The sequence below is a fragment of the Hyperolius riggenbachi genome, chromosome 1, assembly GCF_040937935.1.
Source record: "Hyperolius riggenbachi isolate aHypRig1 chromosome 1, aHypRig1.pri, whole genome shotgun sequence".
Classification (NCBI taxonomy): domain Eukaryota; kingdom Metazoa; phylum Chordata; class Amphibia; order Anura; family Hyperoliidae; genus Hyperolius; species Hyperolius riggenbachi.
Genome location: NC_090646.1, coordinates 594,584,189 through 594,656,277, shown reverse-complemented (window position 1 = coordinate 594,656,277; position 72,089 = coordinate 594,584,189). Strand labels below are relative to the sequence as shown.

The 72,089-nt window shown below is 44.8% G+C and overlaps 1 protein-coding gene across 1 annotated transcript; it reads left to right on the top strand.

Moving 5' to 3' along the window:
• The first annotated feature begins 21,018 nt into the window (after nucleotides 1-21,018).
• Nucleotides 21,019-55,732, top strand: LOC137558562 (mast cell protease 1A-like). The gene is made up of 5 exons (XM_068271751.1): nucleotides 21,019-21,106; nucleotides 28,600-28,753; nucleotides 40,696-40,837; nucleotides 44,937-45,206; nucleotides 55,300-55,732. Exons 1-5 carry the CDS (start codon nucleotides 21,052-21,054, stop codon nucleotides 55,453-55,455), a joined length of 777 nt encoding a protein of 258 aa, XP_068127852.1. The 5' UTR covers nucleotides 21,019-21,051; the 3' UTR covers nucleotides 55,456-55,732.
• The last annotated feature ends 16,357 nt before the right edge of the window (nucleotides 55,733-72,089 follow it).

Genomic DNA, 72,089 nt, shown 5'->3' with positions numbered 1-72,089 from the left:
CCTGCAAAGCAGCAAGATCCTCATCAGTCAACTCCAGTGGTGGTTTATCATCTTGCCGAATGGATTGAAATGACCTGAAGAGGGCCCTGCGGCAAAAGAGCTGCAGATCTACATTGAACCCGAATTTATCAAGGTTCTGTACGGGGCAAAAGCCCAAGCCTTTCTGTAATAATGAATCAACCGCCAAAGGCAGTTGACATCCCGTGAGATTAATGACCTGCAGCTCTTCTCCAACAGGTCCCGTTCTCATACCGGCCGGCCCCCGGGGGACGAGAACGTCGTCCCCCAAAGGCTGCCTCATCCTAAAAAAGAGGAGCCCGATGCCGAGGACGAAGACGAGGAGTCGGCCCCCAACTGGTTGGCCGATGGACCACATCCTGCCCCCGAGTTCTCACCTGTATCAGATTCCTCAGTATCCGATTTTCCCTTATTTTTTCTATCCTGTGTATTTTTCTTTTTACTCTGGTTTAAGGATCTCAGGGGGTATCGGGGTTTAGTTTGTTGTTTATTGGGATTATCTCCCGCAGGTCGAGGCTGAGAATCCTCACTGCTCACAACAGAATCAGATTCACCACTTCTTGGTGTAGGTTTTGGAACTTGTCTAGGGGGTTTCCCTCTAGGAGCAGGTTTCCTTGGTTGCGTCTCCCAGCGGTAGGCGGTACCGATTTTATATGCCAACCGATCGCCGTTGATTTTGCGATCTTTGGAAATAATCAATTCCCGATTGTATTTTTTGATGTGAGCAGTGAGTGACTCGTTCCTCTTACCGTAGAGAGAGTCCTTAGAGAAACCACTTAGTTCCTCTGTAAGCTTTTTGATCTCTACTTCTATTTTGCCCAACTCGATCTCATCTAGTTCTGTTAGTAGAGTTAGGCATACCTGTGCACAGTTGTCAAAGTTGTTTTCCCATTTTTTCTTAAACTCAGGAGTAATGTCCTTTCGGTGAGGAAAGGTTTGAGTTCTCAACCATGCTGGCGCAAAATGTTCATTAGAGTAAATTTTATTATATTTTACATTCCACCATAGCCTTGATTTGCGTTCGTATAGGCGTTCTAGCTTTCTGAAGCCTGAATTTATGGTCTGTTGTGCCCCTCTACTCTCTGTTGTCAGTGCACAGTCGCTCTCCACCTCAGACACAATGTCATTCCACTGTAACATGTTATCTCCTAAAAAAGAACAAAGAGTATCGCCACCGTCCCCCTTGGGCTAATAAGGCCCAAGTATAACCTGTAAAAGCAGGTATTCCACTCCGCGGGGAGGGTGGGACTTAAACTCAAAACATCAAACCAAAAACACTGTGCATCTGTCCATTGAAATATACACATTGATTTGGAGAAGGAAAAATTGTTGACAGATGCTAACAGTGATTATTCCAAAAAAGGATAAATAGACATCATAAATCTTTATAAAAACGGTATCTTTATTGTAAGTGTATCTCAATAGAAAGATTGTTGTATTAAAAACCCATGAGATGGCCACCTCCTCACACAGACAGACCTCACACCCACATCATTCACATCCACTGGGCAGATGGTATAGTGAGCTCAATCTAGAAAAAAATGTCCAAAAGCAACAGCAGCAGATAAGCAAAGATAGGATCCATGCAGAGCCTGGAACAGAAGTAGCGGTTGCAGAAGCAGTATGTTACAGCCAAACGCTGAAAGGCCAGCTCAGGTAGCAAGCCAACACAGGTAGAAACAGCGGTGGACAACTTATGCCATATGGACCTGTTGTAGCAATCACAGCAAGGCCTGTACACATCAAGTAGACAAGTCACAAACAATGTCTCACCCTCCTCCGGTACCTCACTGTGGAAAGGTCGTCTTGGGTGATCGGTGACGGGCTGTGTAGCAGGCTAGACTCCCCAGCATGTCCAGAGTGTTTAGGCCGTGAGTGTCCGTTCGGTGTCTGCGAGGGGCTGAGCGATCAGTCAAATTCCAAAACTGCTTGAAGAAAGAGTCAGACAGGTCAAAATGGAAGAATACCAGCAGGCCCTTGTGGAGACTTTAGAGAGGAGATTGACATCCTCCCCCTCCTCTAGCCAGTTGTACGCCGACAGACTGACTTCCGCAAACCCAGGACGACCAGGAGGGCAGCAAACAACACAAGCCGCAGCTAGTGCCCAAAAGGGAATGGTATCGGCAGTGTCCTTGGAGTGGGAATATTTTCTGACACCCATGCAGCAGCCCACAGAACAGAAAGCGTGCAGATCCACCTCCAACACTGATCGCCTGGACAAGATGGTCAAGGACTACATGTCAGATGGCGTAGCTGTGTTGAACAATCCATCTGCACCCTTCAACTATTGTGTATCGAAGCTAGACACCTGGCACGAACTGGCAATGTACGCAATAGAGGTGCTGGCTTGCCCGGCAGCCAGCGTTATGTCGGAACGCTGTTTCAGTGCTGCCGGAGGCATCGTCACAGATCGGCGTATCCGCCTCTCCACAGAAAATGCAGACCGTCTGACTCAAATTAAAATGAATCAATCCTGGATTGGAAACGACTACGCAACACTCCCGAACCCCAACCAAGTAACATGAACAATGAACATTTGTGATGGGTTAGTGTTTCCGGTCCCTGTCTATTGAACCTCTCATCTGTATTACGTTTATGACTGCATGGCAACAAAATGCATTGCTATCCGCACGCTTCTTGTCCTCATGCAAGGCCTGGGTTGTTGTGTCTCAAAGCGTGGCCTTCTCCTCCTGCGCCGCCCTCCTCCTGTTCCATCACGTGTGCTGCTGCTGGGTTAGCGTTACCGGTCCCTTTTCCTGGAACCTCTTATCTGTATTACATTTATGACTGCATGGCGACAAAAAGCATGTTACCTGTGCAAAGAAAAATTACATTTTCCGCATTTAAAAGACATTTTTTCCTTTGAAACTTTACAATCAATTTTCTCAAAAACTATAAGCTCTTTTTCAAATATTTTTTTTCCTCTTTTACCCACTCCCAAGGTGCACATACCCTGCAAATTTGGGGTATGTAGCATGTAAGGAAGCTTTACAAAGCACAAAAGTTCGGGTCCCCATTGACTTCCATTATGTTCGGAGTTCGGCACGAATACCCGAACATCGCGGCCATGTTCGGCAAACGTTCGCGAACCCGAACATCCAGGTGTTCGCCCAACACTAGGGAGGAGGAGAACTTACCTGACATCTCTGAGGAAGAGCAAGAGGAGATGCATAGTAGGTCGGCATCAAACTTTGTGCAGATGGGGTCTTTCATGCTGTCCAGCCTGTTGAGGGACCCCTGTATAAAAAACTCAAGGGGAATGACCTGTACTGGGTGGCAATGCTACTAGACCCTCAGTATAAGCACAAAGTAGCGGAGATGTTACCAAATTTAAAGAAGACAGAAAAGATGTAGCACTTATGCAACTACGCTTTACAGTGCGTTTAAGGGTGATGTCACGGCACAACGGAATAAAGGTGCCACTGCCAGTAATATTTCTCCTCCTCCCATGTCCACGCAGGCAAGGACAGGACGCTCTAGTGATCTCATGGTGATATCAGACATGCGGACATTCTTTAGTCCAACGCCTCACCTTAGCCCTTCCGGATACACCCTCCACCAATGCCTCAACTGGCAGGTAGCTAACTACCTGGCCTTAAGTGCTGATATAGACACTCTGAGCAGCGATGAACCCCTGGACTACTGGATGCACAGGCTTGACCTGTGGCCAGAGCTGTCACAATTTGCTATTCAACTTCTGGCTTGCACTGCCACAAGCGTCCTATCAGAAAGGACCTTCAGCGCAGCTGGAGGCATTGTCAGTGAGAAGAGAAGTCGCCTAGTTCAAAAAAGTGTTCAGTACTTCACCTTTATCAAAATGAATGAGGCATGGATCCAGGAGGGCTACTGCCTGTCCGAAGACTAAGTCAGTCCCCCACACAGCATCTCTGCCTGCCGGCCGCTGCTGCCTGCCCCAAAACTAAGTCAGTCCTCACACAGCATCTCTGCCTGCAGGCCGCTTGACTGCCTTCTCCGCCACCACCAACATGGTCCAGGACTCCTGGTGGACTTCTTAACCACTTGAGGACCTAGGGCTTTCTACCCCTTAAGGACCGGCCACTTTTTTTCCATTCAGACCACTGCAGCTTTCACGGTTTATTGCTCGCTCATACAACCTACCACCTAAATGAATTTTGGCTCCTTTTCTTGTCACTAATAAAGCTTTCTTTTGGTGCTATTTGATTGCTCCTGCGATTTTTACTTTTTATTATATTCATCAAAAAAGACATGAATTTTGGCAAAAAAATGATTTTTTTAACTTTCTGTGCTGACATTTTTCAAATAAAGTAAAATTTCTGTATACATGCAGCGCGAAAAATGTGGACAAACATGTTTTTGATTAAAAAAAACCCATTCAGTGTATATTTATTGGTTTGGGTAAAAGTTATAGCGTTTACAAACTATGGTGCAAAAAGTGAATTTTCTCATTTTCAAGCATCTATGACTTTTCTGACCCCCTGTCATGTTTCATGAGGGGCTAGAATTCCAGGATAGTATAAATACCCCCCAAATTACCCCATTTTGGAAAGAAGACATCCCAAAGTATTCACTGAGAGGCATAGTGAGTTCATAGAAGATATTATTTTTTGTCACAAGTAAGCGGAAAATGACACTTTGTGAGAAAAAAAAAAAAAAAAAAGTTTCCATTTCTTCTAACTTGCGAAAAAAAAAAAAAATGAAATCTGCCACGGACTCACCATGCCCCTCTCTGAATACCTTGAAGGGTCTACTTTCCAAAATGGGGTCATTTGTGGGGTGTGTTTACTGTCCTGACATTTTGGGGGGTGCTAAATTGTAAGCACCCCTGTAAAGCCTAAAGAGGCTCATTGGACTTTGGACCCCTTAGCACAGTTAGGCTGCAAAAAAGTGCCACACATGTGGTATTGCCGTACTCAGGAGAAGTAGTATAATGTGTTTTGGGGTGTATTTTTACACATACCCATGCTGGGTGGGAGAAATATCTCTGTAAATGACAATTTGTTAATTTTTTTTACACACAATTGTCCATTTACAGAGATCTTTCTCCCACTCAGCATGGGTATGTGTAAAAATACACCACAAAACACATTATACTACTTCTCCTGAGTACGGCAATACCACATGTGTGGCACTTTTTTGCACCCTAACTGCGCTAAAGGGCCCAAAGTCCAATGAGTACCTTTAGGATTTCACAGGTCATTTTGAGAAATTTCGTTTCAAGACTACTCCTCACGGTTTAGGGCCCCTAAAATGCCAGGGCAGTATAGGAACCCCAAAAATGACCCCATTTTAGAAAGAAGACACCCCAAGGTATTCCGTTAGGAGTATGGTGAGTTCATAGAAGATTTTATTTTTTGTCAAAAGTTAGCGGAAAATGACACTTTGTGAAAAAACACAATTAAAATCAATTTCCGCTAACTTGTGACAAAAAATAAAATCTTCTATGAACTCGCCATACTACTAACGAAATACCTTGGGGTGTCTTCTTTCTAAAATGGGGTCATTTGTGGGGTTCCTATACTGCCCTGGCATTTTAGGGGCCCTAAACCGTGAGGAGTAGTCTTGAAACGAAATTTCTCAAAATGACCTGTGAAATCCTAAAGGTACTCATTGGACTTTGGGCCCTTTAGCGCAGTTAGGGTGCAAAAAAGTGCCACACATGTGGTATCGCCATACTTGGGAGAAGTAGTACAATGTGTTTTGGGGTGAATTTTTACACATACCCATGCTGGGGGGGAGAAATACCTCTGTAAATGGACAATTGTGTGTAAAAAAATCAAAAGATTGTCATTTACAGAAGTATTTCTCCCACCCAGCATGGGTATGTGTAAAAATACACCCCAAAACACATTATACTACTTCTCCCGAGTACGGCGATACCACATGTGTGGCACTTTTTTGCACCCTAACTGCACTAAGGGGCCCAAAGTCCAATGAGTACCTTTAGGATTTCACAGGTCATTTTTGTTTCAAGACTACTCCTCACGGTTTAGGGCCCCTAAAATGCCAGGGCAGTATAGGAACCCCACTAATGACCCCATTTTAGAAAGAAGACACCCCAAGGTATTCCGTTAGGAGTATGGTGAGTTCATAGAAGTTTTTATTTTTTTGTCACAAGTTAGCGGAAATTGATTTTAATTGTTTTTTTTCACAAAGTGTCATTTTCCGCTAACTTGTGACAAAAAATAAAATCTTCTATGAACTCACCATACTCCGTACGGAATACCTTTGGGTGTCTTCTTTCTAGAATGGGGTCATTTGTGGGGTTCCTATACTGCCCTGGCATTTTAGGGGCCCTAAACCGTGAGGAGTAGTCTTGAAACCAAATGTCGCAAAATGACCTGCGAAATCCTAAAGGTACTCATTGGACTTTGGGCCCCTTAGCGTACTTAGGGTGTAAAAAAAAGTGCCACACATGTGGTACCGCCGTACTCAGGAGAAGTAGTATAATGCGTTTTGGGGTGTATTTTTACACATACCCATGCTAAGTGGGAGAAATATCTCTGTAAACGACAATTGTTTGATTTTTTTACACACAATTGTCCATTTACATAGAAATTTCTCCCACCCAGCATGGGTATGTGTAAAAATACACCCCAAAACACATTATAATACTTTTCCTGAGTACGGCGGTACCACATGTGTGACACTTTTTTGCAGCCTAGGTGCGCTAAGGGGCCCAACGTCCTATTCACAGGTCATTTTGAGGCATTTGTTTTCTAGACTACTCCTCGCGGTTTAGGGCCCCTAAAATGCAAGGGCAGTATAGGAACCCCACAAGTGACCCCATTTTAGAAAGAAGACACCCCAAGGTATTCCGTTAGGTGTATGGCGAGTTCATAGAAGATTTTATTTTTTGTCACAAGTTAGTGAAAAATGACACTTTGTGAAAAAAAACCAATAAAAATCAATTTCCGCTAACTTTTGACAAAAAATAAAATCTTCTATGAACTCGTCATACACCTAACAGAATACCTTGGGGTGTATTTTTTTCTAAAATGGGGTCACTTGTGGGGTTCCTATACCGCCCTGGCATTTTACAGGCCCAAAACCGTGAGTAGTCTGGAAACCAAATGTCTCAAAATGACTGTTCAGGGGTATAAGCATCTGCAAATTTTGATGACAGGTGGTCTATGAGGGGGCGAATTTTGTGGAACCGGTCATCAGCAGGGTGGCCTTTTAGATGACAGGTTGTATTGGGCCTGATCTGATGGATAGGAGTGCTAGGGGGGTGACAGGAGGTGATTGATGGGTGTCTCAGGGGGTGGTTAGAGGGGAAAATAGATGCAATCAATGCACTGGGGAGGTGATCGGAAGGGGGTCTGAGGGGGATCTGAGGGTTTGGCCGAGTGATCAGGAGCCCACACGGGGCAAATTGGGGCCTGATCTGATGGGTAGGTGTGCTAGGGGGTGACAGGAGGTGATTGATGGGTGTCTCAAGGTGTGATTAGAGGGGGGAATAGATGCAAGCAATGCACTGGCGAGGTGATCAGGGCTGGGGTCTGAGGGCATTCTGAGGGTGTGGGCGGGTGATTGAGTGCCCTAGGGGCAGATAGGGGTCTAATCTGATAGGTAGCAGTGACAGGGGGTGATTGATGGGTAATTAGTGGGTGTTTAGGGTAGAGAACAGATGTAAAAACTGCACTTGGGAGGTGATCGGACGTCGGATCTGCGGGCGATCTATTGGTGTGGGTGGGTGATCAGATTGCCCGCAAGGGGCAGGTTAGGGGCTTATTAATGGGTGGCAGTGACAGCGGGTGATTGATGGGCGGCAGTGACAGGGGGTGATTGATGGGTGGCAGTGACAGGGGGTGATTGATGGGTGATTGATAGGTGATTGACAGGTAATCAGTGGGTTATTACAGGGGAGAACAGATGTAAATATTGCACTGGCGAATTGATAAGGGGGGGTCTGAGGGCAATCTGAGCGTGTAGGCGGGCGATTGGGTGCCCGCAAGGGGCAGATTAGGGTCTGATCTGATGGGTAACAGTGACAGGTGGTGATAGGGGGTGATTGATGGGTGATTGATGGGTGATTGATGGGTAATTAGTGGGTGTTTAGAGGAGAGAATAGATGGAAACACTGCGCTTGGGTGGTGATCTGATGTCGGATCTGCGGGCGATCTATTGGTGTGGGTGGGTGATCAGTTTGCCCGCAAGGGGCAGGTTAGGGGCTGATTGTTGGGTGGCAGTGACAGGGGGTGATTGATGGGTGATAGGTGATTGGCAGGTGATTGACAGGTGATCAGTGGGTTATTACAGGGAAGGCCAGATGTAATTAATGCACTGGCAAATTTATAAGGGGGGGGGGGGGGTCTGAGGGCAATCTGAGCGTGTGGGCGGGTGATTGGGTGCCCGCAAGGGGCAGATTAGGGTCTGATCTGATAGGTAACAGTGATGGTTGGTGATAGGGGGTGATTGATGGGTGATTGATGGGTGATTGATGGGTAATTAGTGGGTGTTTAGAGGAGAGAATAGATGGAAACACTGCGCTTGGGTGGTGATCTGATGTCGGATCTGCGGGCGATCTATTGGTGTGGGTGGGTGATCAGTTTGCCCGCAAGGGGCAGGTTAGGGGCTGATTGTTGGGTGGCAGTGACAGGGGGTGATTGATGGGTGATAGGTGATTGGCAGGTGATTGACAGGTGATCAGTGGGTTATTACAGGGAAGGCCAGATGTAATTAATGCACTGGCGAATTTATAAGGGGGGGGGGTCTGAGGGCAATCTGAGCGTGTGGGCGGGTGATTGGGTGCCCGCAAGGGGCAGATTAGGGTCTGATCTGATAGGTAACAGTGACGGTTGGTGATAGGGGGTGATTGATGGGTAATTAGTGGGTGTTTAGAGAAGATAACAGATGTAAACAATACATTTGGGAGGTAATCTGACGGCGGGTTTGCGGGCGATCTAATGGTGTGGGTGGGTGATCAGATTGCCCGCAAGGGGCAGGTTAGGGGCTGATTGATGGGTGGCAGTGACAGGGGGTGACAGGGGGTGATTAATGGGTGATAGGTGATTGGCAGGTGATTGACAGGTGATCAGTGGGTTATTACAGGGAAGAACAGATGTAATTAATGCACTGGTGAATTGATAAGAGGGGGTCAGAGGGCAATCTGAGCGTGTGGGCGGGTGATTGGGTGCCCGCAAGGGGCAGATTAGGGTCTGATCTGATAGGTAAAAGTGACAGGTGGTGATAGGGGGTGATTGATGGGTGATTGATGGGTAATTAGTGGGTGTTTAGAGGAGAGAATAGATGTAAACAATGGATTTTGGAGGTGATCTGATGTCGGATCTGCGGGCGATCTATTGGTGTGGGGGGGTGATCAGATTGCCCGCAAGGGGCAGGTTAGGGGCTGATTGATGGGTGGCAGTGACAGGGGGTGATTGACGGGTGATTGACGGGTGATTGACAGGTGATGGACAGGTGATTGACAGGTGATCAGGGGGGATAGATGCATACAGTACATGGGGGGGGGGGGGTCTGGGGGGGGGGGTCTGGGGAGAATCTGAGGGGTGGGGGGGTGATCAGGAGGGAGCGGGGGGCAGGGGGGGGATAAAAAAAAAAATAGCGTTGACAGATAGTGACAGGGAGTGATTGATGGGTGATTAGGGGGGTGATAGGGTGCAAACAGGGGTCTGGGGGGTGGGCAGGGGGGGGTCTGATGGGTGCTGTGGGCGATCTGGGGCAGGGGGGGGGAAATCAGTGTGCTTGGTGCAGACTAGGGTGGCTGCAGCCTGCCCTGGTGGTCCCTCGGACATTGGGACCACCAGGGCAGGAGGCAGCCTGTATAATACACTTTGTAAACATTACAAAGTGTATTATACACTTTGTATGCGGCGATCATCGGGTTAACATCCCGCCGGCGCTTCCGTATGGCCGGCGGGATGTTGCGGCGGGTGAGCGGCACCAGGCGGAGGCGGAGGATCGCGTCACTGATGACGCGATCGCTCCGCCCATGCCCCTACAAGGACCGCCGCCAATTGTCAATACGGCGGTCCTTGCGGGGTGCACTTCCCGGCCGCCAATTGTACATACGGCGGTCGGGAAGTGGTTAAGCCTCTGCACATGCCTGCCTAATTTTTCTGGCTGCACAGTGGCTGCAACAACAAAACAAAAGACATGTACATGTGTCAATTCCCCTTCATGATTGTTACCTTGCTGCGGTGAAGGGGCTTGCATATCACAATGAAGCAATGACCGGCTATATGAGTGTCTTGGGGGGCACACCTGACCCAAGATAATAAGGTCGTTGCATCATTGTGGACAGACCAAATTCGATCAGCTGGACAGTCACTGTTGTTCTATCTAATTTTTCTGGCTGCAGTGCGGCTGCAATAACAAAACAAAATGCATGTACAAGTGTCAATTCCCCTTCGTGATTGTTACCTTACCGCGGTGAAGGGGCTTGCGTATCACAATGAAGCAATGACCGGCTATATGAGTGTGTTGTGGGGCACACCCAAGATAATAAAGTCATTGTTTCATTGTGGACAGATAAAATTTGATTAGCTGGACAGTCACTGTTGTTCTGTCATTGAGCTACCTCATGAGTATGTGATATGAAACACGTTGGGCGGAGCCTAAAGGACGTGGACAACAGCTGGCTTGTGGATTTGACATGCTTATTTTACACTGAACTATGTGAATGCACTACTTTTAATTTTTTATATTAAAGCTACAGTATTACACTATAGAGACTTCCTTTTAGTCTATTAGGTTTGATGCTCGGCAGGAGTATTAAGAATATGGAGATGGTGTAATATAATGTGGATGGATGAGAAGAGTTGAAGGCTGGAATCTATCATACGCTATAGCTGTCCTATAACTTGGCAGCAACTATAAAAGGTGAGAGGCTGGGTGTCCCGGTGTTTGAAGTAGTTAATTGCGGTGGAGGAAGCAAGAAATAATCACTGGTGACTAAATGTATGCACTGTCTGTGGTTTGGCAGCCAATACACAGGGTGAGGAGCCTGGGATTCTGAGTGTGTGGCGGGTTCACACTGAAGTTTGGATTACACATGGTGGTGTCATATATTTGTATGCAGAGTCACGCTATGTTTTTTCTTTGTTTATTTTCTTTTATGTACACGTTTGGAGTGTGAAGGCACAGAACCTTGGAGACAGGAGGACAGTATTGAGAGCGCAGTACCCCTGGAACTGTAAAACTGAGACACTATATGTTTGGTGATAAGGACTGCAATCCAGTTTTTTGGTTTTGGGTGTATACAGTGGGTTGCAAAAGTATTCGGCCCCCTTGAAGTTTTCCACATTTTGTCACATTACTGCCACAAACATGAATCAATTTTATTGGAATTCCACATGAAAGACCAACACAAAGTGGTGTACAAATGAGAAGTGGAACGAAAATCATACATCATTCCAAACATTTTTTACAAATAAATAACTGCAAAGTGGTGTGTGCATAATTATTTGGCCCACTTTGATCTGAGTGCAGTCAGTTGCCTATAGACATTGCCTGATGAGTGCTAATGACTAAATAGAGTGCACCTGTGTGCAATCTAATGTCGGTACAAATACAGCTGCTCTGTGAGGGGATCAGAGGTTGTCTAAGAGAATATTGGGAGCAACAACACCGTGAAGTCCAAAGAATACACAAGACAGGTCAGGGATCAAGTTATTGAGAAATTTAAAGCAGGCTTAGGCTACAAAAATTTTTCAAAAGCCTTGAACATCCCACGGAGCACTGTTCAAGCGATCATTCAGAAATGGAAGGAGTATGGCACAACTGTAAACCTACCAAGACAAGGCCATCCACCTAAACTCACAAGCCGAACAAGGAGAGCGCTGATCAGAAATGCAGTCAAGAGGCCCATGGTGACTCTGGACGAGCTGCAGAGATCTACAGCTCAGGTGGGAGACTCTGTCCATAGGACAACTATTAGTCATGCACTGTACAAAGTTGGCCTTTATGGAAGAGTGGCAAGAAGAAAGGCATTGTTAACAGAAAGCATAAGAAGTCCCGTTTGCAGTTTGCCACAAGCAATTGTGGGGGACACAGCAACCATGTGGAAGAAGGTGCTCTGGTCAGATGAGACCAAAATGGAACTTTTTGGCCAAAATGCAAAACGCTATGTGTGGCGGAAACTAACACTGCACATCACTCTGAACTGACCATCCCCACTGTCAAATATGGTGGTGGCAGCATCATGCTCTGGGGGTGCTTCTCTTCAGCAGGGACAGGGAAGCTGGTCAGAGTTGATGGGAAGATGGATGGAGCCAAATACAGGGCAAACTTGAAAGAAAACCTCTTGGAGACTGCAAAAGATTTGAGACTGGGGCGGAGGTTCACCTTCCAGCAGGACAACGACCCTAAACATAAAGCCAGGGCACAATGGAATGGTTTAAAACAAAACATATCTATGTGTTAGAATGGCCCAGTCAAAGTCCAGATCTAAATCCAATCGAGAATCTGTGGCAAGATCTGAAAACTGCTGTTCACAAACGTCTTTCCATCTAATCTGACTGAGCTGGAGCTGTTTTGCAAAGAAGAATGGGCAAGGATTTCAGTCTCTAGATGTGCAAAGCTGGCAGAGACATACCCTAAAAGACTGGCAGCTGTAATTGCAGCAAAAGGTGGTTCTACAAAGTATTGACTCAGGGGGCCGAATAATTACGCACACCCCACTTTGCAGTTATTTATTTGTAAAAAATGTTTGGAATGATGTATGATTTTCGATCCACTTCTCACATGTACACCACTTTGTATTGGTCTTTCACATGGAATTACAATAAAATTGATGCATGTTTGTGTCAGTAATATGACAAAATGTGGAAAACCTCAAGGGGGCCGAATACTTTTGCAACCCACTGTATTGAGTTGGTTTTTAAAATGTATATTGGATGGTATTGTAACTAACACTATAGAGCGCATAATTCATTGTACTGAGATTGAACTACCTCAGCCCGACCATATGGACTTGAAAACCGCCATCGCCTGCACTCTCGCCATCATGCGCACCAGTCCAGCACGGCCATCAGTACACAAACAGCTGTTTGCAGTGCGATATACAGTGAGTTTGGTCTGTCGTTGTGAAGCAGTACACTACTTACACTACCTGCTGATCCATGTCTACACACGCAAGATGTTTTCAAGCATAATTTTCTCAGGGACTTTTTCATGTGTATCCCACTCCACCATGCCCCCTCCAGGTGTTAGATCCCTTGAAACATATTTTCCAACACTTTTGTGGCCAGAAACAGTGTTTGTAGTTTTTCAAATTCGCCTGCCCATTTAAGTCTATTGCAGTTCACATGGTTCGCCGGTTCATGAACTTTTGCGGAAGTTCACGTTCGCGGTTCGTGAATCCAAAACCAGAGGTTCAAGCCATCTCTACACTCAAGTGACAGCACACACATACAGGGCTGGATTTCTACTTTTTACTGCACTAGGCCAACTGTCAACTACCCCCTCCCCCCAAATCGTGTTAGCCTGCACACACAATACCAAAACCACTAAAACAGGGGAGTGGAAAAGGGGAGCACAAGATGGGCGAGATGGGAGTAGAGAAGACAGGGAGCGCAGGATGGGAGAGAGGGGAGAGGGAAAGACAGGGAGCACAGGATGGAAGAGAAGGAAAGACTGGGAGCACAGGATGGGAGAGAGGAGCAGGGAAAGACATGGAACACAGGATGGGGGATGGAAAGACGGGGAGTACAGGATGGGGAGAGGAGGGAGGGAAAGACAGGGAGCACAGGATGAGGGGAGCGGAAGACAGGGAGCACAGGATGGGAGAGAAGGAAAGACTGGGAGCACAGGATGGGATAGAGGGGGAGAGAAAGACACGGAACAAAGGATGGGGGAGAGGGAAAGACAGGGAGTATAGGATGGGAGAGAGGGGAAGACAGGGAGCACAGGATGGGTAGAGGGAAGAGGGAAAGACAGGGAGCACAGGATGGGGAGAGGGGGAAGGGAAATACAGGGATCACAGGATTGGGGGAGGGGATAGGAAAAGACAGGGAGCACAGGATGGGGGAGCGGAAGACAGTGAGCACAGGATGGGGAAGACAGGGAGCACAGGATTGGAGAGAGGGGAAGGGAAAGACTTGGAGCACAGGATGGGGGGGAAGACAGGGAGCACAGGATTGGAGAGAGGGGGAGGGAAAGACTTGGAGCACAGGATGGGGAGGAGGAAAGACAGGGAGCACAGGATGGAGAATAATAGAGGAAAAGATAGATTAAAATAGGTAAGAAAGGATAGGAAAAAAAAGGAGCAAATAGAACACAAGACATGAGAGAGAGAAATGGGAAAGAGAAGGAGAGTGTGATGGGGAAGGAAAGTGAAAGGAAGAGGAAAAGAGACATGTCACAGAAGAGAGGAGACTGAGTTACTGAGATTTGGCAACAGGCAACAGCATTCCAGAGCAGCGGCCAGCGGGAAAGGTCAGCTTATCTAATCTGCAATCAACATTGTTTGCTTACTTATGTTTTACTTTCCTGTGACCATCGCTGCTGCCCGCTTGCCAACCCAATAATAGAAACATCTGCTCTGCTGTTCATTCGTTCTAATACACATGCGCCTGTCTGCCTTTGCAGGTGATCCCCCTAATTCCTGTTCCGCTGATTGTGCTGGCCGCACTGCATACTTAGATGTAGTAATGAGAGAGAAGAGTGGTGTGCGGTAACAGCTCCATCTACAAACAAAGAAAGTGAGTAGTGATGTCACTTCCTTTGTTTAAAGTATACAAAACTATCACTGCACACTGCTCTCCTATCTCATTACCACATTTTGAATATGCAGGGCGGCCAGCACAATCAACGGCAGAGGCAGACAGGCGGATGTGTATTGAAATGAACGAACAGTAGAGCAGATGTTTCTGTTATCAGGTGGGCAAGTGGGCAGCAGCGATGGTCACAGGAAAGTAGTACGACAGTAGCACAATAGGCTTCCCAGCGCCCTAGGCACTGGCCTATGTGGCCTTGCCACAAATCTGGCCCTGCACACATAGCATTACAACATCAAGAGCATTTAAAATCACAAGCGCTTAGAAAAAGCTCTTGCAGTGTGAACCAGCCCTTACTACTTCTTTTTCCCGTACTTTTTATTTTATACTTATAAGTGGATAAGGCTTAATCAGTAACTGACGAATTGTACAATGTATGCACTAAACATGGATATTCTTGCTACTTCTTGGATCTGCTATTTCTTGTATAAAACTCAGTAAAAATGTAAATGGAAAAAATACAATTACTATATATTTTTTTATTTTTTCCAGATATGCCAGTTATTGTTAAAGGGTACATGAAGTGAAAATAATTGCTGCACGTACACTTACCTGTGTACCTCGCCACAGTTCCACCTTCAGCCACGCTTCTGGCGTCCACCCCTGAAGCAGCTGCCGACCCATCCAGGTCAGCAGCTTCTGCGCATGCCACTTGCTGTCATCCTCCCCTGGCTGGGAGCGTTCTGTGCAGGCGCAGAAGTACTGCACATGTGCAGAACGCTCCTTGCCATGGGTCCTCATATGCTCATTTGGTTTTTCCTCTGACTTTTCTAATCTTATTGGGGTCTAAACTCAGATTTGACATCGATCATGTTTAGAAGAAAGTTTTTTTACAGATTCATGCAAATTATTATTATTATTTTTTTTTACTTTGATCATTTTTAAGATTGGATAGCAGAAAATGATACCAGACTCTGACATATACATGAAATGATGGTAGGAATTTTGATCAATATTTTCCAGCCTGTCTTTTGATCTTTGGATTAATTAAACCAATCAAAGGACCTGATTCGCAAAGCAGTGCTAACAGTGAGCACGCTATTGAAAAGCCCTTTATCACGCCTAAACTCAGTTTAGGCATGATAAGTTTAGGTGTGATAAGTTTAGGTGTGATAAGTTTAGGCATGATAAGTTTAGGTGTGATAAGTTTTTAGGCGTGATAAGTTTAAGCACCAACTGGGTAGCACCACAGTGCACAGCTGATCAAACGTTTTGCACTAGCAAAGTCTGGTGCACTTTGCATAGAGTTTAATGGCGCTGCTTTGTGTGCGGGCCTTTGCGCGCGATCTAAACTTATCTAAACTTATCATGCCTAAACTTATCATGCCTAAACTTATCATGCCTAAACTGAGTTTAGGCATGATAAAATGGTTATCACGCCTAAAGTCTTTAACTGGGTTATCACCGCTTTGTGAATCGAGCCCAATATATCTACTGTATGTATGATATTAAGCGATATTTGCATGGAAGTTTGGAAAGTTTATGTTCAGTTATTTCTTTCTTCCATTGAAGAAAGTCAGTTCATGCTTGTATTGCACCACCTGTTGTGGTGAAGAGAAGCAGAGTTCCAGTGAAATGTTTGAGCCTAACCATACTTTAAAATACAAGTAATAAGTTGGACAGCAAAAGAAAAAGGCTCCGCTCAATGTCCATGGCAAATTATAAAAATCACAGTTTATTGGATCGACTAAAACCAGCACAGCTAGACGGCTGACATGTTTTGGACCACAATGGCCCTTAACCATAAATAATCATATCTTAATAATTGAATAAATAATCAAAAGTTGAAATGCAACAAACAACACTAATATACTCCTGGTCCCACCCCCCACCCCCCCATTTTTAACAATTGAAACCACCTTTTTGTATTCTATGCTAAACGTAGTTACAAATGTGACCCGGTCTGCCCCGTCCTGGCCAGATGACCTCTGGTAAGTCCTGAGGAGCTAAACCCTACCTCTCCGATGGGATAGTTTCCTACCTCTCGAGATCATCTAATTAGGGCATCCTCGTTTGCAAATGCATAATTCAACTGTATTGAACTCTCGATGCATAGCGTCATCCGTAGAACATTTTCGATGGGCGTCGGGCTCTGTTAAATTCTCCAACTGGTATTGCCCGAATATGGTATGCTGAGGATGACAGCTATTAGCCCTAAGCGTAGAGTTTCCGCTAAAGGGCTTAAGATAAGTACATGAGGATACTAAACTGGTAAGAGGATCACCCAACAACTGAGACTCTTGGTCTTGGCCTTATTTCTTTGTTATTTTTGTTTGTATTTTGTTTTAGTGATTTATTATTATTATTATTTATTGTAGCCAAGTGGAAAATAAATAGAGATACATACAATGCAAACAAGGGATGACAGATTAGGAGGTAGCAAACGGTTATACAACATAGCACAATGTTATCCATGCAAACAGGATATAAGATGCATGATCTAGTGATTTTACAGAGACCCAGCAATTCAAGTCCAAGTTAGTACATGGGAAGGGTGTCATATCTGGGGTTGCAAGATCAAGAAGGGCACACTGAGGGGTGGGGGGGGGGGTGGAGTGAAACACCCTTCCAAAGGCTTCCAATCTAAAGGCTGGGGGAGATGTGAGGGGGGATCTAGGTGATTGATTTATCTTAGTGCAGTAGCTAATTATATTTGATCACTTTTCTCAGTTCTGCCCATGGCTTGGTCAAAGAAAGAGTCTACCTTTCCCTCAACCAGTCAGGTTGCGCTCATTTCTGTTCATTCGTGATGCTCACGATTAACCTGGTGTTTAGGTTTTGTTGTAATGAAAGAAGGAGAGAATAGTGCTCACAATATTCTGAGGCCCAGTACAAGGTATGTAGAATGGTTTAGTTCATAATAAGATGTTGTATAAGGAAATTCAACTGTTACTCCTTTTTTCTCTTACTTTTTCTTTTATACCTACAACTGGATAATGCTTATTCAGTAATTTATGAGTTGTACACTGTATGCACTAAACATGGAGACTTTTGCTACTACTTGGATCTACTATAAATTTAAATGGAAAAAATACAAAGACCTTTTTCTCTGTTTTCCAGATTTGCCACTTTATTGTTAAAGGATACTTGAGGGGAAACTAATTATAGCACATTTACTTACCTTAGGGCTCCTCCAGCCCCTAGCAGCCCTTTATGTCCCTCACCGCAGTTCTGCCTTCAGCCACTCTTCTGGGGTCCGCTCCTGTAGCAACCGCCAACCCATCCAGGTCAGCAGCTTCTGCGCATGCACAAGCTCTTGGTCGTGCTCCCCTGGCCAGTAGCATTTTGTGCAGGCATAGAAGTACTGCACCTGCACAGAATGTTCCCAGCCATGGGAGCGCGGCTGCTTTAATTATTTTCACCTCATGTATCCTTTATCAGAATGGTTTTAAGTTTGAATAAACATTTTCATATACTCATTTGTTTTTTTTCTTCTGACTTTTCTGAATTTTCTAATGTCAGATCTGACATCGATCATGTTTAGATTTTTTTTTGTTTTTTTTTTAATCTTTGATCATGTTTGAGATTTGATATCGGAAATTATACCACACTCTGACATACACATAAAATGATGGTAGGACGTTTGAGTAATATTTTCCAGCCTATCCAGTCTGCTTCTGATCAAGAAAGAGATGTTGAGCTTGGGATTGGTCTCTGGCAATTATAGGCTGTATATATTATTAAATCAACCAATCAATTTATCTATTGTAAGTAGGATTGTAAGTGATAATTGCGTGGGGTGAACCAAGCTTTAGACTCCCAGACAACAACACCTTTGAGAGACACATTAGGGTTCATATGAACATCATGACTTCAGCCATGCACGAGTGAAGCTTTACTAGGCTAAAAACCGTGCATGCCTAGTAGGCAGAAGCTCTCATGCACGTGTCTTTTTTTCAGTCATTGAGGAAAACAAAATTTATCCACAACTACTTCTGCTCACTAGACGTATGGGTGAGTATAATGATGTAAGCAGTTTGGAAAGTTGATGTTCAGTTATTTCTTTCTTCCGTTGAAGAAAGTCAGTTCATGCTTGTGTTGCACCACCAGCTATGGGGAAAAGAAGCAGAATTCCAGTGAAATGTTTGAGCCTAACCATACTTTGATCTAGTGTCGATTTAACAATAAATTCAAATGCTTTAAATATAAAAATATAAAAAAAGATCTATCCATTGCCCACTGTTCACACCTCAGTCTTTACTGAACTCCGTTGTTCATCTCATCCACCTTTCCTCCGGCTGCTCTGATCTGCTGATTTTTGTCAGTGCCTCCATTGGCTGCTAATTACCCAGAAGGTCCAGTTGAAACACCTTATACAAAATTCTCCATAAGGTGTCACCTCCATACATTTCCTAAAAATGTCCATATATTATCCCACCCTCAAACCTCGATCTTTTGCATGAAACCCTCCTGTCATCTTGTATCCTGTCATCTTGTTTAGTTACTGCCTATCACTTTTGCATACATGACTTCTCACTCTTTGGAACTCTGCCATGCCACAAGCTTTGTAGACTCAGACAGGTGTAAGATCTGTTATAGTCCCCCTTCAGAGGTATTTTCACATCTGTATCCAATAATGAAGCACACTTCCTCATTCAATGCTCCCTATGTCCTCTCACCTGGGACCAGACCATATGCAATTAACTTTTTCTCTGGAGTTTTCTTATAGGAGATACATTTTTATCTTGTATTTAAAATAATTTTACAGCACTATGCAATTGAAAAAGTACCAAAACGTAGGTGAAAATGTACTGGCAAAGTTATTTTGAGCATTTTCTTGCTTGCTGGTTGTTTTCAAAGGCATTTTATTTTTAATTTGTGAAAATATCCCCTTGTAGAAAACTCAGGTAAAAAACTTAAGTAAAAAAAATGAATTGCATATGGGCCTTAGTGTCTCCACCCCAATAACCACTAGATTATAAGTTCACAAAGTTCACAAGGGCTGAGCCAGGGATCTCCCCCTAGTGTTTCTTATCTTTGTGGTACCTATATTATTAAATGAACATGCACCTGTAGAGATGTCGCAACATAGAATTTTCTGTTCGCAAACGGTGAACGCAAACTTGGCGAACAGGCAACATATTTGTGAACTGGCGAATCTTGTGGACCGCCATAGACTTCAATGGGCAGGTGAATTTTAAAACCTACAAAGACAAGTTTCTGGCCACAAACGTGATGAAAAAGATGTTTTTAGGGGCATGCCAGAGGGGAATCCATGCCAAAAGTCTCACCAAAAATAACGGAGTTGACGCAAAGTTGGGTTTTAATTCCTAATGGGCAATAAATCACAATATGCACAGCTCTGGGTGTCAGTGGGCTGTGGAGTGTGACACACACAGACACACACACACACACACACACACACACACACACACACACACACACACACACACACACACACACACACCACACACACACACACACCACACACCACACACCACACACCACACACCACACACCACACACACACACACACTCACACACACACAAAAAACACAGGGGTCTGATGTACTAGCCCTCAAAAGTGCTGTTTGGAGTGCTTTCACAGCAAGTGAGGAGCAAGAACACAGGCCTAGCTAATGCTTTCCCTATCTATCTGCAGCAAGTCTGACCCTGCTCTCACTAACACAGCCAGCAGAGAATTTATGCAATATGGCCACAGCAGCTGCTTTTTGATAGGTGGTGGGGGGTCCAGGAAGGGGTGCTAGCTGATTGGCTGCCATGTGTCTGCTGACTGTGAGGTAAGGGGTCAAAGTTTAGCTCAATGATAATGTATAGGGGTAATTCGAACATGCCAAATGTTTGCAGAATACTGCTCACCGGCGAACTGTTCGGGCCATCTCTATGTACCTGTACTGCTGGATGGTTTTACACCATGCATAAACAGTGAAATGTATTTTTGTACTTGTGTGGCTGGATTTACAATTGTACTATGCAGGAACTATGTTTGCAGTTAAGGTCCTCACTATTGACTATTTATTACTCTGTACAACATGGAAGATGTTGTCACTTTGTACATACAAAAATAATAAGTAGTACATGGTTTTCCAGCATTCTGTCGCTGTGGACTTTATTTCACGACCAGTAACTGGAAACACCAGAAAGGTGTTACACAAGAGAATGATTGAGAAGCATATGATGAAAGTTAAGGGGCAGAGCTCAGGGTGTTCTTATAACAGTGACCAGGGTGACCCTACACCAATCAGACTTCTACAGCTTTTAGCTATGGGTCTGCTTCAAAAATATAAAAGCTGCTGTAACTTCTCACTGTATTCTGCATTGACCACACAAGTGACAACACTCTGCAGTCACCATGAGGGTTTTCTTGCCACTGTTTGCTGCAACATTCACCTTACTCATCCATACATGTAAGTATATATGTATGCCTACTTTTTATAATAATAATACCGGAGCAGATAAGGGCAATGAGTTAAAAACGGAGGAACAAAATTCAGATAAGATGATTTATACACTGTATGTTAACCAGCCGGGCGGTATGGACGAGCTCAGCTCGTCCATCACCGCCGGAGGCTGCCGCTCAGGCCCTGCTGGGCCGATTTTCTTCAAATAAAGAGCAGCACACGCAGCCGGCACTTTGCCAGCCGCGTGTGCTGCCTGATCGCCGCCGCTCTGCGGCGATCCGCCGCGAGCAGCGGCAAAAGAGGGTCCCCCCAGCCGCCTGAGCCCAGCGTAGCCGGAACAAAAAGTTCCGGCCAGCGCTGAGGGCTGGATCGGAGGCGTCTGACGTCAGGACGTCGGCTGACGTCCATGACGTCACTCCGCTCATCGCTATGGCGACGATGTAAGCAAAACAAGGAAGGCCGCTCATTGCGGCCTTCCTTGTTTATTCTGGGCGCCGGAGGCGATCGGAAGAACGCCTCCGGAGCGCCCTCTAGTGGGCTTTCATGCAGCCAACTTTCAGTTGGCTGCATGAAATAGTTTTTTTTTTATTTAAAAAAAACCCTCCCGCAGCCGCCCTGGCGATCTTAATAGAACGCCAGGGTGGTTAAATAGTAGAGTGGATCCATAGATTGTTGCTGATGCCGTATTCTAAAATAAGTTGATGCCATATTCTAACCATTAAATTCTAACCATGAAATTAAGATTCATCAGAGAACTTATGGCCCTTATTCAATTCACTTTTTCTCCTAAAGTTTTTCCTAAGAAATCATTTTTACCTTCTGTTAAAAATAACTCTTCATCTGAAAATGTACCAAAAAGTAGATGAAAAAAAAGTACTGTCAAATTATTCTGGCTTGCTAGTGGCTTCGAGTGTACCTGAGATGGGGCAGAAGAGAAAATGTATACATACCTGGGGCTTCCAGGCTGATCGTTCCCTTGCCACCCTCCGCCACCCACTGTATCTTCAGCAATTGGCTCCGGTAAGTCATCCTGTCGGGACCAGGTGGCACAGACACAGCATGGCCAAGCACAGCTCCCCCATCGTGCTCCCAAGCAGAGGTGTAGCTAGGGTTTTAAGTGCCTGGGGACAAAGACCGTCTTAGCGCCCCCCAACAGGTGGTCATGCGGCGTAGTCATGCATCAGAATTTGGGTGTGGTCATGGGTGGGGCCAAATATACATAGTCCATCTGTATAACAGCAGGCTCCATATACAGTACAATCCCTTTATAGTGAACTTCAAGGGACAGGGCTAAGTAATTTACTATATCAGAATTGGGCATACATTGTATATTTATACAAACTAATTTTCGGGACCCAGGGACTGAGATTACTATTTTAGGATTGGTCAATGGTCACACATTCTATAGTCATACAGGGGCATGGACGGGACCTGAGATTACTAATGTATATTAGGATCGCCCATACAGTGCATATATTCATACAGAGACATGGCTGGGTTTCAGGGACTTAGATTACTATAGTCAGATGTTTCCTATATCAGAATTTAGGCAAAAGCCAATCCCAGCAAGTGAAAGACAAGTGTAGCAGCAAGCAGAACTAAACATGCAGGTAGCAGGCTCTGTTTATTTATATATATATGAAAATGACAAACAGCAAGCAGGTCAAAGCACACACAATTCCTTGTAGTGCAATGAGTAAACTGCTGCTGGTTGCATGGATGTGGCCAATTGTTACACAAAGACAATGTTTACACTGCAGGTCACACAAAATAAATTATCAATTTACTGTACAAATAATGCCTGTCAGGAAGTCCTCCCACCAGTGACCAGGGCTTTGGGCTTTGCAATCCTGTGTGTCCTGTATGCTATTGCCAGCGTCCCTGGATAGGCCTTCAGAGCCTGTCTCACACACAGCAGGCTTGTCAGTGTGGTTGCACAGAGGAGAGGAGTAGGGCACTGACAGCCCTTCAGCCCCTTGTGTAGATTCAGACCCCAGTCAGAGCAGCAGGCAGCAGCCCCAGTCTCACCCATCCTCTTGCTGTTCCCAGGCTGGCTCCTTGTTATAGTATGAAATGCTGCTGCCACTCTTCTTTCTCTCTCTCCCCTTACCAGCGTGACTCATCCAATCATCATGCAGGCAAAGCAGAGGGGAGGGGTTGGAAGAGGAAGGAGCATATAGCCATCCCCCATGCTGTCTCTTCTAAGTATCAGTGTTGTAAAACTGATGCTCCACGATAGACTGTGAGAATGACGGCTGAGTGCCCTCTAGTCCCAGGGCCCAGGGACATTTGTCCCCCTTGCCCCCCATAGCTACGTGTCTGCTCCCATGGGCAGGAGTGCCCTGCTTCTGCGTACTAGTACTGCACAGTGTCAGAACACTCTCAGCAATGAGAGCTTTATGGACGTACTCACGGCCAGGCTGCACATGCACAGTTGGCCCCAGAGCGGTGGACTTATTGGAGCCAAGTGCAGAAGATACATGAGGCAATGGAGGAAAGCGAGGGAGCGATCAGCCTGGAAGGGGCTGGTGGAAGCCCCAGGTATGTATACATTTTCTCTCACTTGCCATCTCAGGTTTCCTTTAAAGGGCATTTTATTGAAAAAAACTAGAAATATCACCTATGAGAAAACCTGGAGAAAAACTGAATTGGATTGTAACACTGTGTCTATTTATCAATAGGGCAGTGCTCTCTGTTTCCCGTTTGAGGACTCAGCTGTGTAGTGTGTGTAGGCTTGCAGCAAATGGTCCTGAGCAGCTGGGTTAAACGGCTCCTCAGAACTACTCATGTCCCTGAGTAACTACTTGTCTAGTGATGAGGGTAATGACTTAATTAAAATTACGCAGAATTTTGCATAATTCAAGAAATTAAGATTACGGCCTTAATCAGAAATTCATAATATTGTGGATTTACTTGCAATTTTGTGTTTAAGTAGAATTTCGTAATTCCAATAATTTTTCATAATTACGTAATAGAAACGAATCAGAATTTTGTGTTTCGCACGTTCTCGAAATTGTGTTCCAGGTTAGAGCCTCCTGATACATTTAAAGTGACATCAGGTGCAGGGAACTTTGCATTATCAGATATTGTAAGGCCCAAAACGAAGTGTCTTAGCATGCATGACCACTAAGTGCACCTTGACAAAGAGCACCTGTCTGGCTGGAGGTAGAGCCTCCTGATACATTTAGTCACAGCACGTGCAGGGACCTTTGCATTATCAGTAATTGCAATCATTAATTGCAATCAATGAGTGACTTTCATGAGTTAAATAATTACTTAAATTTGCATAATTACTATTAGAAACAAAATTACGTCCATTTTCGTAATTCAAATAACTTTGTTTCTATAGAAAACATGAAATTACGTTAAACGCAAATTTGGGGTGGAATTTAAACTCACACAACGGAAATTACGCTTATGGAATACCGAAATGCGGTTTGTATGGCAATTACGATATTATGAATTTGCGTCATAGCGGCAAAATTTGCATCCGTAATTACGGAAACCCCAAATTTGGGGCGGAATGCAAAATCACACGACGGAAATTACGCTTATGGAATACCGAATTACGGTGTATATGGCAATTACAAGATTATGAATTTGCGTCATAGCAGCAAAATTTGCATCCATAATTACGGAAACCCCAAAATTACCCAAATTACGGTTTAACACAATACTTGACATGCTTGGATCGGATTTCCACATGCCCAGTGGGGATGTCTTGGATCGGATTTCCACATGCCCAGTGGGGATGTGTGAGTCTTCAGAACTAGTGCTGGGCGTAATGGAAAAAGCTACGCTTACGGATCATTACGCGTAATTTTACGCTTTTACGCATTATGGAATTACGCTTACGGCGTAGACATTTAATTACGGTATATGTTTGTAATTACGCATAGCCCTTACGCAATTACGCGTAAGAATACCGTAATTCAGGTTGTTACGTTATAGGCTTACGCGTAAAATCCTACTAGCAATTAATGCGTAAGGTCATGCTGCCAAGCGGAAAAGTTGACGCATGGATCAATGTTAGGTAGCCGCCGACTTTAAGGGTTAATAGCAAAGCCCCCTTAAGTGCTAAGAGCCTTAAATTTGGAGAATATATTAAGGAGATCAGAAGGAATAAGAGGAAAATTTTTTTTTTCAAAAAGACCTTATAGTTTTTGAGAAAATCGATGTTAAAGTTTCAAAGGAAAAATATATACATTTAAAAACCCGCCGACTTTAACGGTTAATAGCAAAGCCTGCTTAAAATTTAGGAACACCAAATTCACAGGATATATTAAGGGGATCAGTGGGAATAAGAGGAAAAATTTTTTTTCAAAAAGACCTTATAGTTTTTGAGAAAATCGATTTTTAAGTTTCAAGGGCAAAAATGTCTTTTAAATGCGGAAAATGTCAGTTTTTTTTGCACAGGTAACAATAGTGTTTTATTTTCATAGATTCCCCCAAGTGGGAAGAGTTTTACTTACTTCGTTCTGAGTGTGGGAAATATAAAAAAAAAACGACGTGGGGTCCCCCCTCCCAGACCTCTTTAACCCCTTGTCCCCCATGCAGACTGGGATAGCCAGAATGCGGAGCACCGGCCGCGTGGGGCTCCGCACCCTGACTATACCAGCCCGCATGGTCCATGGATTGGGGGGTCTCGGAAGGGGAGGGGCAGCCAAGCTTTCCCCTCCCCCTCCGAGCCCTTGTCCAATCCAAGGACAAGGGGCTCTTCTCCACCTCCGATGGGCGGTGGAGGTGGAGGCCGCGATTTCCTGGGGGGGGGGGGGGGGGTTCATGGTGGCATCTGGGAGTCCCCTTTAAAAAGGGGTCCCCCAGATGCCCACCCCCCCTCCCAGGAGAAATGAGTATAGAGGTACTTGTACCCCTTACCCATTTCCTTTAGGAGTTAAAAGTAAATAAACACACAAACACATAGAAAAAGTATTTTAATTGAACAAAAAACATAACCACGAAAAAAGTCCTTTAATATTCTTAATTAACCATTAATACTTACCTGTCCCTTTAAATAAATGATCCCTCGAAATAGCCTCGGAAATGTTCTATCAGTTACAATGTAACAAAGTTATTACAATGTAACAACTTTGTTACATTGTAACTACGCCGCACCCGACGTCACTCGCCGCCGCCGCATACGCGTCTGCGCTGCACGGACCCGACAGAGCTCTGAGCTATATAGCTCAGAGCTCTCTAAAGCATCTTTGTATTTGGGCTCCAAGGAGCCCCATTGGTCCTTAGCAGACCAATGGGGTTCCTTCAAATCAGAAGGAACCCCATTGGTCTGCTAAGGACCAATGGGGCTCCTTGGAGCCCAAATACAAAGATGCTTTCGAGAGCTCTGAGCTATATAGCTCAGAGCTCTGTCGGGTTTAGGACGCTAAGTCCACGCCGGCTCCGCTGCCCTCCCCGCCTCTCCCACATGTCACCTATATACATGCTGGCACCCATGGGTGCCAGCATGTATATGGGTGACACGTGTGGTCGGGGTGGACGGCGGGAGCCGGCGGGGACTTAGCGTAAGTGTATGCGGCGGCCGGCGGGTGAGCGGCGAGTGACGTCGGGTGCGGTGGTGTTACAAAGTAACAAAGTTGTTACATTGTAACAACTTTGTTACATTGTAACTGATTAGTATATTTCCGAGGATATTGCGTGGGAACTGGCTTTTAAAGGGACAGGTAAGTATTAATGGTTAATTAAGAATATTAAAGGACTTTTTTCGTGGTTATGTTTTTTGTTCAATTAAAATACTTTTTCTATGTGTTTGTGTGTTTATTTACTTTTAACTCTTAAAGGAAATGGGTAAGGGGTACAAGTACCTCTATACTCATTTCTCCTGGGAGGGGGGGTGGGCATCTGGGGGACCCCTTTTTAAAGGGGACTCCCAGATGCCACCATGAACCCCCCCCCAGGAAATTGCGGCCTCCACCTCCACCGCCCATCGGAGGTGGAGAAGAGCCCCTTGTCCTTGGATTGGACAAGGGCTCGGAGGAGGAGGGGAAAGCTTGGCTGCCCCTCCCCTTCCGAGACCCCCCAATCCATGGACCATGTGGGCTGGTATAGTCAGGGTGCAGAGCCCCACGCGGCCGGTGCTCCGCATTCTGGCTATCCCAGTCTGCATGGGGGACAAGGGGTTAAAGAGGTCTGGGAGGGGGGACCCCACGTCGTTTTTTTTTAATATTTCCCACACTCAGAACGAAGTAAGTAAAACTCTTCCCACTTGGGGGAATCTATGAAAATAAAACACTATTGTTACCTGTGCAAAAAAAAACTGACATTTTCCGCATTTAAAAGACATTTTTGCCCTTGAAACTTAAAAATCGATTTTCTCAAAAACTATAAGGTCTTTTTGAAAAAAAATTTTCCTCTTATTCCCACTGATCCCCTTAATATACCCTGTGAATTTGGTGTTCCTAAATTTTAAGCAGGCTTTGCTATTAATCGTTAAAGTCGGCGGGTTTTTAAATGTATATATTTTTCCTTTGAAACTTTAACATCGATTTTCTCAAAAACTATAAGGTCTTTTTGAAACATTTTTTTCCCCTCTTATTCCTTCTGATCTCCTTAATATATTCTCCAAATTTGAGGCTCTTAGCACTTAAGGGGGCTTTGCTATTAACCCTTAAAGTCGGCGGCTTTTTTATATTATACGGGAGCGTAATATTACGCGATTACGGCAGACTGTGTAATTTCAATGGGAATTTACTGTCTTACGCGTAATTTGTTACGCGTAATAACGTAACCTACGGTCTACGCGTAATTAATTACGCGTAATACCGTAACCTTACACGTAACGCTTACGGTGCATTTGTAGTGAATTACGATGCGTAATTACGCTAATGCGTAATTTCGGCCCAGCACTGTTCAGAACTACTCTGGGACTAGAGATGGATGGAAAAGCTGATTTCCAATTCCACAGTCCACAGAATGTCTGATGTCAGCTAATGCCGATTTCCAATTTCCGAGGTGTCATTTTAGGAATTCTCTGATTGACCACCTACTTCCGAGTTGATTCGTAAGTATAGGACCAATCAGAGAATGCCGGAATCAGAATCAGAATACCACAGAAGTTTTAGGCCAATCACAAGACTCAGGAATATCCGGAAGTTTCAAAGTCTTGTGATTGGCCTAAAGTTAGCTCGGTTATCTGCTTTTCACAGAAAAATTCTGCATTCTCTGATTGGTCCAATGCTTCTGAGTTCTCCACAAGTGCAGTTATGGACTTCACAAATGCCAGTGTGATCAGGGTGTGTGTGTGGCACGGGATTTTGCAGTAGTCCATGACTGAGCAGAGATGAAGCCTTTATGGGACTGACAGCAGCATAGTGGATGAGACCTGGGAGAACATCGTTGGAATTGATGGACTACAGGGGGCTGGAAAAAGCCCCAGGTAAGTAAAAATCCTTTCATCTCAGCTATACTTTAACGTTACATATTTCTTTCTATTGTTCCACGTTACAGGCTTTTATATTTCCTTCTATGTAAATTCTTTTCAGATGTGTGCATGGAAATCATCGGAGGAAAGGAGGCCATACCTCATTCAAGGCCATATATGGCTTTTTTATATACTCCAGTAGGAAATGTAGCAAAAGTCTGTGGCGGTACCTTGATTAATTCGAGATGGATCCTGACTGCTGCTCATTGTCTTATGTGAGTATTTGGATCTCTGAGGTTTTTACTACACTTTGAAGGCTGATTTATAAAAGTTCACTATGTTATTTACTGTAAGTTGCAACTGCCCTTTTCTGCTAGTCCATGCCGGTCACAGGTTTTCTGTCAGAAATAATATGGTTGGTTAATAATTAGTATGGGCAGTGTAACTCCCCACTTGTGGGAAGGAGTCACTAAGGCACAGTGGAGTAGCTAAGAAGTTGTGGGCCATAGTGCAAGTTTTACATTTTTTACGTAATCCCATTCTGGCATCTGGCCAAGCAGGCAGTGATACTCACTTCCTGTTGGGCAATCGATGATGTGTGCAGAAGCGTATTGCTAAAATACACTTCAGCGCATGCGTGATGCTGAAAACTGCTGACGTTTTTGTAAATACACACACGTTACCATAGACTTCTGGTCTGACACAGATCACTGCATGTCGCTGCAGAAGCCGCACGGTATTGTAGGTATGGATGCGCATTAGATAGTGCACTTCCAGTGCAGTGCACCACAATGTGGGGACTGTGAACTCCCTCATAGACTTTCATTAGGCTGAGGTGCGATGTGGTTAATTTACCGCACTGCACCACCCCAGTGTGAAAGGGCCCTTAAGAGGGCTATATGAGGCCCACCACAGATGCCCTGAGGTGCAGAGTAGTGAAAGAAATGGGGGAGAGAAGTAAGACCTTTTATCCCTTCCTTACACAAGAGGCCACCAAAATGCTTGTACACGCCTTAATCATCTCCCGCCTAGACTACCATAACGCCTTGCTCTGTGGTCTACTAAAGAGCAGGCTGGCAACTCTCCAATCCCTTCTGAATTTAGCTGCCTGCTTAATTCCAATCTCCACTCACTCCTCTGATGCAGCCTCACTGTGCCGTTCCCTCCACTGGCTGCCTATTACCCAGAGGATCCAGTTCAAACTCCTGACTCTAACGTACAAAGCCCTCCACGAGTTGTCCCCTCCATACATTTTACTTATCTCTAGATACTGTCCCTCCCGCAAACTTTGCTCCTCCCAAGAAATTCTCCTGGCCTTTAAGCTGATCACCTCCTCTCATGCTCGCATCCAGGACTTCACACGAGCATCATCCCTCATTTGAAACTCTCTTCCACAGCCTGTACGTCATGCTCTTAAAAAACACTTGTTCAGACAAGCTTGTAACATTTTTCTTGTCCTATTTACATATCTGTTCACAATGTAATCAGAGGCAAAGGCTCACTGCCGCACGTCTCGTTAGCTTGTGTGTACTCCGCTCCCACTACCCTTTACATTGTAAGCTCCCAAGGGCAGGGTCATCCTCCTAATGTTTACTGTTTTTGTTGCAATACTTGTGCTGCTTGAGACTCTGCTGTACATTTCTTGGTTGTACCTAAGTTCCCCTTGTTCTCTTATTGTGCTTTGTAAAGCGCTGCAGAATATGCTGGCGCTATATAAATAATAATAATAATAATAATAATAATAAAATAAAAAAAAAATAATAATCTAGTAAATTCAAAATTTTGGATAAAAAAGCCATCTGACGTTCATTGGGGGCATAAACCAGTGGCGTAACTATTGGCCCTGCAGACCCTGCTGAGGCAGGTGGGCCCCGGGGGCATGCAGGGGAGACTGGAGGTGGGGCAGAGATTTCCCCCTAGGCGACTCCTCTTCAAACTGTAAGTGCCGGTAAAATCTGCAGGACCGTTAAATTCTGTAGCACAGAGGCTGCCACCGCTCAATTCTTAGCCCCGCTCCCTGCAATCCATAAAAGTCTCCTGCTTTTCAGCCTGTGTCATCACTTCTGGGCCACACAGACAGAGTGCAGGGTATTGAGCCAATGAGTTACTTCCTGCTTCTCCTGACTCCTGTCATCCTCTGCGCAGCTAAGGCTTGTGCAATGATCATTGCACCGTGACAGATTTCAGCGATGTCTCACTCAGATTCACCATGTGTGAACTCTGTATACCTTTCCTCATATTCACCACGCACATCTAGTGAAGCAAGGAAGAGGTCATACGTGGAGCGTTGTTAGCCTTAAAGATCAGTGGCACGTGCCATGGATCTTTTGTGGGGGGCCTGGATGTCGCGCAGGCAGAGTCAGAGCTGTGAAGCCTCTATGGGAGCATACTGGGAGCTGTGGTGCCTCAATGGAGGGCATGCTGGGAGCTGTGATGCATCAATGGGGGGTATACTGGGTGCTGTGGTGCCTCTATGGGGGGCATGTTGGGTGCTGTGGTGCCATGCTGGGTACTGGGATGCCTTTATGGGGGCATGCAATGATCTGTAATTGTTATATGGGAGCATGCTGGGAGTTGTGGTTTCTCAATGGGAGGCCTGTGGGAGCATGGAAGGGGATCCACTAGAAGGTCAGGGAATGCTATGGGGCAGGGGCATAACAATAGACCCTGCAAGGGATGCACCCGCAGGGGGCCCCAGAAGCCACATGGTGCCTTGTCCTGAGAGACAGACAACTAAGGGCATGGAATAAAAACTTTATGCTCTCTGCACAATTGTTCTATTTACTGCATCTGCTCAGCCACTGATAAGAAATCATACAAAGTTTTGCACACAAAGATTTGTAGACCATCCCTATTCAGTGTGCAGCAGGCTATTCTGTATAGCGCCCTGCCCCCAGGCTGGCAGGAGTGGGCCTCATCCAAAGTTTTGCAGGGGGGCCCAATGATTTCTAATTACGCCCCAGTGGGCAGTGGGGACTGCCAGACAATCTGGTGGCAGATAAGCCCGCCCAGCAGAAAGCCAGCCCACCGGCCAGGTAACTCTGCCTAGTTGTGTTTTAGTGGCACTGCCTATTTATGTGATATGCAGCAATTAATTTATTTTTTATATTAATGGGGAGGGGGCTTCATCCAACATTTTGCTACTTAGAGTCTTAGACCACTGTTAATTTCATGTAAATTTGGCTCGACCCGTGACCACACCCACATCGTGGTGCATGACCACACCCATTTTTCGGCTGGAGTGTCCAAAAGTGTCCCGGATCATTTAAGATCCTAGTAACGCCCCTATCATACGGCAGAGCAGGGAGCAGATGGAGTCCAAATCTAGCAGCGGGTCAGAGGTGACTATCTGGTATATGATGTGGCCTGATGATGATAGCATGCATACCCTCTGTCACTGCTCTCTGATAGGCACATCCAGTGTGTTATGTAGTCTGTGCTTGTTGGCATGTGGCATTGCTTCTCTTATAGTTGGAACCAGGGTCGGACTGGGACACTGGGGGCCCACCAAAGAAATTTCAACCTGGGGCCCTCACGTCCCATGATTGCAGTGAAAAAAGGGGCGTGACCATGCACCAGAAGGTGGGTGTGGTCATGATGTATTATGGACAGGGACAAATGTACATGTAATTGTAATTCAGAGACACTGCTGCCCAGCAAAAGTTTGCATAGAGTCCCCTCCTTCAATATAATGTAATGTCCTACTTTGCAGAGGTTGCGACCGCAGAGGTTGCAGAGGTTGCGACCGCATCGGGGCCCTTGGGCCAAAGGGGCCCTGAAGGGCCCTCCCTCAACTACAGTATTACCTCTCTGTTGGTCCTGTGCTCATAATAATCACTTCTATAGATACTTTGAACAGTGGTAATCATTAACAAGCTATTTCCCATCCCCTTCTTGCACCTCGGACACTGTAGTTGCCAGGTTTTGGTGCGTTGTATCAATTGTTATGTATAGAGTGCTTGGGGGGGGCCCATTGTAAAATTTGCATCGAGGCCTACAGCTCCTTAGCTACGCCACTGCTCTCAGCATGAGTGATTACAGCACTGAGAAGAGAATTTTTGTGCTGCAGGATGCAATTGGAGCTCTGTCAGACAAGGAGGGGGGGCCCACCAGAGACAAGGAGGCAGAGCCCACCGAGGGAAAAAACTGTACTACTGTGGCCCAGTCCGACCCTGACTCTGGATAACGAGTCGGTATTAGCGATTAAAAACCCGCAGAATTTAGCGGTTAATAGCAAAACCCCTTACATGCTAAAAACAACAGCATTGAAGGATATTTTGAAAAGAACAGTGGGAACAAAAGGAAATTTTTTTTCAAAAAGACCTTATAGTTTTTGAGAAAATCGATTTTAAAGTTTCAAAGGAAAAAAGTATACATTTAAATACGGTAAATGACATTTTCTGTAGCAAACCTAATAGTAGTGTACATTTACCTATGTCAAAAGAAAGAGCAATGAATTTCATGACTGGGTTTCCAGGGGGTCCGTAAGTGCGTACGGACCCTCTGGAAACCCATCCGGAGCCACAACGCTTTTGCAGGGATCACTATACAGCCACAATATGGCTGCATAAAGATCCCTGGCATCTTTTCCTATTTCTTTAAACTTTTTTTTTTATGTTCAGAGGGACATAAAAAGAGAAATAATAATAAAAAATAATGATGTGGGGCCCCCCTCCCGAGCATCTTTAACCCCTTGTCTCCTATGCAGGCTGGGATAGCCAGAATGCGGAGCCCAGGCCGAGTGGGGCTTCGTACCCTGGGGCTTCGTTTTTGCTAGTATGTAAGGGGGCTTTGCTATTAACCGCTAAATTTGGCTGGTTTTTAATCACAAATACCGACTTGTGATTCATGATTACATGCGGTTATTTGACTCGAAACTGCACACATTACCAGATTTGTAGTATTCTCTCACACACTAAAGGATCAAACCCATAGTCTTTAAGGGGAGTGCAACAGCTGAAAAAGAAGGATGACGCCCTCTATGCAGTATTCAACAAAAAGAAGAGCTGGCACATACAAAGTTAATCTTTATTGATTCCATGTAAAATAATATGGCCAACATTTTGGAGCCACATAGGACCCCTTTATCAAGGCAATGTTTGCTTGGAGGCAAAAATCTGTCTCCCCCTGTACTAAAGTTCCTGTAGAGGAAGTGGGATTCTGGCTACTCTAAACACTCACAGGGAAGCTTGTGTAAACTCTTTTCTTTGTGATACAATGAGAGCGGCCACGTTCTGTTTGTCATATTACACACAGGCAAGTTGATCTGTATCTCCAGCCCTAAGCCTGTGAAAACGTCACTCCCCTCTCCTCCTCCCCTCTGCCTCTGAAATCTCTGGCTAGTAACCTCCTCCTACTCCTGCCCAGATTGAGCTCCCATAAGCCCTTGCTACATGAGCCTGAGAGTGCCAAGGCACTCTGGAAAAGCTGTGGGCGAGGCTTGTTTAGTTTATAGGGAATTAGAGTATTAAAACAAAAAGATTTGGCTTGAGGAATGCCCTATAAACTAAATGAAAGGAACACAATTATGCAATGAGTAAAAGTTTCTTGGATCCTGTAATGAGCAGTGCGTGCAGATTTGCACTGAATGCAGGATGTGCATGGACATCAATACAGACGTATTCAAGTGATCTGTACAAGTAGCAATATGATTGCAAACAACTGGCAATACAATTGCAGGTGGATGTCTTATGATCAGACATACAACAACCCAATTATTTATATTCATTCATACAGTGTGCACACAGTGAACCCTGGACCCTAACTAAGCTATATATATACTAGCTGGTCGCCCGGCGTTGCCCGGGTATGTAATTGGCTAGTGTTACCTCTGCCCACTTTTTCTAATCCTAACACACAATTACTCAACGATGACCTAGTTTGTGAGCTTTGCGGTCTTTGGCATCAATAATTGGCATTGAAATAAAATAAATCTAATTGGCTGTGGCTCCACTCCTTTGAAAATCAATAGGTGAATTTTGATTAGCTTTTGAAGGCTCCACCCACTTTTCTGAATATTAATCCCAGTCACCCAGTGACCAACTGTGCAAAGTTTAAGAAAACTGCCATTGACAGAGTAAGAAAAACAAAAGTTTGCTTTCTTAAAACAGAAAGAATTTGTGATAATTCAGGTTGGAGTGAGCTTAAAATGTCTCCCAGTGCATCACTGTTGAGCTAAACACACCTCCAAAACTGCTAGAATGAAATGATGTGTCAGTTTGTTAATTTGTACAGAGCCATAATAATCCATGCATACATGCATACAGACTGTTTTGGATTGTTTGATCCTAATCAGTACATGGCATGGATTAATTTGGCTCTATGCAGTAGGGCTTGTAACACCGAGAGGTACAGACTAACCAGCAAGCTCATGGTGACCCAGAACTCATTGGAGTGTGTAAGGGACTACAATGGTCCTAAAAGCCCCCTTACTAAGATGTTAAGAAAAATAAAAGTTTGCTTTCTTAAAACAGAAAGAATTTGCGATAATTCAGGTTGGAGTGAGCTTGAGAAGTCTCCCAGTGCATCACTGCTGAATATATGCAAATTAACCATTCTACCCTTAGAAGCTAAACCCACCTCCAGTGTAACAGTGTAAGAATGGCTGCAGTTTATATTTTCCAGTATTTGTCTCTTTTTGGTTATGGAAATAAAAAGTATCCTATACTTTAATCCAGGTAATGTACTATGTGTGTGCCAAATTTCAGTTTACATTCTAGCAGTGAAATTTGTAATTTTCTCCATCCCCTGATGTCCTAATGTTTCCCGGGTATGTAGTTGGCTGCTGTTGGCTGTGGCGACTTTTTCTAACCCTAACACACAATTGTCAATAGTCATTGACCAAGTTTGTGAGATTTGTGGTCTTTGGCATGAATAATTTTCATTGAAATGAAACACATCTGATTTGCTGTTTGTGGCCCCACCCCTTTTCTAAATATTTAACCCCAGTCACCCAATGGTCAACTGTACCAGGTTTGAGGCTTGTGCCATTAACAGTGCAAAAATGGCAGCAATTAAATATTTGCCTTGAAAATCAATAGGTGAATTGTGATGGGTTTTTGTAGGCTCCACCCACTTTTCTGAATATTAATCCCAGTCACCCAGTGACCAACTGTGCAAAGTTTTAGAACCCTACAATTAATAGTGTAAAAATGCCTGCAGTTTACATTTTCCCAGTGAAATTTGTGTTTGTTTCCGCCCACTGATGACTTGGCATTGCCCAGGTATGTATTTGGCTGGTGTTGGCTCCGCCCACTTTTTCTAACCCTAGCACAAAATTACTTAATGTCCAAGTTTGTGAGCTTTGTGGTCTTTGGCATCAATAATTTGCATTGAAATAAAATAAATCTGATTGGCTGTGGCTCCACCCATTTTCTGAATTTGAACCCCAATCACCCAATGGCCAACTGTACCAGGTACAGGTGATTAACAGTGCAATAATGGCATCAATTAAATATTCCCCTTAAAGATTAATAGGTGGATTTTGATTGGCTTTTGTAGGCTCCACCTACTTTTCTGAATATTAATCTCAGTCACCCAGTGACCAACTGTGCAAAGTTTGAGAACCCTACCATTAATAGTGTAAGAATTGCTGCAGTTTACATTTTCTCAGTGAAATTTGTATTTGTCTCCGCCTACTGATGTCCCGGCATTGCCCGATTATGTATTTGGCTGGTGTTGGCTGCGCCCACTTTTCCTAACCCTAACCCTAACACACAATTACTCAATGAATAAGTTTGTGAGCTTTGCGGTCTTTGGCATCAATAACCTGCATTCAAATGAAACAAATCATATTGGCTGTTTGGGGCTCCACCCCCTTATATAAATTTAAACTCCAGTCACGCAATGATCAACTGTACCAGGTTTGAGGCTTGTGCCATTAACAGTGCACGAATGGCAGCAATGAAATATTCCCCTGAAAAATCAATAGGTAATTTTTGATTGTTTTTTGTAGGCTCCACCCACTTTCCTGAATATTAATCCCAGTCACCCAGTAACCAACTGTGCAAAGTTTGAGAATCCTACCATTAACAGTGTAAGAATGGCTGCTGTTTACATTTTCCCAGTAAAATTTGTATTTGTCTCCGCCCACTTATGACCCGGCGTTACCCGCTTATGTATTTGACTGGTGTTGGCTGTGCTCACTTTCCTAACCCTAACACACAATTAATCAATTACTCAATTACCAAGTTTGTGAGCTTTGCGGTGTTTGGCAACAATAATTTGCATTGGAATGAAACAAATCTGATTGGCTATTTGTGGCTCCACCCCCTTTCTGAAATTGAACCCCAGTCACCCAATGATCAACTATACCAGGTTTGAGGCTTGTGCCATTAAAGAAAATCTGTATTGTTAAAATCGCACAAAAGTAAACATACCAGTGCGTTAGGGGACATCTCCTATTACCCTCTGTCACAATTTTGCCGCTCCCCGCCGCATTAAAAGTGGTTAAAAACAGTTTTAAAAAGTTTGTTTATAAACAAACAAAATGGCCACCAAAACAGGAAGTAGGTTGATGTACAGCATGTCCACACATAGAAAATATATCCATACACAAGCAGGCTGTATACAGCATTCCTTTTGAATCTCAAGAGATCATTTGTGTGTATCTTTCCCCCTGCATCTCTCATGCACTGAAGTTTCAGGCTGCTTGTTTTTCTCCTGCAAACAGCTTTGCCCTTGTCTGTAATTCTTCAGTATGTGAAAGCCCAGCCAGCTCAGAGGATGATTTATCCAGCTTGTAAAAGAGAAGAGAGAAGAGAGAAGCTGCCCTAATCTAAATAAGTGTGCACAGAGGGGCCTGGAAGGGGGAGTTCATAGCAGAACCACAACACTGAAGAACTTGGCAGCCTTCCAGACACAGGCTGACAAGTCTGACAGGGGAAAGATACATTGAATTATTACAGAGACTGTGATAGTAGAAAGTGCTGCAGTAAGCCAGAACACATTAGAATAGCTTTTGGAACTTGTAGGATGATAAAAAAACAGGATGCAATTTTTGTTATGGAGTCTCTTTAACAGTGCAAGAATGGCAGGTTTGAGGCTTGTGCCATTAACAGTGCAAGAAAGGCAGAAATATTCCCCTTGAAAATCAACCAACTGTGCAAAGTTTGAGAACCCTACCATTAACAGTGTAAGAAAAACAAAAGTTTGCTTTCTTAAAACAGAAAGAATTTGCGATAATTCAGGTTAGAGTGAGCTTAAAATGTGTCTCCTAGTGCATCACTGTTGAATATATGCAAATTAACCATTGTTACCCTTAAAAGCTAAACACACTTCCAGAACTGCTGGAATGCAATGATGTGTCAGTTTGTTAATTTGTACAGAGCCATTATAATCCAACATGCATACAGACAGTGGCGTAGCTAAGGAGCTGTGGGCCCCGATGCAAGTTTTACAATGGGGCCCCCCAAGCACTCTATACATAGCAATTGATACGGTGCACCAAAACCTGCCAACGGCAACTACAGAGTCAGAGGTGCAAGAAAGGGATGGGAAACAGTTTGTTAATGATTACCACTATTCAAAGTATCTATAGAAGTGATTATTATGAGCACAGGACCAATAGAGAGCTAATACTGTAGTTGAGGGAGGGCCCTTCGGGGCCCCTCTGGCCCAAGGGCCCCGATGCGGTTGCTACTGCTGCACCCCCTATTGCTACGCCCCTGCATACAGACTGTTTTGGATTGTTTGATCCTCATCAGTGCATGGCATAGATTAATTTGGCTCTATGCAGTTGGGCTTGTAACACCGAGAGGTACAGACTAACCAGCAAGCTCATGGTGACCCAGAACTCATTGGAGTGTGTAAGGGTCCTAAAAGCTCCCTTACTAAGATGTTAAGAAAAACAAAAGTTTGCTTTCCTAAAACAGAAAGAATTTGCGATAATTCAGGTTGGAGTGAGCTTGAGATGTCTCCCAGTGCATCACTGCTGAATATATGCAAATTAACCATTGTACCCTTAGAAGCTAAACACACCTCCAGTGTAACAGTGTAAGAGTGGCTGCAGTTTACATTTTCAAGTGAAATTTGTATTTGTCTCTTTTTGGTTATGAGAATAAAAAGTATCCTATACTTTATTCCAGGTAATGTACTATGTGTGTGCCAAATTTCATTCAAATCCGATCAGCCGTTTTTGCGTGATCGAGTAACAAACATCCAAACATCCAAACATCCGAACTTTCCCATTTATTATATTAGTAGGATATATATACACACACTGTAATATACAGTTAAGCACAAGACATATGTAGCAGGCAATAGGTTAGTTAACAAGCCGAGATCAAATACCAGGATGCCAAGCAATACAATCGGTAAGCAGAAGAATAGTCAGGCAAAGCCAATATCATACACAGGGAAGTCAAGCAAACAGTTATCAGAAAAACAAACAGGTGCAGGTAACAGGAATCGAGAATCAATAACACAAATCAAGGACCCAATAACAAGTATAGAAGTAGTGACCAGAACACAGGCTCTAGGGCTATCCACATCAATGAACTACCAAAGGTGTTCTGTTGGAGCTGAACTTATATACTGTGCAGGAAGGTCATGTGACATCTTCAAAGGCTGCAGAAACACAGTTCTTGAGTACAGAGACCTCTGCTGGTGGGCAGAGGGAACTTCAGGAGAATTGCAAAAATTGATGTGAGAGGGGACATCCGCTGGTGAACAGTGTAAGTCCATGCGACAGTTCACAAATGTCACCAGCAGGAACAGATCATGACAGATCCACTTTACATGGTGCAGAAATGTTGAGGGCACCAGGCACCGTAATGTGAATTACAGCTAAAGCAGCGGTCAGTCAGTAATTTGGGCACCGTCAAAAGACACGCGCGTGCTGAGATTAAGTCTCAAGGGGTGTAGATATAATGTTGCCACACCCTGATGAAGCGCGCATGCGCGAAACCGGTCGGTGGGCGGAGTTAGGAGGCTCTGACGTCATACGCATTGGACAGCGTGCGAGGCCCGGCTTCTGAGCCACACAGGCTTGCCGGTGGACATTTTGATTCCTCGCCGCTCACAGCCCACAGTGTATACGCTAGTGGAGTCAGTTGCTGAACTGGCATTGATTCCTTGGCTCCCAAACAGCGGAGGACCATATGGCAACATCACACGGGAACTTCCCCCGGACACAAACAGCGTGCTGATCCAAACGTGCATGGATATATCCAGGGGCAGGTAATGCGATTGACACATGCTCATGAACAGTGCTCATTCCGTGTTTGTGCAACCTGTCCCTGCATTTATAGCTTGGTGGTGACTGTTCATCACTTGCCTGCATTTCGCTTGCTGACTAACCCTATGCCTTGCATGAGTAAGGAATACTACTATGCTTTGAGTCTGCGAATGGGACTTTGTATCACTACATGCCTCCAATAGGAGAATAGTCGCAAGGAACCTTCACCATTATGTGGGACAATTGGATATAATTTTGACCTTGTTGAATGGACCTGCACTTGAATCTTCCATGACACATATGATCTTTACACACGCTTCCTAAAGGACTTTGTGCATTCTAGGAGTCCGTGAGGTACAAATCTCTGTTTAAGTGCTGCCATGGCTATCTCACCTTTATGACGTCATATATTTAGTGAGCCCATACTCCTTGATTGTTTTTAGAGTTTTATTGTGTGTGTAGGGGGTTGATCTGCTGCGATTGCATCCGGGCTTATGTCATATATTCAAATTTTTGTACTAATAAATTGATCTTTTTTGTACCAATTCATATTCTTTTTTGCAAAGTTATTGGTTAGATCATTTTGTGCTTCAAACCTTTTATGATACCAAAGGTGTTCTGTTGGAGCTGAACTTATATACTGTGCAGGAAGGTCATGTGACATCTTCAAAGGCTGCAGAAACACAGTTCTTGAGTACAGAGACCTCTGCTGGTGGGCAGAGGGAACTTCAGGAGAATTGCAAAAATTGATGTGAGAGGGGACATCCGCTGGTGAACAGTGTAAGTCCATGCGACAGTTCACAAATGTCACCAGCAGGAACAGATCGTGACAGATCCACTTTACATGGTGCAGAAATGTTGAGGGCACCAGGCACCGTAATGTGAATTACAGCTAAAGCAGCGGTCAGTCAGTAATTTGGGCACCGTCAAAAGACACGCGCGTGCTGAGATTAAGTCTCAAGGGGTGTAGATATAATGTTGCCACTCCGGCAACTGATTAAAGACATCAATTTACATTGCTTTTTTTAAAAAAAATTTTAGTAATGATGCCACGACAATCAAATTGGGGCTCCACTCCCGGAGCCGAGAAGATCGATATGTACAGACGTTCCAGGTGTCAAAGTGGCGTCCTCATCCTCACTATAATGCGGAAACAAATGATAACGATATCCAGCTTGTACAGGTACGTACACTAGTCTCAAATAGGGCCAGACACTTACCGCACAAGTACTCATCAATATTTCTCCTGAAACTGCCACTGCCCTGGGATCCCTATCTCTAACAAATGTAGAGCTTTAGAAAATGATACATGCGTCTTATTTAAACAACACTAAATTCGTATTTTAACTAATTAAAAGCAATAGTAAATGCTTGGAAATAGTTTAGAACCAATTATCATGTACTACGGTTAAATAGATATTCGTCAAGGGGTACTTGTGATAATGTTTACTGTGCTAGGGGGTACTTGGTGAGTACAGCGTTTTAAATGGGGTACATACCAATAAAATGCTGAGAAACACTTACCTATCTGATTAGGAATTGTAAAGTGTGTCTTAAAGTAACACATATTTCAGGGCAAACTTTCCCAGGGCTGGTTGCCTCATGTGATGCTTCAGGACAAGCTTCTGCTACAAATTAGTTCCACATTCTAATATGTCATATGGTAACTCTGAGTTTTTCATCCCCTGGCAATACACCTAGTGATGATTGTAATCAGCAAAATTACGATTTCGCAAAATTTCGTGTAAATTTTAGCAATTACGCTTATACGTAACTACGATTTGCAAGCTAAATTAATTTCGTAGTCATTCGTAATTTTGCATAAAAATTTGTGTAATTTTGTGCTGACTTTGGAGGTTAATAGCAAATACATGCTATTGACACCAAAATTGCTACCTATGTTAACCTCCCTGGCGGTAAGCCCGTGCTGAGCACGGGCTATGCCGCCGGGAGGCACCGCTCAGGCCCCGCTGGGCCGATTTGCATAATTTTTTTTTTGCTGCACGCAGCTAGCACTTTGCTAGCTGCGTGCAGTGCCCGATCGCCGCCGCTACCCGCCGATCCGCCGCTATACGCGTCGCCGCAGCCGCCCCCCCCCCCCTAGACCCCGTGCGCTGCCTGGCCAATCAGTGCTAGGCAGCGCCGTGGGGTGGATCGGAGTCCCCTTTGACGTCACGACGTCGATGACGTCGGTGACGTCATCCCGCCCCGTCGCCATGGCGACGGGGGAAGCCCTCCAGGAGATCCCGTTCTTAGAAAATTTTTAAAACGTATTTGCTGCCCCCTGGCGGATTTTGACAAACCGCCAGGAGGGTTAAAGGGAATAGTGTGTACAAGGGAAAAAAATAATTTTTCAAATAGACCTTATAGTTTTTGAGAAAAGCAATTTAATAATGCAAAGAAAAAATGGTTTTTAAACTTGGAAAAATGACAGTTTAAAAACCATTTTTCTTTGCATTTTTGAAATCCATTTTCTCAAAAACTACAAGGTCTTTAAAAAAAAAAAAAGTTTTCCTTTGTACCCACTATTCCCCTTAACATATGTACCAATTTTGGTAGCAATAGCATGTATGGGGTTTTTGCTATTAACTGCCAAAGACAGCACGAAATTTTGCAAAATTGTGCGCAAATTACGTGAAAAATTACGCGAAATTATTAAATACTACTATTACATACAAAATGAATTATGATTTTCCCTTAAATTTTGCATTACGATTACAATGCAAAAATGCAAATTTCAATGCGGAATTTCGCGCATGCGAAATTTCGGCCCATCACTGAATAAACCTGATGACTCATTTTTCTGCCAGTTAGCCCATGACAACATTTTGATTAGTTCTACACTTACATGATTACATGGCACGTGACATGAAACTGTATATATTGTATAAAGATCACCAAGCAGGGACACAGAACCACAATATTACCATGCATGGAGAAGAGAGAGTGTACTAACTAAGGCAGGTCCTCTTCTCTCTTTTTCCTCTTGGCACAAGTCCTCCGGTGCTCCATAGCAATGAATGGAGCATCACCTGACATCTAACAGCCCTAACAGGAAAACTGCAGAGTCACTCTGCACTCAGGCTTTAATCTCAGTGCAGAGAGTGGACTCATCATGATAGTGAACTGATGTATGTTTAATATGGCATTTCCAAGATTCCAGCTGATACCCTCCTCTCCATCAATATTACATTGCCTGTAACCCCCGCTACTCCTCATCAGAATAGGGTTTCTTACTGACAGCTCTCAACCTTCACATCAGAATAAGGTTGCTGGCACTTTCCCCACACCGAAAAATATCCAGCAGCAGCAAGCAGGAGGTTGTCTTATCTGTCCTGCCACTGCACTCCCTTCTCTGACAGCACATCTACTCCTCCTGTCTCGCATGGAACATTACAGCATGCTGACAGGTCAAAGGAACATTGTTGCTGTGGGTAGCCATGGTGACAGAGACACAACATTGAACAGTTGAGTTAACACCTTTTACTCTATTGCATGCTCTGCAGTTGTGGAGGCTTTCTTCACCTCTCCACCTGCCTTCACCCTGGACTGTCACTAAATTTGCACTCCAAATCTCTCCTATTCTCTTCTCCAAATATCTTTAACTTTCAAGACACATGACCTTACCATTCATCCAGATGGTCCATGGGGCAGAAACATGTCCAAGCCTCTTTGGCTTCAATTAGTGCTGCCACACTGTACACCCCATGTTCCCCATGACCCTCGGAATTCCTTCCCAAGAATCTCCATTTCACTGACACATCACCACACCTCCAATTCAGCACTTCACACTCCCCTTACCCATTTTCTTTATACTGGTAGGAAATCCTTAGCTGTGCCATCCATGTCTCCCTTCCAATTAGAGTCAAAGGGAAGTGGTGTGACACTCCTATTAGGCTAGGCCACTGCAGTTGCACTGCACCCCCCCCCCCCCTAACACACACACACACACACACCTTTCAAATAAAAGGGGTATTGTAGGGATAAGCTGTGATGTGGACGGTAGGAGGAGAAGGAAAAACGTGCCTAAACCTGGAGATGGGCTTTAGCACACTAAAACATTTTATTCGATTGACCTAACAGCAATGTTTGAATATAACAAATATATTTACTAGTTCCAGGCTAGTGCAGCTCAGGCACTACTATAATTCTAAAATAACACGTATACTTTGAGACCTGAGCAAATTCTCTGATTTTGGGAGTGATTTGACTTGTTGCCTGAGCTAGGTCTTTAAAGTCATTGGGAATGGGAATCAATTAAAAAAAAATAAGCTAGATAATTACATAAGGAGAGGGAAGTCTCTGGGTCCTATAGAGCGTCTCTCTCAGTCCCCGATCCAGCGCCGGCTCCACCGGTACCAATATTCAACCAATTTGGTCAAATACTGCTCTCTCCCTGCCGTGAATGAGGCTTTGGGGGCCGAGTGCTCCTGAAGTTGGGCAGCTCCATACTGCGCATGCGCAAGTGCCCTCTCTTGCCCACTCGGAAACCACCTGTCTTCAGGAGGACTTGGCTCCCGTAGACTTCCGAAGTCCCCCACAGTGGGAGGTTCAAACGGGACAGCCAGTGCTTAACTTGGGGGATGAGACAGGATTTATTTTAAATTGATTCCCAATGACTTTAATGGTAAGTCCAGATTTTCAATTTATGCCTCTGTTCAGGGTCCCTTTAAAGTCATTGGGAATCAATTTTAAAAAATCCTGTCCCAGTCCCCTCTGTTAAGAGCTGGCTGTCCCATTTGAATCTCCCACCGTGGGGGCCTTCGGAAGTCTTTGGGAGCTGAGTCATCCCGAAGACAGGCGGCTCCCGAGTACACGAAAAAGGGCGCTTGCACCTGCACAGTATGGAGCGGCCTGGCTTACTCCAGCCCCCCATAGCTTGCGAGGTCCCCCATCATCCTCTTGCTCCCTTCCCTGGTCCCGCTGGCTGCTCTGGTAATTCAGCGACTTCGACTGAAGTCTCGCCTGTAAGGGCGCTCGGCACATCATCAAGCCTGCTGCCATAGGTGTCCTGCACATGTGCAGTTCTCTAAAGACTGAGATTAAAAACCTGAGATTATCTGAACCACGCATACGCAGGATGCTTACGGCTACCTGCATGAGCAACTTCAGCCAAAGTCACCGGATTACTGGAGCCACCAGCAGTACCACGGAATGGTACTAGAGGATGACGGGGGACTTCACAGGCTATGGGGGGCTGCAGGAAGCCACAGGTAAGTTCATATTTTCAATGTATGCCTCTGTTCAGGGTCCCTTTAAAACTTCAAAACTTCTTCTTTCAGCTCTCTGGCAAAGCAACGTTAAGCTATGGTGTAGGGACTCTGAAATTGCCAACAACATTCAGCGATGTGGAACCTGGGACCATTTGTGAATCAGCAGGGTGGGGCATGACCACTAATAATGAAGAAGACGGCATTTCAGACAAGCTAATGGAAGTCAGTCTGCCTGTAGAAAGTAGAAAGGAATGTGCTGCAGTGTGGAAACGCCTTTACAACATCACAAAAAATATGATGTGCACCCGGGAACCTGAAGGAGGAAAAGATGCTTGCCGTGTAAGTATATACTTCAATTTATCTGGGAATATTCCTAAAACAAGATTTTGCACAGTATTATATTAATCAGTTTAGTTTGGTTAGGCTACGTATCCAGGCAAATATATTTCCTCAAAACAGAATAATAACTCACCATTTATTTTGATAGCTGTATCATGATAAGACTCAGTGGGTAATCTGGACTGTATATACTTAATATTAGGAAATAATATTAATAATATTAGGTAACTTTGTGCATACCTCCCAACTTTTTGACAATACAAAAATGGAAACGTAAGCCATGCCCCTGCCACACACCTGATCACGCCCCCGTCACACCCCTAGCCACGCATACCAAAGATTTCATGAGAAAAATATGTTGTTTTATCATTTAAACCACACTGGTCCTTTCTATCCTGGTTCATTTTCCTTCATATTAACATGTTAAAATTAATAATATATCAATTTAAAGCAGTGATGAGCAAATCCGATCCGGATGCTACTCGGATAGTAGCTATCTGGATTTCTCCCAGTAATGCACTGCGGCCTGGGCGGGGGATTTAATCCTTACCTATCATGACGTCTTCTTCGTCCATCCCTCGGCGCCTCCCACGATGCGCTCCACTCCGGCGTCACGTGACTAAAAAACACTTCCTCCTTCCGGGTTGAAGGAGGAAGTGTGTAGTCACGTGACGCCGGAGTGGAACGCATTGTGGGAGGCGCCGAAGGACGGACGAAGAAGACGTCATGATGGGTAAGGATTAAACCCCCCGCCCAGGCCGCAATGCATTACTGGGAGAAATCCGGATAGCTACTATCCGAGTAGCATCCGGATCGGATTTGCTCATCACTGATTTAAAGGATGGAAATTAAAGTTTAGAGTCAATCAAACACATTTTTTAGTTGAGAAATATATATATTTGTCAGTCGTGCTGATCATGAGGGGGCGCTAGGGAGGGGATGAGGATGGGGAGGCCGATAACTTATTTCGCCCACTGCTGCTTTAAAAACCAGAGGTTCCCAAATACCTCTGGAGTATACAGAAAATCTTATTATATATCAGAGGAACCAGCGCTGGGAATAATAATAGTATGGTTTATTCTGTTATTATTATTATTAGGTACTCATTGACCTGCAGGAGTTTTAAATGACATAAAAGAACATAGTATTTTTCATATAATCACATTACAGAATATAAAATTGCATGCATACTTACAAAGGTACAGTCCAGGTTTGTAAATAGTAATACAGATTACACTTAATTAGGTGGCAATGCGTACATGAGTCATTCACCCAACATTCTTACCTGAGCCACCCGATGCTACTAAAAAATCTAAAAACCTCCAGGAAAAATTAAAAATATATAAAATAAATTGCAGCAATTGGGAAGTGCAAAAAATGCAAAAGGTGCAAAAAAATGCAAAAGAGTGCAAGAGAAGCAATTAGTACAGAAGTACTGTTATAGTTAACTCAACACATATTCGTGTGTGCTCCAAATATTGCTTTCCCATAATCCGGGTGGTTATTCAGGATCCCTGCGGTCATTCGCTCCTCCCGTTTTGTGTCTCTCTCTCCCGGTCCCGGTGTCCGCACCCAGAGGTGCACGTTGTCCCATTTGGGGTAGTACTCTGATGATGGTGCGGACATCCGGTATTTCCCAGGTAACTCCGTTTCACGGTGGCGGTGTTCTTTCAGTAGGAATCGTTACTCCTAGCATTCCTTCGGTACCATGGGGAACTGCTAGGTGTATCGTAGTACAGCGGTACACAGCGGTACACTTCCAGGTCGGTCGTGACGTCACTCCTGGCGCAGTGCAAAAATTGGGCTTCCTAGTCTGCAGTACTGGCACCCCTGCCACCACACCAGACCTCTCCAGTTAACGCTTTTCGGCGGTCCCGGACGCCTTTTTCAAAACTTGCAAGAAGTATGCCGCTGCCCACCCAAAGTTTCCATGTATATAGTCATTTCTGGTCATGTGTTCCTTTTCCCATACTGCATTGCATCATTAAAGGGATAGTAGAGTCCAGAAGTCCTTGTTGCTTTCACATAGATTACCATTCAAGTGTTTATATGTAATTCTAGCTGGTCTTGCATAAAAGTGTCATTAATTCAGATGCTTTCCATCAAGTTTATTTGTTCATTTCATTTTTAGATGGTTGTCCACTCTTGTTGTTGCTAGGGCCAGGAAAATGTATGTTCATGACGTGAATTACAATTATGTGCAGGATTCAAAATCTGAGGGGGGGGGGGGGGGGGGGGTTGATTAAGATAGTAATAATAATAATGCGGGAATGGTGGATTATTAATATAAAAAATACTTGTACTTAGAGGATGGCATAAACTTGGGGTGTTTCGTAATACTGGTTGCATTAAGGGTCTGGACATAGATGTTACAATGCCGAGGTTGTTGCGGTGAAGGGTTATACATCCCATGGGGTCTGCGGGGATTGGAGAACAAGGGAAGGGGGGAGGGAAAAGTGGGAAACAGACAGGTGGGGAGGGAAGAGGGAAAAGGATAGGGAAATAGGAGGGGGGGGGAGGGGAAGAAGGGGAAGGAGGCAGATGCATGGGGGGGAGGAGGGGTAGAAGGAGGGAAAGGTGTAGGGAGCGAACCGTGATCATGTAGGTTCAGGGTGTACCTCTACCACTCCCAGAATAGAGCACCGGATGGTCAGTGCATCGGTGGCTCTTTTGGCATTCATTCATAGGAACCCAAACAATTCAAATTCCGCATTCAGTCCCTTTGGTGCCATACAATCCAAAGTAAATATCCAGTAACCTTCTCTGAAGGACATTTTGGAGATATAGTGCCCACCCCTGGGGTTCTTGTTCACTATTTCTAGCCCCAAAAAGATTGTTTCAAAAACACTACATTTGTGGAATTTTTTGTTGTGTTTCGAGAGTGGATGGTCATTCCAGCCCTTTTCAATGTTACGAAAGTGTTCATTTATCCTTTCTTTTAGGTTCCTTTTTGTTCTTCCCACATATTTTTTACCACAAGGCAGATTATACATTAAATCACCCCCTTGGTGGTACATGTAATAAGCTCTCTAATTTCCTGCTTTGTTTTTTCAGAGGGGGTTGTGGTGATTTTATTATATCCTCTTGTTCTTTGACAGCATTTGCATCTTCCGCATCGCACAAATCCGCCACTTCGTGACCTCTTTATCTCTAGATAAAGAGATAGAGCTAGAACTATTTCTAGTGGAAATTTCCTCCCAAATATTATCAAAGTAATGCTCAAGAATCCTCAAGGCACTTCTTCTAAGCCCAGTCATAAAATGAGTGATGTAATGAATGACTTTATGTGTATTGATCCAACATTATCTTGGGTAGCAGGAACATATCTATATCTAAGTTCTCATGGGACATCTTAGTACGCATAGTCCATTCAAAATTTAAATCAGCAGCTTCAGCTTCTCAAGACTTCCTGTAAGCTCCAGACGACGTGGGGCCAATAAGACAGAGGTACTGAAAGGACAGAAGTAAAGATGCAGAATACCAATTCCGTCTGATCTGTATAAAGGCAACTGCAAATCTATTGGCTAGGAATCAAATGACTGTAAAGCTCAAAATTGTATTACTATCTGCAGTGCCTGCTAGTACACAACCATTATCTATATATTTTCAATAACGTGTTTATGCAAAAAGGGAATATCCTTTAATGTATCAAAAATAAGTGACATATAAAACAATTAAAACCATGAGCAAATTTACAAGGTCTAATGGCTCCTTCACACTATGATCGTTTGCCGGTTTTTTTAATGAGAGTGTCCACATGTGCGCTTTTCGATTTTACTAAAATCACAAATGTGCTACATGTACTATTTTCTGAGTGCTTTGGCTCAATGGAAGGTATAGGGAAATCGCAAAGTGCTTGTATAGCGATTTCCTGAGCACTTTTAGAAATAAATACAATGGCAGAGTTAATTAGTAAGTGTAAAAAACACATTCCAGGAACAGACAGTAGCAGATTGTATAGATTACTTAATTGTTACATCTAATACAGTATAAAAACAAATCAACTGTGTGCTCATTGATGCCGCCGCTACATTGCACAGATCGGAAAGCCGGTCAGGTTACCAAGGAAACGGACAACAATAGGTGTCCGTTTCATTGCCAGCTCAGGAACAGGGGGTCCTTGGCGGCCGGGCTGGCGTATGTCTTCCACACGCAGCCTCACACAACAATATCTTACGCTGCACGGAGGAGAGGCAGCGTCCTTCAGTTTACGGCGGCTGCTGTGCGCACAGTAACTGCTCATTCGTGCAGTTACAAAGTTGGGAAATAAAAAAAGAGATGGGCAGAGGGGTGTAAAATAACGACAGCACACCAACCACTAACAGAGGCATCCCTATTACAGAATGGTTTAGGCTGCATTGGCGTCGGGAAGGTAAAAGTACTGACGTGACTGCATGCCTCTATATGTTTATTACTAGTTAACAAATACATTGCAAAAAGACTGATTCATGTGAAATATCAATCCCAAAACAACTCATATTTACACTAAAGGGTCTAAAAAGAAGATTTTAGCAATAGTGCCCCTTTAATCACAAGGTTTTCAAGCATGGCACACTTGGTCAATTAGTGACTGGAATTAATATTCAGGAAAGCGGGTGGAGCCTACAACAGCCAGTCAAAATGTACCTATTGATTTTCAAGGGGAATATTTAAGCTCCTGGCTGCTGCTATTTTCACACTGTTAATGGAGACCTCAAACTTGGTATAGTCGGTGATTGGGTGACTGGGGTTCAAATTTACTAAAGGGTGGAGCAACAAACAAACAATCAGATTTCATTGCTGGAAAAAACTGCTTCCATTTCACACATTTTTAATGTCAGGAACCTGTAAATTAATGTGTAGGGGAGAGCTGGCAGCAGGGCCGGGCCGAGGCATAGGCTGGAGAGGCTCCAGCCTCAGGGCGCAGTGTAGGAGGGGGCGCACAATTCATTCAGCTGTCATTCCTAATTGTGTTTGAAGCAGAAAGAATTCAGAAAAGGGGATACATAGCAGTGACTGCAAGCAAGATAACTAGATATTAAGGTGTTGGGGAGGTTGTGGGCCCTGTGGCACCTCTTAGTCTAATAGCAATCAGTGTGTGACGGCTGGAGTGGCAGGGATGGAGGGGCGCACTTTGGTGTCTCAGCCTTGGGTGCTGGAGGACCTTGTCCCGCCTCTGGCTGGCAGGCACTCGGAGCAAGAGCTGATAACAAACAAAGTGTGCTGCACCCAGACAACTATGTGCTCAAGACTGAAAAAGCAAAGTTGTCATATAGCAATTTGAAAGTCATACCAATGGCATCTTTGGTGGCGTCTGGGTGGAGGTGGAGAACAGCGGTGGTGGGTGCCAGAGGGTGCACGGCCTGACGACCGTTTCGCGTGGCTTACGTCAAGCTTTATCTAAGATAAAGCTTGGTGTAAAGATGCCGTTGGTATGACTTTCAAATTGCTATATGACTTTTTGTATGATTGTCAGATCCTGCCAATGCCTTGACCGTGCATTTTTGTGTCACTTTTTACACAATAAATACTACTAGCCGACCCGTGGCGTAGCATACACCTCATAAGAGGGTAGAGAGCAGGAAGGGGGTATTGGGCACAGCGGCGGGGAGGGGGGTTGGACCCCCCCCCCTCAACTGTGTCCCCCATGTGTGCTCTACCTCCAGCTTAAGCTCAGCAGGAACACCCCCCCCCCATGTGTGCTCCCCCTCCTGCTTAAGCACAGTAGCAGCCGCCACTATTAGTAAGGGGCAGCGGGCGGGGATGACTCACCTCTTCCGTGTTCCATCGTGCGTTCCACTGTCGTCACTTCCTGCAATGCCGCACACTGTATTGGTGTAATTTGCTTTTTTAAAACAGAAGGAAATCTGCAATAATTCAGCTATAAGTGAATATTTGTGGTTACCCACAGTGCACTGCTACTAAATATGCAAATTACCCCTTTTCCCCTTGGTAAGTCAAGCAAGCATCCAGAGCCGCTGGTGTATAGCAAGCATATAGCTTTATTTTCAATAGTTTTTATTAGTTTAACAAGCACAAGAACAAAATTAACAGTAGAACTACTGTGTCATTTTAAGCATTGCTATATCCGAACAAACAATAGTATAGGAAAAATGCATTGTATATTGACATAGGCATAACAGGTAATAATCATATAACGGTATCCCCCAAGTGTAGTAACTCAATGTTGAAGAGCCAGTGTACTAAAAACTTGCCAACACCGCTGGGGAGGACAGCAACTGCCCATTCACAATACCAAATATGGCTGGGCAGAGCTGTCAACCCGTCAGTGCAACGAGTGCTCATGAGGTCCTGCTTCCTGTGAAGCAGGATCTTTATTACAAACAAAGAAAGGTCTAACTGTTGTAGAAATGTCCACAAAAGGTGATATCTCGGGGGTATGGTATTGAAGCTAAGCTGTGTAGGTTTATGCCTTGGCAAGTTAACAAGCCGTAGATAAAAGGTATGAGAATGAATAGAGTACTGAAGAAGGAATAGGAAAAAGTAATGAAATTTAGAGAGAAGAGGACCATGAGAGCGGGGGGCATGCAATACTTCCATAAAGCGAGAAAAATATACACGAGGTAGATTAGCCCAGGTTAGTAATGTCTAAGTTGAGAGGTCGCTTCGGACCCTAGTATATAATTTGTGAGTGGAGACCATATTTTATCAAATTTTTTCATGGTATCCATTAGTCTAGCCTTAAGTTTTTCAAAGAATAAAATATGGCAGAGTCGTTGTTTAACCCGGTCGAAAGACAGGGTTATAGTATTCCAGGAAGCGGCTATGGTTAATTTCGTTGCTGTAAAGATAAAATTAATCAGTGCATTTTGAGTGGAGGTCAAGTTTGGGTATGGAAGGCCTAAGAGTGTGTGGACAGGGTTTTTGGGGATTGGGACGTTGAGTAATGATGAAGCCCAGGTACAGACTCTTGTCCATAACCTATGTACTTTTCTGCATTTCCACCAAATGTGAGTATGGGTGCCAACCTCTGCGCATCCCCTAAAGCAGTTGCGAGAGGAATTTGCTTTGATCTTTGATAGCCTTTGGGGAACCAGATACCATCGAAATAGTACTTTATAGTTGACTTCAATCAGATCAGCATTTACGGAAACATGAGGTATAATATTCCATATATCTTGTAGATCATCAAGTTCAATTGTGATACCCAGTTCTTTTTCCCATTTGTTAATATATTCAGGCTTGCGCTCAGAAAACATTTGTGACAAGCATATAGCTTTAAATGTTACACAGTCATATCAAACCCACATGTAGACAGCCTGTTTCAGACTTTTGGTCCTCATCAGTACATGGCAGGAATTGATATGGCTGTATGAGCTAGGGCTTGGACCAGTACAACAGAGTAACCAAGCAGCTCAGGGTGACCCAAACCGCTCGAAATGTATAGGGGATAAAAGGGACCAAAAAGACCTCCTACTAAAAAAAAAAGCAAAGCTTTGGTGTAATTTGCCTTCCTAAAACAGAAGGAAACATGCAATAATTCAGCTATAAGTGAACATTTGTGGTTACCCACAATGCACTGCTACTAAATATGCAAATAATTCCTTTTCAGCCTTAGTAAGTCAAGAAAGCATCCAGAACCACTGGTGTATAGCAAGCCTATAGCTTTAAATTTTACACAGCCATATCAAACCCACATGTGACAGCCTGTTTCAGACCTTTGGTCCTCATCTGTACATGGCAAGGATTGATATGGCTGTATGAGATAGGGCTTGGTCCAGTACAAATGTATAGGGGGATAAAAGGGACACAAAAGACCTTCTACCAAAATAATCAAAGCTTGGTGTAATTTGTCTTCTTAAAACAGAAGAAAATCTGCAATAATTCAGCTATAAGTGAACATTTGTGGTTACCACAATGCACTGCTACTAATTATGCAAATTTTTCCTTTTCACCCATGGTAAGTCAAGCATGCCTATAGATTTAAGTTTTACATAGTCATATCAAACCCACATGTGCCAGCCTATTTCAGACATTTGGTCCTCATCAGTACATAGCAGGAATTGATAAGGCTTTATGAGATAGGGCTTGGACCAGTACAACAGACTAACCAAGCAGCTCAGGGTGACCCAAACTACTAAGGATGATAAAAAAAGAGACAAAAAAGCCCTCCTACTAAAAAAAGCAAAGCTTGGTGTAATTTTCCTTCTTAAAACAGAAGCAAATCTGAAATAATTCAGCTATAAGTGAACATTTGTGGTTACCCACAATGCACTGCTACTGAATATGCAAATTATCCCTCTTTGCCCTTGGTTTGATATGACACTACTTCTTCTTCTTGCTTGGACCAGCCCCTCCTTCTTGCTTGGACCGGCCCTGGGGGCAGGGCGCTACTTCTTCTTCTTGCTTGAAGGTTGAGGCACTTACTCTATTATATATATATATAGATAGTGCCAGACTGTTTTTCCATGCCTCACAGTTTATAACCTGTAAATTAAGCTCACAAACATGGTCATTGAGTGACTACATATCTACATATCAATGATCATATGTAATGAACAGATAGGTAAATAGATAGATAGATAGATAGATAGATAGAGAGATAGAGAGATAGATCAGTGGATAGTTTACCCATACATACCTACAGTACATACTCATATATATAAATATATACTGTATAAATATACTGTATATATATACTGTATATATATATATATATATATATATATATATATATATATATATATATATATATATATATATATTTCTTGTTTAAATGTATGTATGTATGTATGTATTTATACATGCACATCAATTTTATCAGTAATTACAAACAGTAATTGTAATGTACTTTTTATTTCTGAACTAAGAATTTACGATACCTCTGGGTCAATCCTAATCCAGGTCTGTGAGCATGGCGTAAACAAGGATCCTTATCTTAGCTAACAACCTCTAACCCCATTCAGATGGTCTGCTTGAATTAAGGCATCTTAATGACATGTATTTATGCTTTAAAAAAATATCTGTTTTCCATTTTGATGTTGCATGTATAAAGAGGTCTGTACTACCAGCTTGCAAACTAACAGGATATAAGCCCAACGAAGGCTGCAAGGCCGAAAGCTTGCTTATTTTTATTCATTTTAGTTAGCCAACAAATGGTATCATCCTGATTTAAAACTTCTTGCTTTTACTGATGGCTAACACGGTACAATACCCTACTGCTACTACTTATTTCTATTTGTTATTATCAAAATTATTGGCGATTATGATCACCACTTTATCTGCATTGTTTAAAAGGAAAAAAAATCTGTTAGTCTCCATATCTCTCTCAGTTTATGTGCTTTAAAGGGACTCCGAGCAGTGCAGAAACTATGGAAAGATGCACATCATTTTAAAGCTCTCTTTCTCCTCTTTCCAATGATATATAAACCACCACCCTACGCCTTTTAGTTTTCGCTATTTTCGCGATTGAATTTGCCGCGGCCGCGATTTCGATCGCGAAAATAGAGAAAACTAAAAGGCGTAGGGCGACGATTTAGGTGTCGTCAGAAAGAGGAGAAAGAGAGCTTTAAAATGATATCCATCAAGCCATAGTTATATTGTATTACACAGGGCGACTTTTTGTCAAAGTCAGCAGCTGCATTCAGCAGAATGGAGCTGCCGACACTGGGGAAAGTGTCGTCCTCTGTAATACAATATAACTATGGCTTGATGGATATCATTTTAAAGCTCTCTTTCTCCTCTTTCTGACGACACCTAAATCGTTGCCCTACACCTTTTAGTTTTCTCTATTTTCGCGATCGAAATCACGGCCGCGGCAATTTCAATCGCGAAAATAGCGAAAACTAAAAGACGTAGGGTGGTGGTTTATATATCATTGGAAAGAGGAGAAAGAGAGCTTTAAAATGATGTCCATCTTTCCATAGTTTCTGCACTGCTCGGAGTCCCTTTAAGAACTCTTTATGTTGGTTTAGTTTATAAATCATGTATGTTGGCCAGAGTGTTTTTGTTATGGGAATCTTTTACATTATACTGAATTAATTACCGTTTAAACAGAAAACATATCACTGCAAAAAAAATAGTGATTAATAAGTACAATCAATAATATAGATTTTCTTTTTCTCTTCTTTTTTTTTTTTTCTTTTTGCCAAAGGGTGATTCCGGAGGACCTCTAATTTGCCACGGGGAGATCCGAGGAGTAGTTTCCTTTGGCACAAAATATTGTGGGCATCCTAGGGTACCGTCAGTATATGCTTTCATCAATGAAGACATTGACAACTGGATTAAAAGTGAAATCGAAAAGAAATGAAAATGAGCAGCTTTTGCCAAATTGTTTGCTTTCATTGTTTGCTTGTGCATGTATTTGCTACCAGTGATACAATGTAATCAGATTTCTAGGAAGAGGAGGAGGAAAAACAGATTGCAACAACAATTAAATACATAATTACATTAAAAAAATAATGAAAACCTCCTATTAGGTTAAAGTAAGTCCATTTTCTGGACCATCTACTTTTTAATAAAACAGCAATTTTGTGCCTTGCTTTTCTAGCATATTGTGCAAAGGAATAAAGAATTTCATTCATTTAGTCACCTTGTGTCAGTGATTTTTTTTTTTTTTTAACAGGAAAATAACTTAATCATTCAGTAACGACTGGTGCACACTTATTTTAAAAACGTACCCTTGACTCAGTTTTTGGGCCCAGACCAAAACTGGAGTCACAGATACAAATGTTAAAAATAACAGCTATCTTCACAGGAGGAGTAGGCAAAGGAAATACAAAAACAGATCTCCCTCTTCACAGGCTATTTTGCACACAAAAACGGAGGGAGATCCGGATTGCTTACTGCCTGCTCCTCCCCTATGTGTCCCTAGTTAGCCTTGAGGAGGTAGCAGCCAGGAAGGGGGGCAGCAGACACACTCACCTGGGTCCCCCCTTCGGTGCTCCCCCTCCAGCTAGTCTTGTGTAAATCAAGCCAGCAGTGAGCAGGGAACTCAATCACTTCTTTGTTCCAGGCCTCACCGCGTGACTTCCTGCAATGCCGCCCACTAGAGTACAGAGGTGCATAGCAGGAAGTGATGAGGCAAGCGGTGAAACGCAAGGAAGTTAGTGAGTTCCCTGCTCACCGCTCGCTGCTGGCTTGATTTCAACAAAACTAGCTGGAGGCGGAGAACGGAAGAGAGGATCCAGGTGAGGGAGGGCGGGTCCAACCCTCCTCCCTGCCGCTTTGCCCACTGCCCCCCTTCCTGGCCGTTACCACTTCCAGCATGGCGGCCCCCCACCCACGGCTATGGACACGGACACATTTTTTAAAACGAAAGGGCAGCATGGATCAGTTTTTCATCCATTTACGTTCTGGTTTTTAAAACCAGAGCCTGGACTGTGGATTGCGTTCTGGACCGAGCCTAAGAGAAAGATTTGTGAGGCCAGTAATCCACAGCAAGCAATGGGCATGACCGAAGAAGACGTCAGATAGGTAAGCTTGGCCCCCCACCCAGACCGCACAGGAAACTGGGTCAAATCCGGATAGTTTGGAGTTGAGCATCTCTGTCAGGGGGTAGGGCAGAAAAGAGAGCTGGTGCACCATGGGAGACTCAATGCTAGGAATGCACAAAGGCTGCATATTGCACAACAGGGAGTGAGTACATGGTGACTGTCTACCTCACTGGTCTATACAGGGGAACTCTGCAGCTTTGTGTTCAGCTGCTGTGCAGAGTGACTGGGAGAGGCAAACACACTGCTGCCGGCTGTACTCTAGTCTCCTGTGTATCTCTGCCTGGACTTCTGACCTCTGTGTGCTGCACTTATCTCTCGGCTGACATTCTAACACAGCAGAAACATCTCCCCTCTAGAGATGGGCTGAAGTATTCGCCAGACGAATACTTTGCAGCGAAGATGGGGTATTCTCATTCGCCTGCTCAGGCAAATACTGTACATAGTGGATTCAATCCACCCCATATACATCTTAATTGGGATAAACTTTGACCCCTTACCTCACAGTCAGCAGACATATGGCAGCCAATAGCTAGGACCCTTTCCTGGATCCCCCACCCTCATTTAAAAGCGCAGTTGCGGAGGCCAAGTTGGATTAATTATGTGGCTGCTGTAATCACAGTACATTCATGCATTGGAGGAATAAAGGGCTGCTTTTAAATGTCCAGGGTAAGGGTTAAGCCCACTTCACAGTGACCGACCAAACACCGCGTTTACCGAGATTGAGTGCTAACAGGTCTGTAAGGCCCTTAGGTGTGTGTGTGTGCGTGTGGTGCTGCATGCGCGCTTAACTGAACCGACCAACGTGGCGTATAGCAGAGGTCAAGATGGGAAATTAATAATGGAGCTATATGATGAAGACAAACTGACAGACTCAGTGTACAGCCTAAACTTTTTTTTTCAGCCTATTTGTGAACTCCTCCATGCCAACTAGTTACGCGACCGAGCAGCCATGCGAGATTGAGTGTAGCCGGTCTATAAGAGCCTTAGCTGTGCGGGTGCTGCATGAACGCTCAACTGTGGCCTACACTACATTGGGTTGACAACACGTGCTTTCAAGACACGAATATTAGAGCATATATCAAATGTTGGCAGTAAGAATGAAAACTGTATGGGCCCCCTAAGGGAATACTATCGACAATATCATGGGGGTAAATTAAGGGGAAGCCTGGTTAAAGTTATAGCATCTCTGAAGAAGGGGGTGAGAAAGACTGATATAGAAAAAGCTGTGCTCGGTGGAAACTATGTGGATCTATAAATTGGGCATGTTGTCTCCACTCGGCTTAAACTCTGAGATCGATTTCTCGGTGTTCTTGAATTGACTTTGTGCCAGGATCAAAAGGTCCCCCTATAGATTTGAAAAAATAGAGCAATATATGTGAGGGAAATATATATGAGCTCCCAAGAATTCAACGAAAGGAGTAAAATCTGTAAAGTGAGAGGACTGATTGGGTCAATCCAGATGTGTGTTGCTGTGAGGATGTTTTGTATGTGATGTGTATATACATGTCCACAGGGAGCGCTGATCAGGCCTACTTGGTCTCTCACCAATAAAGATGGCCCGAACGGTTCGCACACGAACGGTTCCAGGCGAACTTTCGGCGGTTCGCTTTTGCCGGCGAACGCGAACTGTTGTGGAAGTTCGATTCACCCCCATAGTGCGCCATTAGGGTCAACTTTGACCCTCTACATCACAGTCAGCAGGCACATTGTAGCCAATTAGGCTACACTCTCTCCTGGAGCCACTCCCCCCTTATATAAGGCAGGCAGCCCCGGGCTTTACACTCACTCGTGTGCCTGCATTACTTAGTGAAGGGCCAGCTGCTGGCAGACTCTCATAGGGAAAGATTAGTTAGGCTCTTGTAGGCTTGTCAGCTTGCTCCTGGCTGATTGTTATTGCTAAAATAGTACCCCTCAACAGCTCTTTTGAGAGCTAATTTTCTCCTGATGTGTTGTTTTTTGTGTGTTGCCCACTGACACTGACATTATACACCCCTATCTGTTGCAGCTGTACCTTGGTAATTGCTATTACTGTGCCAGCCAGGCCCTGCCTAACTATCTATACTGGGACGCCTACCTAACTACTGGGGCACCTATTTACCTATACGGGGACACCTACCTACCTATCACATTACTGACACAAACATGCATCAATTTTATTGGAATTCCACATGAAAGACCAATGCAAAGTGGTGTACATGTGAGAAGTGGATCGAAAATCATACATCATTCCAAACATGTTTTACAAATAAATAACTGCAAAGTGGGGTGTGCATAATTATTCGACCCCCTGAGCCAATACTTTGTAGAATCACCTTTTGCTGCAATTACAGCTGCCAGTCTTTTAGGGTATGTCTCTACCAGCTTTGCACATCTAGAGACTGAAATCCTTGCCCATTCTTCTTTGCAAAACAGCTCCAGCTCAGTCAGATTAGATCAGGCTTTCTCAACCAGGGTTCCCTGGAACCCCAGGGTTCCTTGAGTACTCTGCAGGGGTTCCTTGGCATTTTGACCCATCGTGGTGGAAATATAATAGAGCACACAGTAATAGGTGGTACTGAAACAAGAAGCACTAAATTGGTGGCTCAGGAGACAGTATAAGGAGTGGCAGTGTAATGGGGGGAGTGAAATAAACAGCCACACATACTTGTAAGGACCGTGCCGCCTGCAAAATAAATGCAGGGGTTCCTCAAGATCAAAAAAATTTTTGCAGGGGTTCCTTGAGATCCAAAAGTTATTTGCAGGGTTCCTCCAGGGCAAAAAAGTTGAGAAAGGCTGGATTAGATGGACAGCGTTTGTGAACAGCAGTTTTCAGATCTTGCCACAGATTCTCGATTTGGATTTAGATCTGGACTTTGACTGGGCCATTCTAACACATAGATATGTTTTGTTTTAAACCATTCCATTGTTGCCCTGGCTTTATGTTTAGGGTCATTGTCCTGCTGTAAGGTGAACCTCCGCCCCAGTCTCAAGTCTTTTGCAGTCTCCAAGAGGTTTTCTTCCAAGTTTGCCCTGTATTTGGCTCCATCCATCTTCCCATCAACTCTGACCAGCTTCCCTGTCCCTGCTGAAGACAGAGATGCACCCCCCAAGCATGATACTGCCACCACCATATTTGACAGTGGGGATGGTGTGTTTAGAGTGATGTGCAGTGTTAGTTTTCCGCCACACATAGCGTTTTGCATTTTGGCCAAAAAGTTCCATTTTGGTCTCATCTGACCAGAGCACCTTCTTCCACATGGTTGCTGTGTCCCCCACATGGCTTGTGGCAAACTGCAAACGGGACTTCTTATGCTTTCTGTTAACAATGTCTTTCTTCTTGCCACTCTTCCTTAAAGGCCAACTTTGTACAGTGTATGACTAATAGTTGTCCTATGGACAGAGTCTCCCACCTGAGCTGTAGATCTCTGCAGCTCGTCCAGAGTCCCCATGGGCCTCTTGACTGCATTTCTGATCAGCGCTCTCCTTGTTCGGCCTGTGACTTTAGGTGGATGGCCTTGTCTTGGTAGGTTTACAGTTGTGCCATACTTCTTCCATTTCTGAATGATCGCTTGAACAGTGCTCTGTGGGATGTTCAAGGCTTTGGAAATCTTCTTGTAGCCTAAGCCTGCTTTAAATTTCTCAATAACTTGATCCCTGACCTGTCTTGTGTGTTCTTTGGACTTCACGGTGTTGTTGCTCCTAATATTCTCTTAGACAACCTCTGAGGCCCTCACAGAGCAGCTGTATTTGTACTGACATTAGATTACACAGAGGTGCACTCTATTTAGTCATTAGCACTCATCAGGCAATGTCTATAGGCAACTGACTGCACTCAGATCAAAGGGGGCCGAATAATTATGCACACACCACTTTGCAGTTATTTATTTGTAAAAAAAATGTTTGGAATCATGTATGATTTTCGTTCCACTTCTCATGTGTACAGTACTTTGTGTTGGTCTTTCATGTGGAATTCCAATAAAATTGATTCATGTTTGGCAGTAATATGACAAAATGTGGAAAACTTCAAGGGGGCCGAATACTTTTGCAACCCACTGTACACTGGGACTCCTACCTATGCCTAGCTAACTACTGGGGCACCTACCTATGCCTATCTACCTATACTAGGACACCTACCTATGCCTACCTACCTATACTGGGACTCCTACCTATGCCTAGCTAACTACTGGGGCACCTACCTATGCCTATATACTTATACTGGGACACCTACCTATGCCTACCTACCTATACTGGGACTCCTACCTATGCCTAGCTAACTACTAGGGCACCTACCTATGCCTACCTACCTATACTGGGACTCCTACCTATGCCTAGCTAACTACTGGGGCACCTACCTATGCCTACCTACCTATACTAGGGCACCTACCTATGGCTTACTTCCTATACTGGGACTCCTACCTATGCCCCCTAGACTCTGTGCCATCCAAATGCCTCCGTCCTCACTTCCCTGTTCTGGCTCCTGTCCTCACCACTCTGTTTAACCTCTCCCTCTCCACGGGTACCTTCCCCTCTGACTTCAAACAGGCCACTGTACTTCCCCTACTTAAAAAACCCTCACTAGACCCCTCACTTCCATCCAGCTACCGTCCCATCTCCTTACTCCCTTTTGCATCTAAACTCCTAGAGCGTTTAGTCCACCAACGCATGACCCATTACCTTGACTCCAACTCCCTATTTGATCCCCTACAATCAGGATTTCGGCCAGGCCACTCCACCGAGACTGCCCTCACCAAGGTCGTCAATGACCTCACGCTTGCCAAGGCCGAAGGAAAATACACTATCCTTCTCCTCCTAGACCTCTCATCAGCATTCAACACTGTTGATCACTCCCTGCTACTCCAGTCCCTGCAATCTGTGGGTATCCAAGACCGTGCCCTAGCATGGTTTTCCTCCTACCTCTCAAATCGCTCCTTCAAGACCTCCTTCAATGGTTCCTCCTCAACCTCCTTCCCACTTTCAGTTGGGGTCCCCCAAGGCTCTGTTCTTGGTCCCCTGCTGTTCTCCATTTACACCGCCTCCATCGGAAAACTCATCTCCTCTCTGGGTTTCAACTATCACCTATATGCAGATGACACCCAGATTTACCTCCATACCACTGACCTCTCCACCATCACCATGGAGAAGGTATCCTCTGGTCTCTCAGCTATTTCATCGTGGATGTCTGCCAGGTTCCTAAAATTAAACCTGGATAAGATTGAGCTCCTAATCTTCCCGCCCCGTGCTGCTTCACCCCCCACTGACCTCTATGTCACTGTCAATGGCACAATCATTCATCCAACCACACAAGCCCGCTGCCTGGGTGTCACCCTAGACTCGGCCCTCTCCTTCACCTCCCACATCCAAACCGTAGCTAGAGCCTGCTATTTCCACTTACGCAACATCTCCAAGATCCGGTCTTTCCTGACCCCAGACACTACCAAACTCCTTGTCCATGCCCTCATCATCTCCCGCCTGGACTACTGCAACTCCCTCTTGTCAGGCCTTCCTCAAAACCGCATCGCCCCTCCTAAAATCCATCATGAACGCAGCAGCCAGACTCATCTACTCCTCCCACCGCTCTGTCTCCACAACTCCCCTACGCAAATCCCTTCATTGGCTTCCAATTCACTTCAGAATCAGCTTCAAGATCCTATGTTTGGCATACAAATCCTTACACAAGTCCTGCCCAACCTACATCTCTGACCTGGTCAGCAGATATACACCTGGCCGCCCACTTCGCTCCTCCAACGACCTCCTCTTAACCACCCCACGCATCTCGCACTCCCATGCCAGACTGCAGGACTTCACTAGAGCTGCCCCTATCCTGTGGAACTCTCTCCCGCTGCCCATCAGGCTCGCTCCCACCTTCAACACCTTCAAAAAAGCACTCAAAACTCACTTCTTCAAGGAGGCCTACATCAACTCAACACTACCCTAATCCTTTCTGCCAATAACTTCTTGATGCACCTCCTCCTTTTGTGTCACCAGCCCCTCCCTCTAGATTGTAAGCCTTTGGCAGGGCCCTCTTCCCTTGTGTATCATACTTGACTGTGTGCACTTTACCCAGAATTTGGAACTGGTAATTTTTTACCACTACCATTCCAGTTTATGATCTGGCATTGTACTATTATCTGCATTATGTTGCGTATCTTATTGCTATTACCTGTATTGTTGTATCTATGGTCTGTTACCTGTATTGTTCTGTCAACCCTGTTATCATTGTCTGTAATCCTATTTATTGTACAGCGCTGCGTAATATGTTGGCGCTATATAAATCTAATAAATAATAATAATAATGCCTAGCTAACTACTGGGGCACCTACCTATGCCTACCTACCTATACTGGGACTCCTACCTATGCCTAGCTAACTACTGGGGCACCTACCTATGGCTACCTACCTATACTAGGGCACCTACCTATGCCTACCAACCTATACTGGGTCTCCTACCTATGCCTAGCTAACTACTGGGGCACCTACCTATGCCTACCTACCTATACTGGGACACCTACCTATGCCTAGCTAACTACTGGGGCCCCTACCTATGCCTACCTACCTATACTGGGACTCTACCTATGCCTAGCTAACTACTGGGGCCTCTACCTATGGCTACCTACCTATACTAGGGCACCTACCTATGCCTAGCTAACTACTGGGGCACCTACCTATGCCTATCTACCTATACTAGGGCACCTACCTATGCCTACCAACCTATACTGGGTCTCCTACCTATGCCTAGCTAACTACTGGGGCACATACCTATGGCTACCTACCTATGCTTAAAAACAAGAAGAGAATCGAGAGCCCAATATGGTGCAGTATTGTCAGGTAAAATGAAGAGTTCAATACAATTTTATGTATATATATATATATATATACTCACAAACACGGGTTACCCATAGGCAACCACTTTAAATGCAGGTGGGGAGCATTAGGACCTGACCCCACTCAGGTTAAGAAGTCGCTCTCTGTAGATAGTAGATGGGGATGCACCCCTCCACCCAGGGTGGACTAGAAGATCAGCAAAAACTCGGTATACAAAGGCGCCAGAGTAAAGTAAAACGTTTTAAAAACCGCTTAAAAGGAGAGGGGGATGTTAAAGAGACTCTGTAACAAATTGTTTATCTTTATTTCTTCTATGCTATAAGTTCCTATGCCTTTTCTAATGTGGTCTGGCTTACTGCAGCTTTTCCTAATTGCACAGTAGCTGTGTTATCTCTGTTATATGATCTAATCTTCTCTCTATAGTCGGCACAGTCAGGCTGAGGCAGTCAGACTGGAATGTGCAGGGCTGCTTGTGATTAGCTAGAAGCTGTACACACCCCCTGCAGGCTCTGTGTGACTAACACACTCTGCTTAGCTGAGCCTATTAGAAGCTGGTTAGTTTGTTTGTAAACACTGCCTAAAACTGGCAATTACAAGCCAGGTTTGCAGCAGAGAATGGCAGAAACAGCACAGAGGGGACCAGGAGCACATAATGAATAGAATGGTATGCTTTTTATTGTAAGAATTTCAGAGTACAGATTCTCTTTAAGGTGGACTCACCTCCCTCTTACAAAAAAAGAAAACTCACTTGAGTCTCAATAAAACAGAATTGTCAAATAATTTATTCAACTCCACAAATGCAACACGTTTTCGCGGGCGTGACCCCGCTTCCTCAGGCAAAAATGGGAGCACAACTCAGTGGGTCAAGCAATAGGTGTAGGTGTGAGCGCCTCTGTCTCACAGAGGCGCTCAAACCTATTGCTTGACCCACTGAGTTGTGCTCCCATTTTTGCCTGAGGAAGCGGGGTCACGCCCGCGAAACATGTTGCATTTGTGGAGTTGAATAAATTATTTGACAATTCTGTTTTTTTGAGACTCAAGTGAGTTTTCTTTTTGTGTAAGAGGGAGGTGAGTCCACCTTAACATCCCCCTCTCCTTTTAAAAACAGGGAACACCAAGAGCCCCAATAGTGTAATTCGTACTGGACAAGGTGGCAATAAGTTTGTATTGCTAAATACTCACAAGTCAGGGTCACCAGCAGGCAACCACTGTAAAGGCAGGTGGGGAGATTGTCCTGACCCCACTCAGGATTAAGAAGTCGCTCTCTGTAGACAGGAAGAAAGGGTAGCAACCCTCCACCAAGGGTGGACTCAAAATTGTATACAATGAACAGAGGCGCCAAAAGTATAAGATTAGATTAAATGAGCTTAAAAACCAACTTAAATGGCAAAATTGAAGGAGGAAGTGGTGGTCTTACCTCCCTCAAGCAGACACGACAACGACTGCGATTCAGACAGTCAAACACATTTATTAGGAACTCCAAAAAGAAATGCAACGCGTTTCGCAGGTTCAACCCCGCTTCATCAGGCAATATAGGGAGGAGTATCAAACAATCTGCACAAGGATTCAAATTGGATTCACAGAGGCGCTCAATTTGAATCCTTGTGCAGATTGTTTGATACTCCTCCCTATATTGCCTGATGAAGCGGGGTTGAACCTGCGAAACACGTTGCATTTCTTTTTGGAGTTCCTAATAAATGTGTTTGACTGTCTGAATCGCAGTCGTTGTCGTGTCTGCTTGAGGGAGGTAAGACCACCACTTCCTCCTTCAATTTTGCCATTTAAGTTGGTTTTTAAGCTCATTTAATCTAATCTTATACTTTTGGCACCTCTGTTCATTGTATACCCTCTCCTTTTAAGCGGTTTTTAAAACGTTTTACTCTACTCTGGCGCCTCTGTATACCGAGTTTTTGCTGATCTACCTACCTATACTGGAACTCCTACCTGCCTAGCTAACTGCTTGGACATCTACCTATGCCTACCTACCTATACTGGGGCACCTACCTATGCCTACCTACATACAAGAAGATAATAAGATCGTTGCTTCATTGTGGACAGACCAAATTTGATCAGCTGGATAGTCACTGTTGTTCTATCATTGAGCTACCACTGCCCGGCGACCATATGGGCTTGAAAACCGCTTTTGCCACGGTGCGCATCAGTCCAGCACGACCGTCACTACGCAAACAGCTGTTTGCGGTGCATTACACAGTGAGTTTGGGGTGTCAGTGTGAAGCAGTACTCTACACTCCTTGATTGATGTATACACATGCAAGATGTTTTAAGGACCAGAGCCTATTTTTCCATTCAGACCACTGCAGCTTTCACGGTTTATTGCTCGGTCATACAACCTACCATCTAAATGAATTTTCCCTCCTTTTCTTGCTACTAATACAGCTTTCTTTTGGTGCTATTTGATTGCTGCTGTGATTTTTAGTTTTTATTATATTCATCAAAAAAGACATGAATTTTGTCAAAAAAATGATTTTTTTTTTTTTTAACTTTCTGTGCTGACATTTTTCAAATAAAGTAAAATTTCTATATACCGTATATACTCGCATATAAGCCGACCCGCATATAAGCCGACCCCCCAACTTTTCCCTGAAAAACCAGGGAAAAATGATTGACCCCCATATAAGCAGGGGGTAGGAAATGCTGGATTGGTGCTGCCCCCCAGTGTGTCCCAGTATAGCTAGTATAGTGCCCAGTATGGGTAGGTAGTGCCTCAGTATAGCTAGTATAGTGCCCAGTATAGCTAGTAAAGTGCCCAGTATAGCTATTATAGTGCCCAGTATAGCCAGTATAGTGCCCAGTATAGCCAGTATAGTGCCCAGTATAGCCAGTATAGTGCCCAGTATAGCGCCCAGTATGGGTAGGTAGTGCCTCAGTATAGCTAGTATAGTGCCCAGTTTAGCTAGTATAGTGCCCAGTTTAGCTAGTATAGTGCCCCAGTATGGCTAGTATAGTGCCCCAGTATGGCTAGTATAGTGCCCAGTTTAGCCAGTATAGTGCCCAGTATAGCGCCCAGTATGGGTAGGTAGTGCCTCAGTATAGCTAGTATAGTGCCCAGTTTAGCTAGTATAGTGCCCCAGTATGGCTAGTATAATGCACCAGTATGACTAGTAAAGTGCCCAGTTTAGCCAGTATAGTGCCCAGTATAGCGCCCAGTATGGGTAGGTAGTGCCTCAGTATAGCTAGTATAGTGCCCAGTTTAGCTAGTATAGTACCCCAGTATGGCTAGTATAGTGCCCCAGTATGGCTAGTAAACTGCCCAGTTTAGCCAGTATAGTGCCCAGTTTATCCAGTATAGTGCCCCAGTATAGGTAGGTAGTGCCCAAGTATAGCGCTCCCGATCGCTCCCTGCTCCCCCCGCGGCTGCCGCTGCTATTACCTGCTTAGGCAGCGGCCGCTTCCTAATCCGCGTTCCCCTTGTGAAGTTTCAGAGTGTATCACAGCAGCGCGCCCGGCGCTGCTGCTGTGACGATGCAGGGGGCAGGAAAGAGCGGTTCCCCTGGTAACAGCGATACAGATCGCCGCTATAGGGAGCCGCGCTCTTTCCTGCCCCCTGCATCGTCACAGCAGCAGCGCCGGGCGCGCTGCTGTGATACACTCTGAAACTTCAGAAGGGGAACACGGATTAGGAAGCGGCCGCTGCCTAAGCAGGTAATAGCAGCGGCGGCCGCGGGGGGAGCGTGGCGCGGACCACTCACCACCCGACCACCCGACCACTAGACCACCAGGGAAGACTCGCATACAAGCCGACCCCCAACTTTTGACCCCCTTTTTGGGGGTCAAAAATTCGGCTTGTATGCGAGTATATACGGTACATTTTTGTCCAAATTTATTCTGCTACATGTCTTTGATTAAAAAAAAATCATCCAATAAGTGTATATTTACTGGTTTGGGTACAATTTATAGCGTTTACAAACTATGGTGCCAAAAGTGAATTTTCCGATTTTGAAGCATCTCTGACTTTTCTGAAAACCTGTCAGGTTTCATGAGGTGCTAAAATTCCAGGATAGTATAAATATCCCCCAAATGACCCCATTTTGGAAAGAAGACATCCTAAAGTATTCACTAAGAGGCATGGTGAGTTCATAGAAGATTTTATTTTTTGACACAAGTTAGCGGAAAATGACACTTTGAAACAAAAATAAAAAAATAAAAAGTTTCCATTTCTGCTAACTTGTGACAAAAAAAAAGGAAATCTGCCATGGACTCACCATGCCCCTCTCTGAATACCTTGGGGTGTCTACTTTCCAAAATGGGGTAATTTGTGGGGTGTGTTTACTGTCCTGGCATTTTGGGGGGTGCTAAATTGTAAGCACCCCTGTAAAGCCCAAAGGTGCTCATAGGACGTTGGGCCCCTTAGCGCACCTAGGCTGAGTTTTATTTTTTGTCACAAGTTAGTGGAAATAGATTTTTACAGTTTTTTTTTCACAAAGTGTCCTTTTTCCGCTAACTTGTGACAAAAAATAAAATTATCTATGAGCTCACCATACTCCTAACGGAATACCTTGGGGTGTCTTCTGGCTAAAATGGGGTGATTTATGGGGTTCCTATACTGCCTTGGCATTTTAGGGGCCCTAAACCGTGAGGAGTAGTCTTGAAATCAAATGCCTCAAAATGGCCTGTAAAATCCTAAAGGTACTCATAGGACGTTGGTCCCCTTAGCGCACCTAGGCTGCAAAAAAGTGTCACACATGTGGTATCGCCGTACTCAGGAGAAGTAGTATAATGTTTTTTGTGGTGTATTTTTACATATACCCATGCTGGGTCGGAGAAATATCTCTGTAAATTACAATTTTTTGATTTTTTACACACAATTGTCCATTTACAGAGATATTTCTCCCACCCAGCATGGGTATGTGTAAAAATACACCCCAAAACACATTATACTACTTCTCCTGAGTATGGCAATACCACATGTGTGACACTTTTTTGCAGCCTAGGTGCGCTAAGGGGCAGGGCCGGATTTAGGGCAAGGCCGCCTAGGCCATGGCCTAGGGCACCACAGGAGGAAGGGCACCAAAGAACTTTTTGTCACAAGTTAGCGGAAATTGATTTTTATTGTTTTTTTTTTTCACAAAGTGTCATGGCCTAGGGCACCACAGGAGGAAGTGCACCAAAGCACTTTTTGTCACAAGTTAGCGGAATTTGATTTTTATTGGTTTTTTTTTCACAAAGTGTCATTTTCCACTAACTTGTGACAAAAAATAAAATCTTCTATGAACTCATCATACACCTAACGGAATACCTTGGGGTGTCTTCTTTCTAAAATGGGGTCACTTGGTGGGGTTCCTATACTGCCCTGGCATTTTAGGGGCCCAAAACCATGAGGAGTAGTCTGGAAACCAAATGCCTCAAAATGCCTGTTCAGGGGTATAAGCATCTGCAAATTTTGATGACAGGTAGTCTGAGGGGCCGAATTTTGTGGAACCGGTCATAAGCAGGGTGGCCTCTTAGATGACAGGTTGTATTGGCACTGAAGTGCAGGAAGCGCAGGATGTTCTCAAATCGTGACCTGCAGCAGAGAACATTGGGCATTTGATGTACTGGGTGCGTAGACCAATAAGACCGCAATACATTCTTTTTGACTAGACCCATGTTAAGGGCCCCAAAAAATGTTACGTTCGGAAACTTGGAGTGGTTTCCACCGAAAAGGCTGGGCATGGTAGCTTCTTGGATTGGCGGTCGCGTTTTGTGTGGCATAACGGTTGGTCTCAGCGACAATTAAGTCGTAGAAACCAGCAGTGATCAGAAAAAAAAAATCTGTCACTGCGGTGGGGTGGGTGAGGGTTTGGCCGGGTGATCAGAAGCCCGCAGGGGGCAGATTAGGGCCTGATCTGATGGATAGGAGTGCTAGGGGGTGACAGGTGGTGACAGGAGGTGATTGATGGGCAGGGCCGGCCTTAGGTTTCACAGCGCCCTGAGCGTAACCGGATTTTGTTGCCCCCCCATAAGTAGCATAGTTGTCCCCATATAGGTAGCATAGTTGCCCCCAGTGTAGGTAGTATAGTTGCCCCATATAGGTAGCATAGCTGCCCTCAGTGTAGCTAGTACAGTTTCCCCCATTGTAGTAGCATGGTTGCCCCCAGTTTAGGTAGTATGCCCCCAGTGTAGGTAGTATGCCCCAGTATGCCCCCAGTGTAGGTAGTATGCCCCCAGTGTAGGTAGTTTGCCCCAGTATGCCCCCAGTGTAGGTAGTATGCCCCCAGTGTAGGTAGTATGCCCCAGTATGCCCCCAGTGTAGGTAGTATGCCCCCAGTGTAGGTAGCATGCCCCTAGTGTAGGTAGTTTGCCCCAGTATGCCCCCAGTGTAAGTAGTATGCCCCCAGTGTAGGTAGTATGCCCCAGTATGCCCCCAGTGTAGGTAGTATGCCCCCAGTGTAGGTAGTATGCCCCAGTATGCCCCCAGTGTAGGTAGTATGCCCCCAGTGTAGGTAGTTTGCCCCAGTATGCCCCCAGTGTAGGTAATATGCCCCCAGTGTAGGTAGTTTGCCCCAGTATGCCCCCAGTGTAGGTAATATGCCCCCAGTGTAGGTAGTATGCCCCAGTATGCCCCCAGTGTAGGTAGCATGCCCCCAGTGTAGGTAGTTTGCCCCAGTATGCCCCCAGTGTAGGTAGTATGCCCCAGTATGCCCTCAGTGTAGGTAGTATGCCCCCAGTGTAGGTAGTATGTTCCAGTATGCCCCCAGTGTAGGTAGTATGCCCCCAGTGTAGGTGGTTTGCCCCAGTATGCCCCCAGTGTAGGTAGTATGCCCCCAGTGTAGGTGGTTTGCCCCAGTATGCCCCCAGTGTAGGTAGTTTGCCCCCAGTGTAGGTAGTTTTCCCCCAGTGTAGGTAGTATGCCCCCAGTGTAGGTAGTTTTCCCCAGTATGCCCCCAGTGTAGGTAGTATGCCCCCAGTGTAGGTAGTTTGCCCCCAGTGTAGGTAGTATGCCCCCAATGTAGGTAGTTTGCCACCAGTATGCCCCCAGTGTAGGTAGTTTTCCCCCAGTGTAGGTAGTATGCCCCCAGTGTAGGTAGTTTGCCCCCAATGTAGGTAGTATGCCCCCAGTGTAGGTAATATGCCCCCAGTGTAGGTAGTTTGCCACCAGTGTAGGTAGTTTGCCCCCAGTATGCCCCCAGTGTAGGTATTTTGCCCCCAGTGTAGGTAGTATGCTTACAGTGTAGGTAGTTTGCCCCCAGTGTAGGTAGTTTGCCCACAGTGTAGGTAGTTTGCCACCAGTGTAGGTAGTTTGCCCCCAGTGTAGGTAGTTTGCTCTCAGTGTAGGTAGTTTGCCACCAGTGTAGGTAGTTTGCCCCAGGCAACTCCCCCCTCCCCTTTATGTGGCAGCAGGCCGGGCAGAGACTGACTCACCTGACATCCAGCTCCAGCGCCGACGTCACTCTTCTCTCCCCGCCTCCGCTCCATCTGTAGTTAGAGCAGGCTACAAGAAAATGGCCGGCGTTTGTCTGCATTTGTGGACATTGGCGGCCATTTTCTTGTAGTCCTGCTCTAAATATAGACGGAGAGGACACAGGGAGACAGCGGGGCGGTGAGGGGCGGCAAGGGGCAACAGGGCGCATGCGCCCTTGAGAGCATGGCGCCCTGAGTGACCGCACAGGTCGCTCATAGCAAAGGCCGGCCCTGTTGATGGGTGTCTCAGGGGGTGATTAGAGGGGAGAATAGATGCAATCAATGCACTGAGGAGGTGATCGGAAAGGGGTCTGAGGGGGATCTGAGGGTTTGGCCGAGTGATCAGGAGCCCACACAAGGCAGATTCGTGCCTGTTCTGATGGGTAGGTGTGCTAGGGGGTGACAGGTGGTGACAGGAGGTGATTGATGAGTGTCTCAAGGTGTGATTAGAGGGGGGAATAGATGCAAGCAATGCACTGGGGAGGTGATCGGGGGGGGGGGGGTCTGAGGGCGATCCGAGGGTGTGGGCGGGTGATTGGGTGCCCTACAAAGGGGCAGATGAGGGTCTGATGTGATGGGTATGATGGGTAGCAGTGACAGGGGGTTATTGATGGGTGATTGATGGGTGATTAGAGGGGAGAACAGATGTAAATAATGCACTGGAGAGGTGTTCAGGCGGGGTCTGAGGGTGATCTGAGGGTGTGGGCGGGTGTTTGGGTGCCCGCAAGGGGCAGTTTAGGGTCTGATCTGATGGGTAGCAGTGACAGGTGGTGACAGGGGGTGACGGGGTGATTGATAGGTGATCAGGGTGTGAATAGAGGGGAGAATAGATGCAAGAAATGCACTGGGGAGGTGATCAGGGCTGGGGTCTGAGGGCGTTCTGAGGGTGTGGGCGGGTGATTGGGTGCCCGCAAGGGGCATATTAGGGCCTGATCTGATGGGTAGCAGTGGCAGGTGGTGACGGGGTGATTGATTGGTGATTGATGGGTGTTCAGTGGGTGATTAGAGGGAAGAACAGATGCACTTCGGAGGCGATCTGAGGGCGGTCTGCGGGCGATCTGAGGGTGGGGGCGGGTGATCAGGTGCCCGCAAGGGGCGGGTTTGGGTCTGATCTGATGGATGTTAGTGACAGGTGGTGACAGGGGGTGATTGATGGGTGATTGACAGGTCAACTGTACAGAGCTTTGGTCTCCAACACGCTGTACAAGATCGGCGATCTCTGGCCTCTGATTGGCCGGGGATCGCCG

What these genes read in the sequence shown, in the direction of transcription:
- LOC137558562 (XM_068271751.1), top strand. Translation starts at nt 21,052, where the DNA reads ATGAGGGTTTTCTTGCCACTGTTTGCTGCAACATTCACCTTACTCATC. An exon ending in ACTGCTGCTCATTGTCTTAT is followed by an intron (nt 28,754 to 40,695) that starts GTGAGTATTTGG and finishes AAAAAATTTTAG; the next exon opens with TAATGATGCCACGACAATCA. An exon ending in ACGATATCCAGCTTGTACAG is followed by an intron (nt 40,838 to 44,936) that starts GTACGTACACTA and finishes TTCTTCTTTCAG; the next exon opens with CTCTCTGGCAAAGCAACGTT.